The sequence below is a fragment of the Ptychodera flava genome, chromosome 14 (genome assembly GCF_041260155.1).
Source record: "Ptychodera flava strain L36383 chromosome 14, AS_Pfla_20210202, whole genome shotgun sequence".
NCBI classification, from domain to species: Eukaryota; Metazoa; Hemichordata; class Enteropneusta; family Ptychoderidae; genus Ptychodera; species Ptychodera flava.
This window is the reverse complement of record NC_091941.1, coordinates 3,556,570-3,628,658: the sequence shown is the minus strand read 5'-3', so window position 1 is coordinate 3,628,658 and position 72,089 is coordinate 3,556,570. Positions and strand designations below refer to the sequence as shown.

At 36.1% G+C, this 72,089-nt stretch overlaps 5 protein-coding genes across 5 annotated transcripts in view; 3 read left to right on the top strand and 2 right to left on the bottom strand.

Annotated features, from left to right (window-relative positions):
* LOC139148989 (protein FAM98A-like) overlaps positions 1-6,223 on the top strand; it is an 11,443-nt gene extending 5,220 nt beyond the window's left edge. The window contains 9 exon segments of the mRNA XM_070720464.1: positions 298-383; positions 908-1,102; positions 1,739-1,831; positions 1,833-1,856; positions 2,420-2,519; positions 3,151-3,233; positions 3,930-4,011; positions 4,510-4,752; positions 5,283-6,223. Of these exon segments, the coding sequence (XP_070576565.1) occupies positions 298-383; positions 908-1,102; positions 1,739-1,831; positions 1,833-1,856; positions 2,420-2,519; positions 3,151-3,233; positions 3,930-4,011; positions 4,510-4,752; positions 5,283-5,380 (1,004 nt within the window). The 3' untranslated portion in view covers positions 5,381-6,223.
* Positions 6,224-12,009: 5,786 nt separating this feature from the next.
* LOC139148993 (leucine-rich repeat-containing protein 9-like) lies at positions 12,010-35,218 on the top strand. Its single transcript, XM_070720481.1, is given in 33 exon segments — positions 12,010-12,103; positions 12,732-12,899; positions 13,405-13,626; positions 14,125-14,265; positions 14,818-14,881; positions 15,231-15,301; positions 15,728-15,910; positions 16,467-16,622; positions 16,886-17,088; positions 17,469-17,600; positions 17,802-17,981; positions 18,965-19,088; positions 19,664-19,851; positions 20,390-20,579; positions 21,361-21,500; positions 22,280-22,466; positions 22,670-22,729; positions 22,942-23,073; positions 23,508-23,774; positions 24,492-24,669; positions 25,309-25,529; positions 26,139-26,261; positions 26,676-26,851; positions 27,101-27,164; positions 27,653-27,828; positions 28,218-28,228; positions 28,231-28,290; positions 28,838-29,055; positions 29,333-29,401; positions 29,702-29,827; positions 30,617-30,815; positions 31,594-31,822; positions 32,564-35,218. Coding segments are annotated over 32 exon segments (4,611 nt in total). The 5' UTR covers positions 12,010-12,103; positions 12,732-12,812; the 3' UTR covers positions 32,598-35,218.
* Positions 35,219-36,124: 906 nt separating this feature from the next.
* Positions 36,125-46,481, bottom strand: LOC139148986 (clathrin heavy chain linker domain-containing protein 1-like). Its single transcript, XM_070720462.1, has 10 exons — positions 46,298-46,481; positions 44,729-44,916; positions 43,473-43,624; positions 42,372-42,573; positions 41,807-41,937; positions 41,041-41,235; positions 39,988-40,162; positions 38,939-39,144; positions 38,204-38,386; positions 36,125-37,630 (listed from the first exon to the last, which is right to left on the bottom strand). Exons 1-10 carry the CDS (start codon positions 46,475-46,477, stop codon positions 37,422-37,424), a joined length of 1,821 nt encoding a protein of 606 aa, XP_070576563.1. The 5' UTR covers positions 46,478-46,481; the 3' UTR covers positions 36,125-37,421.
* Positions 46,482-46,638: 157 nt separating this feature from the next.
* LOC139148987 (cytoplasmic dynein 2 light intermediate chain 1-like) lies at positions 46,639-56,069 on the top strand. The gene is made up of 13 exons (XM_070720463.1): positions 46,639-46,849; positions 47,565-47,638; positions 48,716-48,780; positions 49,008-49,112; positions 49,860-49,948; positions 50,234-50,420; positions 50,667-50,735; positions 51,241-51,318; positions 52,209-52,288; positions 52,675-52,745; positions 53,418-53,515; positions 54,739-54,828; positions 55,143-56,069. Exons 1-13 carry the CDS (start codon positions 46,839-46,841, stop codon positions 55,224-55,226), a joined length of 1,101 nt encoding a protein of 366 aa, XP_070576564.1. The 5' UTR covers positions 46,639-46,838; the 3' UTR covers positions 55,227-56,069.
* A 4,800-nt stretch (positions 56,070-60,869) lies between these two features.
* On the bottom strand, positions 60,870-69,426 carry LOC139148985 (uncharacterized). Its single transcript, XM_070720461.1, has 5 exons — positions 68,903-69,426; positions 68,510-68,596; positions 67,711-67,851; positions 65,517-65,621; positions 60,870-61,845 (listed from the first exon to the last, which is right to left on the bottom strand). Exons 1-5 carry the CDS (start codon positions 69,327-69,329, stop codon positions 61,382-61,384), a joined length of 1,224 nt encoding a protein of 407 aa, XP_070576562.1. The 5' UTR covers positions 69,330-69,426; the 3' UTR covers positions 60,870-61,381.
* Positions 69,427-72,089: the final 2,663 nt, after the last annotated feature.

Below are 72,089 nucleotides of genomic sequence, written 5' to 3'. Positions count from 1 at the left end.
TGTTACCTGTAATTTGCAAGTTTTCTCGCCAAGAGCTTTTACCAGTGACTTTGATAGGGAATATGAATGATACACTAATTTCTCAAATGTATGAAGATAGATGTACACAATCTTATGGTTTCAACTTGTATTCTCTCAAGATGATATTTGTCACTCACACATACATAGACAACATAAGTGAAAGTGATGTTTGGTGTGCAGTGTAGGTGTGTGATTTTTTTTAACGGCAGTGACATACTGTTTCTATTCATACTTTTGTCTGGTCATGAAAAACATGTTTTCTTATTATTTTGGTAGATTATTTATGTAGTGAACTGTTGGCAGCTAAATTGTCTGCTACCAAACCAGTGAAACCACAAGCTGCTGCAAAGATTGATCCTGGTGTAAGTAACTTGATTTCTGTTTTCTGTGGTATGGTCTGAAAAAACTGCAGACATGAAACTGAATATATAGACCCTCCACAAAACTGAAGTGCCTTCCATTGTAAATATGAATGTTACAAGTAGCATTAGATGTGGATAGACAATCTACATTACGTGTAATGGTATATACATTTATAATGACTGCAATAAGTCAAAATGCTGATGATATTTCATGCTGAGACTGTCATTTGTATGGTAGTATCATTGACTTGTTGTTTTAGTTGAGTGTGTGAGATACCAGTGTGAAATCTCACCTTTCTTCTGATCAATTGAACCTGGCTTCTGTGTATGCTATTGGTGCAGTTTTTCCAATCGATAAAATTGAAACAAAATATGTTAAGTCTCTAGCTGCATTTATTTATGGCATTCTCACCACTCATTAAAACAAATTTGTAAAATTTTTGATCAAATATCAATTTATTTATTTTTCGACCTTAAATTTTGTTACATCAATTAACTGGACATACATTTTTTTCTCTCAATAGACTGGATGGGGTGAACACAGCAAACATCTGAAAACTATCTTAGTTTGTCTTGGTCTTTCTAAACCACCACCAAATATCACCGCTGATCAAATATTTAACAAACTTGAATCCAAAGTACGTGAGACTGTCAGCCAGCTCCCACCAGATCATCTAAGTAAACCTATTTTGAAATCCGGCCTCAGTGAACAGCAATGGGTAAGATCTTTATTTGAACGTCTCATCCTATTTCCCTGTATATACATTTAGCTTTGGCACAAATTCTGGTGGCTACCAGAAATGAATGGTATTTGACTCAAGGCTGCTCTAACAAATTGCCATTTTCAATGTATATGGTATTTGGAGGTGTCAATAGACACCCATTTTATGGGTGATCACATCTTCATGGTTAGTCAGGCAGGGATTTCATATGTAGGAAAAGACTAGGAACGATGATTTGCCTCTGTAATCACACAGAGAATAAATGGGAGGTGACTGGGTTTAAGCAAGCCTTCATATTTCAAAATTGTAGTATCATGTCTCATAAAAGCAAAACCCTGAAAGAATTTGGTCAGTATATGTTCTTTTATGATAAATTAATTTTTCTCATGTCAATGCTTTTACCACACAGGGACATAGTAAGTAAAACTTTTCATACCAAATGACTACCTGTAGTATAATTGCGCAGTGGAGGATAATTGTGGATAGTTACCATGTGTACATATGACAGGAATATTTTCTATTTCTAAAGAGGAAATATATAGGGTTTAGCTAATTAATATTTGTCAAACTCCATTGTTTTATCAATCGCAGATGGGTCAACCTCAATGTGACGTATTTTGTCTCTTCACACAGAATAATGTAGAAAAAATTAATGAAGCTCTAACCAAGGAATTTGTGGTACGGAGACACATGTTGCTGAAACGACTTGATGTAACAGTTCAGTCGTTTTAAATGGTCCGATAGAATAAAGGTAAACAAATGTTATTATCAAACTGTAAAGTGTAAAGGCGCCCTTCTCAATCCCAGGTTCTCGCATTAGCGAATGTGTCAATAGCCCATTAACAGTTTGTCATTCTTTGTTTTCCATTGAATATTTCATCAAGTAACTAATATTTATATTAGATAAATCTGATAATTGAGTGGGGCCTTTAATATTGGAAATGGTAATGAGATGCTGGAATTTGAGTATCAGACTTTGCAACCATCCTTTTTTACCCCTCAATTTTGCACTATCTGCCTATAAAGTCAGATTACTTGCTTAAAGATAAACTGTATAGAATGTAAAAAATCAGAATGTCACTTACTAGTAGTGTGGTGTCAGAAGTAAATGCTCATGTGTGCTGTACAGAGTTATACAAGGAAGCTCAAGCAAACACTCAATAATTTGCTGGTGTTACTTTTTATTTTTCTCTTCATTACAACCAAAATACTACACCAAAATGGATGTTTCAACTTTCACACATATGGCAACAAGGAAACTTCTATAAAATACTCAAATCTGGTTTACATTTAGTTTCTCTGATATATTTCTAGGGTAAAGAAGATGCATTAGCTGCATCATATCAGCCAAGACGTAGTATACTATCTCCGCAATGTGATGTTGACATCGCACATTTATTAGCAGCTAGGGAAGGTAAACAGAAACATTTTTACTATGCAGTGTTTCAGTGATGTCCGTCAGTTGTCAATGATGATGTGTATAGAAATATCCATTCAACATTAAATCAGAATATAGATAATTGAACCTTTTTAAATATACTTTCCTAAAAATGTGAAAATTGCGAACAACATTGGATACCTTCTAGGTTATGATTGTAGCAAGCCCTTGCTTTGCCCAATTGTTTGTCCTTGTGGATACAGCCTTTGGAACTTAGGTTTTTAAATAGGCCAAACCCGGAATTCGAATCGACCACGGTACAAACAAAGACATGTGCGCAAACGTACAGACGTACGTGTATTTCCATACGCGTTCAGTACACATGTGGGTTTGTTTGTACCGGCATCACGTGATTATTTGGGCGTACTGAGTATGTAGAACGGCGTACGCATCGCGTCCTTTTTATTCCGGAGTAGAACCATTGGACTTCATAATGGATACATTGATTTGCTAATATGTTTGAGACACTATGTTTGTAGAAGTTTACGTGGCTTTATCATAAAGATACAATAAAAGCTATTGATTAGCTGCTGATTCAGATGATATAAAGTTTTAAATATTTCCATACCATATTTTATATATAAATCATTCTTATTTTCCTCATCAGATTTAATTAGATTGTTGAGAACTAGTCATGGTTCAGTTCGAGAAAACACTCAAAGTGCCATCAATAAAGTCCTTATGGGAAAGGTAAGTTTCACTGTCTTATGTCATAGTTACTTTTTGCAAAAGGACATCTTGCAGTTTTTTTCCTTTGCAGGTGATATACTGGCCATTCTGAGATATACATAATAACTATTCAGTTTGATATTAAAGCAAGTTTCATGTGAACTCAAACGCACATTTATGATGCAAGCTATACAAATTTAGTGTGTAAGATTCAGCGATGATCAAAGTCAGAGCTCTTATGTGAGAGATGACATTTTTTATAGGGATTTTAGTGAGTGTGGTTGGAATGTTAAAGTTGTGCAAATGTATAAATCTCTTGAAAAGCTTGTAGTAAAGCTACTGTTTGCAATTTAAAGTAATTTATATGGTCTTAAAAATTAGCCCATGAATCTTTCTTTTCTGTCCACATACAATTTTCAAGGTCTAGAGCTTCAATTTGAATGTGATCAATGTACTGTATGTGTGTTATTTATGTTTGTGAGTTGTTTGAGTGTGTCATGGTATTTTATGTGATATTTATTAAAGTAAGGTAAGTGAGACATTTAGAACAGCGCCCTCAATATCCTTGCACATGCATGCTATCCTGAAATTACTTTGTTGGTTCGACATGATCCCAGCTCAAGTGATTACAGTTAGTAAAGTACTATAGCATTTTATCCTCTTGTTGATTGTATTTGTTTCATATTTGATAAACCATTGAATGGCCATCTTTTTCAGGTACCAGATCGTGGCGGCCGTCCCCAGGAGGCTGCGCCTCCGCCTCCAGAAATGCCCTCATTTCAAAAGAGAACAGAGTCTAGTGAGTAACTGTTTGTACTTGAAGCAATCTTGAATGTAATAATAATAATATTTGTTTCTTTAAAGCGCACTACACATACGTCTCAGTGCGCTTTACACATTTAAATCGATAAAATACCAGCAAAGCATGACAAACTTGAATGTAATGGTAAATATAGTTATGGAGGGCCATGCCAGTGGCTTATTCAGAGTTAAATACTAGAAGGATTTCTAGTTCAGCTCACAACATTGTAACTTTACTACTTGTGCTGAAAACCAGAGGTCTATGAGAAAGTTGAAACTAAAAGAAAAATGGAAATTCAAGATCTCAGTAAGTTAAGTCCTGTTCAATGGAATAATCTTTTAAATGCAATGCTATTCCCAGTATTATATGACAGGCCACTTTATACTTTAAGTTGTATGGTATAATGAATGTTAATAGGTATTTGATTGTTACAATGTAGCAAACTAGTAACAAGTATACAGAATGATATTGAAAGGTCAGTGTTGTTGCTCTTAGGTGGAGGACGAGGTGGAAGAGGTGGTGGCGGCCATAGAGGTGGTCACCAGCATCAAGGTGGTTACCAGCAGCAACATGGCGGTTATCAACAAGGTGGTTACCAACAAGGTGGTTACCAGCAAGGTGGTTACCAACAAGGCGGTTACCAACAAGGCGGTTACCAGCAAGGTGGTTACCAACCACAACCTTATCAAAAACATGGATATGGTGATCAGAGTTATCAAGGTGGCCGTGTTCAAGGAAGTAAGACATTACTTTGAATGACTTTTACCACCCTTCTAAGGATTACTTGTCTAACATTTCATCTGAATATTGCAGTACAGGGTTGCTGCGTTGAAGAAAGAAAGACATTTCATTCATTAATTTTTACCAGCCATCTAAGATTGCTGTATTGTCTAAGATTTCATCGGAACATTACAATACAAATTAATTCACAAACATTTGATAAACAACTTTTTCCATTCCAGGTAGGGTTTTCTATTATGAAAATTTTTCAGGATTCTGACATTCAGGTTCTGAACTTCATAACAGGACTTAAAACACTGACCAAAGAATTAACATTGAACTTTATCATACATGTATGTCACTGTAAACAAGATGAATGTTGCTTTGAAGGGATACATTCTTTGACGTTTTACAGCAGCTATAGTTCTCTGTGTGTACCAATCTGTGCAGTCCGTTGTTTTTCATTGCATTTTGAAAATGAAACTTTGATGTTATGGGGAAGATTGCTCATACAGACAATTCTTTTCTCATTTACCTTGAATGTACAGATTGGTCTGGAAATGGAAGACCAAGTAGCGCTGGAGGAGGTGGCTGGAGGGGCAAAGGAGGAAGAGGAAGGGGGCGTGGAGGCGGGGGTTATCATTAAGGGGATAGGACAATGTACAGAGCTGTGTGACTCATTCCAAGTGCATCATCAGAAAATTCTATATCACAGTGACTGCTGATGCAGATTGTAAATCATGTGCCTTGTTAAAACATAGCAGTGCAAAATCAACACCTGATGCATTTGTTCATTACAAACTTTCCAAGAGACTTTGTCTTTGAAAAAGATGATGACGATAGAAAGTTCTAATCAAGAAAGATCTCACAAGGATACTGAAAGAAGTCTCTGTACTTAAAGTGTGAAAGAGAGGTATTGCGATTTACAAGTAGAACTGTACGTACTGCCATTGTAGTAGGACACTGATATTTTCTGATTGGCTTATGGACAGGTGTTAAATGTGAATTTCATAATCAGATGTTACTGCAGCCTGCAGGGGTCGTAAATTAGGTCACTCCAAAGTTGCCATGTATTCATAAAAGTCCATGAGTTTAAAATTCATTGGTGAAAACTTGTAAGTCTCTCTTGATGCAAAAGTTGGTGTCATGAACAGATATTCAAGATCACATGACTTAAATTGTGGAAATTTGTGATATTCTGGGCATTAAACTGCTTGCTAAAGAATGTTTAATTTTGTTATTATGATTTTATCAGTTTTAGAACTGAAAGTACCAGGCCAGTCAAGAATGGTCTGTCATACTTGTTCAGTAGTATGCAAAGAGCAGTAACATTTTAATTAGAGGGCGTATACTATTTGCAAATACATTGCCGTATAGAGATATTCATCTATGCAGACTCCATACAAACTTACTTGATTCTTTGGTTTACCTAACTTGACCATATTCTGCAAGATAATAATAAAGTGCAAAAGTGTTCACAGTAATATAAGTTAGTGTTTGTGAGTTTTTATGCAGGCACAAATTTCATAGTTTATGTCTGATGGTGACTGATATACCTTTGTGTGTAGTTTTGCACCTTGCTGGGCATGTCAGAATGTATATATCAGAGACTTCATTCCTTCCTAAAATCCTTACTTCAAACATTAAAGATAAAGTAGTTGCCTATGCATTGTTTCTGGCTTCTCCATGTTTTACTATTTTCTTACTATTCTAACAGTTTGAAAATTCACTTTGCTCACAGAATGGCTGATGCTAACATGTGCATGTATGTATCTATCTATCTGCTCCATTGGTGTTTATGTCAGGAAGAAAAGACTGCACTCCTGGAAAAGCCAAAATTCCTACCCATGTCAGTTTTCCTTTGAATTCAATTTAGGGTTACTCTGCAGGGATTCTGTTGTTATTGTTTTCAATGAGACTAACAGCAGAGCTGTATCAGCCGCAAGGTTGATAGTCTGTGGTATCTGTTGACCATATATAGAGATTTCTGGCCTTCCAGAGCTGCCACTGTGGATGTCACAAAGAAAGCACCATTACCTGTAACTTTCTGATGTATGTCCAGTAATTTATCCTACGTGTAAGCTAGTTTCCTTTTCTACTTCTAGAATAGTATAGAAATGCCTTGTGTTTAATTTGTCAGCTAAGCTTCATGTGCACAATGTCCAATCTTATCATTGACAACTGAATTTTAATATGAACCATGTGTTATAATGCATGATGGTTTGTGTCGGCAAGCCTAAATGTTTTTTATTTCAAAATGATTTATTCATGACTCCAAAACTGTGACCTTTTATAGAAGACTATTACCACGGTTAAGAAGTAGAGACAAAATAGAAAAAAGTTTAAAAACCAATTACTCAGAAGTACAAACTTTTAAAATATTTTAAAAACCACTTTAAGTGACAGAAAAAAGATTGATGTCACTGTTGTCATTGATAAATGAATTAACTTATCTAGGATGCCATCTAGGTCATCATGAATACAATTTACTCTACAGGACATGAAACAAAACAGTATGCTGAGCATGTATGAAGACCAATAAAGAAGTTAATTTTAACATTTAACTTTTAATGATGCATTTATATAAAAATATATCAAAAATCATCATCTTTGATCTTAGTGACTGCAAATTATACATATTGCACAAAATATTAAACTTATTACTACAGAGACCAGTAATGCTGTTATGAGAGCTGTTAAAAATGCGCTGCACTCTTTCCACTCTATCAGACTGGTGTTTACTAGTACTATTCCAGATATCAGAGGCATATTCAAGATAAGACCTGACAGGTGTAAACAATTTTAAAACATTCTCATTATTAATACAATTGCTTTTCTTCATAATAAACCCAAGAGCTCTTCTCACGCCCTGAATCACACTACTCACATGTCAACAAAAACTTAGTCTCATGTTAATAATGACACAAATATCTCTCATGCTGTTGACTCTAACTAGTATGAATTCATTTGTTTGTACAGAAATCTAAAACGTAACTCAAACTCCACTCAGACAGGGCGTTCTCAATAATGACTCTGTTTAGCTATAGACATTTAGTTTCTCTACTGTCTATGGATTAGTCTATTACAAAGATTTGAACCAGATATGACTGAAAATGCTCACGTGTTTCATTATTTATTGAAGTTATGTGTAAATTTGAACCTTTGCCACATGTTTGTGACTTCATTGAAATTATTATGATCAACATAATGAACAATAATCACCGCCGATTAATTCTAAAAGGTCATGAAGTATACAAATATGTAATTAGCTGAAATAAAAATATTAAAGTTATTTGACTGCTCTTATTGTATCACCACTTTATATAGCAAGTGTAATTACCGTTGGCCAAGTCCTTCAAGCCATATATGCCGAGCTGTGAAAGCTCATTAGATATGCAAATTATAAATTAGCTGACATGAAAATGTGAAATGACTTTCGATATTGTTTTAACCTAGTACCTGGTATAATCATCAATGTACATAGCATGTTTTGCCAACTTTGATCAAGTAAATCCCAGTATATATCCCTAATAAGCAAAGTTCATTAAATATGTAAATTAGGAATTGGCTTAAGTAAAAATGCTTAATGATTGTCAATAATGTTGTATCATGGTATCTCCAATATGTGTAGCAAGTTTTGTCAACTTTCGTCAAGTTGATTCAGATATATATCTCTAATTAGGAAAGTTCATTAAATATGCAAATTAGGAAGTGGCTGAAAAGAAAATGCTAAATGACTTTCAATAATATTGTATTATAGTGTCTTTAATGTACATAGCAAGTTTCATCAATTTTGATCAAGAAATCAGATAAATATCCCTAATTATGAAAATTCATTTAATATTCAAATTAGGTTTTGACTGAAGTAAAAATGTCTTTTGACTTTTAATAATGTTATATCACAGTATCTTTGATGTATATAGCAAGTTTCAACAACTACAATCAAGTTAATTCAGATATATATCCCTAATTGGGAAAGTTCATTAAATATGCAAATTCGGAATTGGCTGAAGTAAAAATGCTTAATGACTTTCAAAAATGTTGTATCATAGTGGCTTCAATACATGTAGCAAGTTTCATCAACTTTGGTCCAGTCATTTCAAATATATATCTCTAATTAACAAAGTTCATGAAATATGCAAATTAGGAATTGGTTGAAGTTAAAACGCTTAATGACTTTCAATAATGTTAAATCATAGTATCTTTAATATACATACCAAGTTTGGTTAATTTTGATCGAGTCAAATCAGACACATATCCCTAGTTAGGAAAGTTCATTAAATATGCAAATTAGCATTTATCTTTCATGTCACCCCTTAATGGTTCCACTGCTGATATATCTTGGTGTGATCAACATTTGTAGCAAATCTCATCAAATTGCGTGTAGTCGTTTTTAATGTATATCCGTTTTTTCTAAAATCATTAATTATGCAAATGAGCAAAAAGTATGCAAGCCACACCCACCAAAAACTAATCAGTTCTTGCCATTTGCTAATTGAATCTATGTACCAGATTTGATTCTGATCTGATAAGCCGTTTTTGAGATATCGGACCAACAGACAGACAGACAGACACACAGACGGACAGACAGACAGACAGACAGACAGACAGACAGACATCGCTGCGACATATGCTCACGTGTGTAAACACGTGAGCAAATAAAACCATAGAGATAATTGCCCTGTATGCCAAATGATGTCAAGTTATCAAGCAGTAATTGGTGATCAAATGCATTTGCAAAGTCTGTGTATAAAATATCACACTGTGATTTGTTATTAATTGCCAAGAGAAGATAAGAATAGATAAATTAGTAACACATGATCTACATGTTACAAAGTTATGGTGATTTAGTATAGATATGCCATTTAGAGATATGATGTCATAGTTGCCCTTAAACTATCTTTTCAAAACTTTTCAACAGACAGGGTAAAGTGGAGATTGGTGTATAATTTTCAACCTCCAATTGAATTCCTGATTTGAAAATGGGTATAAAGTTTTTGACAATTGATACAAGTGTACTTGATTCAAATATGATGTTTGAAAGTTCAGATGTGGACAACAATTATGATATTAGAATTTCACCCAAAATTATTATTTCACTTCTCATGGAAGTCTACATGTAATGTATTAAATATTTTCCCTGACAAAACTTATCTGTATATATGAATATGAGTATGTATGTATATATTTAAGTGTAGTTAAATATTAACTTTTAGGCTGTAATAAGTTCTTGATAAACAATAATAGTGCTCTCTTTACAATTTCCAGCCAAACTATAAATAAAGGTAAACATTACAGCTATTGTCCCTTCCATTATCACACCTGTCAGGAAAACTGGACATAATTAACATATTTGTATAAAAGAGACATTAGCTTTAACTTTTGGCCAATCAAGTATGTTTTGTTCTGTGTATTGACTGCAGTTTCTTGTTCTACTCCCACAGCATGCTAGAATAACAAATATTCTGTTTGGCAAATACTCTGTATATGCAAGTGTAAAGACCATAATCATTGTTTAACAAATGAATTCTAGTCCGGACTTGAATTCAATTTTAAACCATAACAATGCTGACTGTACACATATGGCTGTGCTGGACTTGTGGTCATGCTTCAGGGAGTAGAACAAGAAACTGCGGTGGATACAAAAAACAAAACCACCCAAAAATTAGTGAAACGTTAAAACTTAAATTGACAACCCAACACATATTTCATATCAATCAGAAACAGTTTTGTTTTGAGTCTCTCTTTAAGTCCCAAAATCCATTCAACTTGCCTCAACATACCCTTGATATTTTGAAGTCCCCCGAGGTGTTTGTGAATGCAGCCTTACTGTAATGATTCCATCATATAGGACCACATGATCTTCCATTGTGACGTGGTCTTCATTACAGAAACAAACAAACATTTTTATGGTCTCTGTAATTGCCAGCACGTTAGGTACCGTTCAGTTTTTACGGCTGGGGGGGGGGGGCGGCAAAATCCGGGGGGGGGGGGTCATCAAAATTTTGGAATCCGCAAAGGGGGGGGGGGGTCATCGCTTTTTCACTGGTAAGAAAGGGGGGGTCACCACATTTTCAAAAACATAATACCAACAATAAAGTTCACTTTATGCCATTGCCATGATCGACCCTCTTTACCGGCGGGCCGCCTTCGGCAGCCCACTACAATAATGTATGTATTACCCATGACCCTCTTAACAGGCAGACGCCTTTGGCGGCCCACTCCAATTAGGTTTACTTCATGCAATGGCCATGATCGACCCTCTTTACCGGCGGGGAGCCTGCGGCGGCCCACTCCAATAAATTGACTTTATGTAATACCCCACGGCAATCTTAATGGCCGTGCGCCTTCAGCAGCCCTGTCCAGTAAAGTCTACTTTATGCAATAGCCATGATCGACCCTCTTTACCGGTGGTACCGGTGGCCCACTAGAATAAAGTTGACTTTACGTAATGGCCCATGACCCTCTTAACCGGAGGGCTGCCTTTGGCGAACCACTCCAATAAAGTTCACTTTATACAATGTCCATGGACATGAGTTGTCTATTGAAATGAAGTTAAAAATTGCCTTACAGTCGTCCTAATTAACAGACGTTTCAATGGATGTGGCTGAGAAGTTTGTGCACTGGCATCTCTGCTACACGAAGAAAGTGCGCGGCGTACCGGAGTTCAAATCCAAACCATGCGGGTAAATTTGACGTATGGGTTTTAGTTATTTTTAAGCGGGAGGGGGGGGGGGGGTCATCAATTTTTTCGTCTGACAAAGGGGGGGTCATCTTTTTTCACGAAAAATGCAGGGGGGGTCTATATTTTTTGAACACCGGCGACAAGATTTTGCCGCCCCCCCCCCAGCCGTAAAAACTGAACGCTCCCTTAATATCAAAATACCGTTTGTACAACTTTATACACTCGAGTCAAAAGTGACGGTCATTGTTTGCATGTACATATTTTACTTTACAAAATTCACTCTTTACTCTAATTCTGGAATATCACTCAATCAGACAACAATCCATCCCACCCCACCCCCTTCCATCGATAAAAGTTAACTTTCCCTGGTAACTGTGATGTGCTTTATACCTTATCTACTCATTATCTATTCATGTAAAATGTTCTACGACATTCATTACACTATCATAATTTGACGTAAGAATTCGTGTACCGAGTGAGAAGAATAAGCGCAAACTAGTAACTAGGCAACGCGCGGATGTTGACGCGGTCGCCGTGCCCTCAGTGTCAGTTCAGTCACGTGACACAATTACCACCAATCGCGTTAATTCCAATTATTCAAGATGGCGGACCTCGTTGAATGAAAACAACTGCACAGTTTCGTGTGTTGTCAAAGTGAACATACGGTATCTTGCATATTTTAAGGTGAGTTTGAATGCTGAACCTTCCGTAAAACTGTGAAGATGTCTGTATATGCTCTTAGGAGTACTGTTTCGAACGACCCGAACAGTAACATTGACATATTTGAAAGTCCGTAGCAACCTAACTTCACTGCGCGATAGCATAACCATAAGTTGTACATGACTATGGCCCACGGTTCTGTGTAGCGTACAATGTCTAGGGTCTCTCTAGGTGCTTTTGCTGGGAAACACGTAGCGGTGACAAGAATTCCTTACAGTTGCCATCACGCACTTTATTATGGTAATTACATGTAAGCGAAGGGAAGCAGTGCGTTCATTTGATAATTGCATTCCCAACGAACATTTTAGCTGTGCGAGAAATACCATGGTTGACGATTTACAAAGCCAGCGAGATTGAACTAAAATAGCGAGGTTCACACTAATTTTATTGGCTAAAGTGACAGTAAACTGATGTATTCATTGCGACAAACACGCTAGGAATTACTTATTTCCCGTTTATTACATTTAGTGACAATGCACAATGGCATTTAGCAGAGAATTAGCAATAGTAAAGCCGATGCAAGCTCTTCGGCCAGGTTTCATGTAAATGTCAAACTCGTTCAAAAAACCACCATTTACTTTTCTTCACTTAGATAACAAAGCATTTAAAATGACAACATGGTCGGTATGATAGTGCCAACCCATGTGAAACGTCATTGAAGTCTTCAAAGAGAATGTCTACTCCTAGTCCTACAGGATCTGAAAAGCCTGCCAAGTCAGGCGTTTCAGACGTCGAGGAAGAAGACATTCTGAAAGAAGTGGTAAGATTACATCAAGGAGTTACAATACTCTCAGTCCCTGCTTACGACTAGTGTGGATCTAAAAGGAAACATCACATGCAAACCAGATTATTTATAAGTGTAAAAATACTCACTAGAAGTGATAGCAGCCAGACATTTTTGATATCTTGCAAACATGAACCAGGAAGGATAGATAAAGACTGAATACATGAAACAGAAAAAAGGGAACACTGTGTTTGTGTGTGAGTGTGTGTGACGGGAGGGAAGGAGGGAGGGAGAGGGAGAGATAGGGGAGAAAGAGAGGGAGGGAGAAGAAGAGATAGAGGAGAGAGAGAGAGATTGAGATTCGTTATCACTTCACCGTGTATTACAGATATTAAGGTAATACTGCTTTTACCAGTATAAATAAACCTTACCTATAACTGAAGAAGACTTCGTATTATCATGTGTTTTATTTTGTTTTGTTAAACTTTGCATATGATCTCCTATCCAACTAAACATTACAACTTCGTCCTTGTCTTTCCAGTGCAATGTCAATGGAATTAAGTATCACAGACTTGAACAGGCCCCGGCAGAAAATGTTAAGCTTATTGAAATGTTCTTCTCCGGCTTTCCCAAAATTGTTGGGATGGATCGCTTCCCCAATCTCACTGCACTTTGCGTAGTTGGGCAAGACATTGATAGAATGTGTGGGTTAACACCTCTCACAAGACTGCGAGAACTCTGGCTTTGTGAATGCAAAATACAAGTAAGTTTCCCATCGCCCATTAAGTTTTACTGTAGATAATATATATATATATATATTAAAGTAGTTGGGCAAGACATTGATAGAATGTGTGGGTTAACACCTCTCACAAGACTACGAGAACTCTGGCTTATCAAAGTCTAAAAAATGCATCATATACATCCTTTGATGCCCATAGTCTCTTTAACAATAACTTCAATAAATGAGGTTTGTATGTGCCTCTGAATTATATTGAGAATTTTTTTATGATAGCTTTTTCTCTCAAAAATATGGTATTTTTTGTAATATTGCATGCAGCTATATGCAATGGCATGGTTTTTAATGTTGATTTTTGCTTTGTACTTCTTTAATATTTCTATGTTCAATGCATCATAGAAGATGTCATTTCCTTCTTTCACAACATCTTTGGTAATACTACAATATGTAAGTGTTTGTACAAGAATATGTTGTTGTTATGTCAATTCAGGTAACGATTAATTTTGTGGCTTATCATAATTACAGAGGATAGAAGGCCTTCAAGAATGTAAGCGAATGGAGAAACTATACTTATATGACAACAAGATATCAAAGATAGAGAATATATCCCATTTAAAAAACCTTGAAAGACTGTGGTTGATGAAGAACAATATTTCAGTTATTGAGGTGAGAGTGTATTAAAGTTGTATCATTACATGTACTGATGCTGATGCCATGCTATGTACTGTGCTTTATCTATAAAAGTACAAATACTGCAATGTAATCATGTTTAACAACTTCTATTTTTTGTAACCATATTCACTGATGGAATGAGTTTGTAGTTTGTATGATTGTAACGTGTATGCACAGTCCCTCTAGAGGGACCTTGGTGTATGCGTTTAAGGCCAGTATAAAGAATCATACAACTGATCTGTTTATTTTGTGGATATGTTTTTGGACTAATTTTGTGTCAAATCCAGGAGTTTGAGCTCTTTGTCCTCATTTTTCTCCTTGATTTTTTTCTGTCATATTGACAATACTTGTTTCATCATCATCTTTTTTACCCAATTATAACAAATATTTACAATTCAGATATGTTTACATCTGTGCTGTGGTGAAGGGTAAACAGAAACGGAAAATAGCAAATGCTAGTCAAGTCCACCACAGAGCTTAATAGAAGTACAAAAAATTCAAAACTCAGAGTTTCATGTTTCTATCAAACTAAATTTTTTCTTTCAGGGACTTTCTGGTCTTCTGTATCTTGAAGAATTGAATCTGGCTGAAAACCAAATAGAGAAAATAGGTAAAGTTGGGTTTTTTGCAGTAAGTTCTTCACTAAATGTCTGAAGATTAATAGCACCATGGTGGAGATAGAATGTCTTAAGTTTACTTTGTGACATTTCAATAATTTTCACAGTTCTATCATTCAAAATAATTTTGTGTGTAAAATAATATGTAGAGTTTCACAACAGAAATGACGTGAAATTATTTTGAATATTAACTGATTTATCTACATTTTTTAGTGCATCTTTGCAAGTCAGCTGTTTTTTCCTGTGAAGTTCAAATTCCAACCATTGAAACATGGTCTATGACATGAACAGAATAGACTAGACATGCAATATTATCATACCATAATATTTTTTTCGTTTCAGGTCATTCATTAGATGCTCATATTAGACTGGAAAATTTGAATATATCTGGAAACAAAATTTACTCATTCAAGGTGAGACTCGACTGTAGAAACTGAAATAGAAATTATCATAGACAATAAAATATTTGATGGAAGAGAGATTTTGTTTAGTTAATCATAAGACCTTGATCAATAAAGGTACATATATTCACATCTACTTATGTCAACATTGTTTTAGAAGTCTACCTTGAAGGCCAATAGTATGAATTTGTATTCATGAGGAAGATTGATGTAGCCTGCAACAACATGGTAGAAACAGACTGCAGCAATATCTTCATTGGTATTTCAGAAATACTATGTTCCATGTATAAAATGGACACAAAAGCCTGGGAAAAAACGTTTTGGCTGTCTGTGTCACTCAAAGAATGTAAATATACTGGAAATCAGTGGAATATCTTTACAGCGCTTAAAGTGAGTGAGAGTGAATGTTGAAATGCGTCTGGTATTTTCTTTTTTCAGGAGCTGACAAACCTGGTAAGATTACCAAACCTGAAATGCCTTGGACTGAAGGATCCGCAATATTCCCCAAATCCAGTGTGTTTGTTGTGCAATTACTCCACTCATGTGCTCTATCATTTACCCACATTAGAAAGATTAGATACGTATGATGTGTCAAATAAGAACATCAGAGAATTAGCTGAGGTAAGCACTCATTATGTCCAATGTCAAATTTTGCCTTTTGATTCAATTGTTGCTAGGATATACTTCAACAGAAATGAAACTATTGATTATTTTTTTGAACTTTATTATAAAATAAAACTGAAATATTATGTTGGCCGGCTTTTGAATCCCGGTCTATTTGTCACAGGGAAGGCATTTTAACAGAAATAAACAAGATTAACGACAAAAAATTGAAAAGAATTCCTTCTTTAGACAAAGCAAAGCTATGGTGACCTGACTTTCTTCAATATAATTACTGTCTTTTGTGTCTGGGGGATGATGCATGTTTATTAGGGTCAAGTTGTTACATAAGGTCAAAGTAGAAACAATATGTGTAAACAACAAAGCTACATTGCTTTTACTTCAATATGGCTATTACGATCTTCAATCTTGTATTTAGAAGACAGTCTAAAATTAAAATTATTTTGTACCATTTGGCCTTTGTGAACAGGGATTGTCTGAATGTGTTACATATGGCAATACTACCTACTTGCACACAACATGTTTTGCCTAACTTTGACAATTCTGAATTCAACAGGCTACTGTAGTTAAAAAGAAGATGTATTACAACATGCGAGAGAAGACAATCAGAAGAAATATGACAGAATTGATGTCACTTCTCAAGAAGGAGAAAGCAAAGCTGAATCAGTTCCCATTTGAACGAATCAGAGCCCTCACTGAAATGATAAAAGTGGTAAGACTGTAACAGCCACTATATTTGAATGTAATTGGACTTTTTCAAAATTTCGTGCCATTTCATGTACACTTGTTCAACCACAATGCAGATATAGTAATTTTGTAATTGAAAAAAAAACACATGTTTGATGTGATGAAGTGGTATGCTTTCAGATAATTTGAAGTTTTATTTTTCCAGAGTTGTTTAAGGTAATAATTTTGAAGCAATATCAACATTGTTGACTTTCTTCAGTTGTTGATTTTAAATATGTATTGTTTCAGATGGAACGTGAAAGAGATGAAATGAAAGGTAACAAAGCCCTGCATGATGAAGATAAAGGCAAGGATGAGGAGACAGAAATCCATGGCAGCGGTACAGAGAGTGATACACAGGAAGAGGAAAAACAGTCAAACAGCAAAAAACTCAAAAAGAAACTTCAGGCCGTGAAAGAAAGGGTCAAATCTTACCATGGCAAAGTAGATGAGTAAGTCATTGATGTTGTGTTTTTGTCAGGATTCCATGTTATTTCATGGAGTAATTTTTTTGCTTCATTTTCTAGTTAGGTGTCCTGCAACTTTGCCACTAAAAGACTGATAGAGTTACAACAAAACTTTTGCAGTAAAAGGATAGCCTTATTAGTGTGCTTTATTGAATATGAAGAATTTTGGCTAGTGTAATGTTCTTTGAGTAACGTTTATTGTTATCGCTATACAGGCATGGATATTACTTTTACAGAACAGGAAGTGGTGTCTGAGTAAGAAAAATTGTGGAAAATCTATACACTGGATAAACAAATCCAAGATTCTACCATTCATTTGTCTCGTGTAACATATACAACATTGCTTTTTTCTTTGATACCGACAGGATTGAGAAATGCTTTGCAGAAAGCACAGGGCGGGTTCGTCAAGTGTCTGACATGACAGTCAGGAGATTACTCACAGAATTAGAAACCGGTGGCAACGTACGATTTGAAGATGGCAGATCAGCTGATGTCTGGTAATATATATTTTCACTTCTCATTCACACTGGATAGCAAGGACATCTTGAGTAATTGAGCCTCATTGTAGCCATGAAGGCTGAAGAAATTCTTTCAAAATCTGTATATGTGCTTCCCTGTGGATGAGTTATTTTAAGTAAATGCTAGTAGCAGTACTGTATTTAGAGTTAGATTTCAGTGTTTTATTCTTTCCCTTTCAGGTTTACGTCATGTCATGATCTGATCTTGTCAAGATTCTGTGCAGCAGATTACAAAGATTATGGAGTACTGGGGATCAAGATACACAGGATCACCAGAGTTCATAACCGTATACTCAGATTCAAGTTTGATGATAAGTTATCAGGGATCATAGACAAAGAAGACCCACTGGGTGTCAGCAAGTATGTATGTTTAAGGTAGAACGCACCTCGGGGACAGACATTCGGACTCTCAAACTTTTACAATTCTCTTCTGATATACCACATGTGGGGGTTCATTGTAAAGCTCTTGGTGAAAGAAAACTTTTCACCGGCTTAGTTTTTCGAAATTCGAAAATTTTTATTTTTCTCCATAGAGTTAACACAGGGATGGCGGCCATTTTGAATTTCCAATATCGGTAAATCTTGGGTAATTTGTTTCTCTAGTACCTAAATTTGCACGGTGACCTCCTATTTTTATTCTTGATTTGAAAGAGAATGATTGAAAGATTCTTTGAGGAAAGTTAGAGCAAAAGTTTAAGTCTTTCACTGTCAAGGTGCATATTACCTTAAGTGTCATACTGTGTTTATTACAAACTTTCAAACTCATATTGATGCACATGAAATCATATTACCACAGTCCCTCTATCCACTGTGATATTACAAAGTTTATAGTATAGCTGCGTTATCGTATTGCTAGGTTAAGTATGAATTATAAATTCTTGACCATAGCAAGGTGTCTCTATACATTATTTTCCATGTTACGTATAATATATAATCCATGTCATACAAATGTTACTTCTTGAAACTAAAGTGGATAACTGTTGTATTTCCTGTGAATCCTTTGGCAAATATGGAGTCTTCCTACAAAGTAAAATTTATTGAAAGGAAATATATCCATCCATGAAATCATCAATCAATTAATCTTTTCTATACTATTGATATATTCAGGAAGTAATGTTTTGTTACACATTGCGATTTATTTCAAGTTGCATGCCAGTTTTTCCAAAATACAATATGTACCATTTACAGTATTACAACATGTTACACTGATATGCACTGCCATTTCCCAGTCACATCAAACATACTACAGTTTGTGTTGTTGTAGTGTAGGATTGATATTGGTATCCTATCAGCAATAGTGAAATGCATTGATATGACATTGGATATTGTTCCTCTGATTACAGGGGTCATTCTGTGAAGAAGTTGTTAGAATACCTATTCTTTGTATGGGATCCAGAATTGCCTGGTGGCAAGAATGAACTGATGAGGGTTCTAGAAGAGGGACCTATGGATGCAGATACTTATAAGGTAATACAGTTTGGTAATGCAGTTTTTGGAACCCATGTACGATTTCTTTTGTCTAGTATTAGTAATAGGATTGTATTGATAAAATAGCTAGGGAAACCCTGGTACATGACAGGAGAACCCTAGTAAAATTTACTGGGTTCGGACCTTTACAAAAATACAAATAACAAGTGACAATGTGTGCACAAAATATCAAAATGTTTCAGAATATTTCATTGTGATTGTGTCATAAACTGTTCATGTAAATGCAATTGATTTTTTTTCCAAAAATTGAAATATTAAGAAACAAGAATGAAAATATACGTAAACACTTATAATAAAGTGTGCATATGTGTTGTGTTAGTGCCCTCTAGTATTTAAGTTACACTGTGTGATTAAATTAATTGATAATACTTAGCTTTCAGTAGCTGTCCTGCAAGGAAATTCAACTTGCAGCAAACTTCAGGTTCAGATTTATCAATTCTCAATTATCTGGTTATTGGATCTGTACTCGATCATTTCTGTAATCCATGCCATGCAAACCTTGTAAGTGTGTTATTTATCCATCTACTGATATGTGACATATTTGTGTATTCTAGCAACTTGGGAGAGATGGAGCTATTCCATTGTCTAATAGTCTGAGTCTGTGTGAAAAGCCACGTATTGACTACATGCAGAGAGAGGCTAAGAATAAAGCACTGTCTGACCCATGCCCATTCAGACATGGTCAACTGGTAGTGTGTAAAGTCTACCTTGGCAAGAGTGTTCCAGCTCTGGATGTTAAGATGTAAGTATTATGGCTTTGGCTTATGTGATTTATACCTCTTTGGTATTAGTAGATCACAGATCAGCTCGAGTACACAATATAGATGCATGTGATGATATGGTCATAATATTAAAAGTAGATTCTGTGGTTTGGCTCAATATGAGCAAACAGTTATTGTAAGTTTTTTGTTTTTTCTAGGAAAAAAGCACAACCTTTCACGCAGAAGTTTCCATTCATAGCATGTATAACGTGATATTCTGTGGCAAAACCAAGCCCTGACTTTCACATTGAGACAAAAAACTTCCTTGATACAGTCCTATTTCAAACACTGTGGTGATTGTAAACCATTTATGATTACCCTTCAAAACGTATGGCAACAGGAAAGTGCATGTTATATTAAAGGAAAACTCAAATAAAAGCAACTTGAGTGTGTTAAATATTATGTAGGTGTTCTTTAAATGCTTACTCCGTCTACTTTTGGAATTTTTAAGTGGAAGCAATAAAAAGAATTTGCTTACTTTGACCCAAGCAATCTGACCATTATCTTTGTTTCATTCAGGGTGCACAAACCCATCTATCCCAGAGCTGACTCAGTGTTTAGACCCAAGAGACATGAGAAATGTTCTGGTGGTAGTGGTGGAAGTCTTTCTCCCCAGTGTGAATGCACATCAAGACAGTGTGAATGGTTTGTCTTTGATCATGAGTTAGTCCTGCCAGAGTATGTCATAGATTTTGAATACATCACAAAGGTAAGGCCCCCCAAAATTGATTTGTTTCTGGTCATCGCGCGCATCATTTCAAAGTATGCGCGTCAACTCCCTTTTTTTCCTGTTTTTTGTTTTCCCCTATGGAAAAAAGGGAAAAATGTATCAAATTCCACCAAAAATTAAAAGAAAATTGAAAAAAAAATTGCGTCACCGCATCATTTTTGCCACATGTCAATGACCAGAAACAAACCTATAGTTTTTTTTTTGCCTAAGCATAGCAGAATGTTTACCTGAGATATTTATTTGATGAAAAGAAGGAAGGATTGGATATCTATGCCTTCAAGAAGACATTAAATGCAACGCAGATACTGATTCATAATTGCAGAAAACAGTCATTCATATTTTCAGTGGTTTTTGCCAATTGCTGTGTTTGTATCTCTGGAAGTCTACAAGCCATGTTCACACTTCTATGACTGACATGTGTATGTTTTGCGGGATGTTTTAAGCAAACACATTTCTTTCCGTTTATTCCTTGATGTTTATTGCCAAAAGAGAAATATGATTAACATCAGCCTGTATCGTTACTACTGGTACATTTCATTATTTGCACAAATATATTAATTGCCAAAAGTGCAATTACAATAGTTATCTGTTTTCATTTATAACAACAAGCTGCTTCCCTTTGTTTTATCTACATCACATGACCACATATCTTTGTTTTTACTCATAGTGACTGCAGGGGCAGTTGCTAGCTTGGGATCTCACACGTAGACCCTTGATGACCAATTCCACATTTGTAATAGATTTGTAATTTGATTTGCAGTACAAACCAAAGTCACCGTTTGCATTTCTGAGTGACGGCATATCTGACAGTAATGATGGATCCAAAAAGAATGAGGATTCTGATCCAACTCTTGATGATGATGTGGTCAATATGGAACCTGAGTTAAAACCAAGACCAAGGTATTAACATTCAGATTACTGGTAGTTTCAATCATTTGAAGTCAAGCCATTCAAAATCAGGATAAGAATCTAGGCACTGACAGGTCACTGTGACACAAACTGCTATAAAATACACTATCACTGTCAAGATCAGTCGGTAAAAATCACAATGTGTGTACATCTCAGCATGATAAAACAGTGAGAATTATGCTTGCGGTATGAAAATTTTCAGGAGTCTTCCAATAGTCTCGCCTATTAATTAAAATACATTATATAGAACATGTAATGCTTGCCTAGTTTAAACAACCTGACCTGGTAGTTACAAATGTACCTAACAGGAAAAGGTTAAGGTAATACGCACCTCAAATACAGAGTCTTAAACTTTCCCATGCAAATTTTGGTAGTATGGAAACAAATTACCTTAAATTTATTGACACTTCAAATTCAAAGTGGCTGAATTAACTCTATGAGGAAAATTAGGATTTTAGATTTTCACTAAAATGAGCCGACGGGAACCTTATGTACTCCATGAACTTCAAAATTAGTCCCCTCAAGTGGTAGATCAGAAAAGCATTGTGAAAGTATGCATCCGAAACTTCTGCTTTTACACTACACATTCAGTGGATACTTTTAATCAAGATGACATTGGGAACTCCTTCAACAAAGTTTTCTTGTTCTTCAAGTAAAATTTAGGACTACAAGAGAGTCTGTTTTATATAAGATATCAACCAAAGAAAAAAATGTAATTTTGCTACAAACTTAACCTGCTGATTCTAGAATAATCTCTCTCTCTCGAACAGATTGATTGCCTTGACTGAAGAATTAGTCTTAAAAGCAACAAAAGCGTCATCACTCCAGGGAGTCACAGTACTCAATCTCCATGGAAACGGACTTACCAAACTGAAACTGATGAGCGCCATGCCAATGCTTAAAAAGCTGATCGTCAGCTTTAATGAGTTAACAAGATTGGATGATGTCGCACACATGGTAGGTACCAAGCTCCAATGAAGGTGGTTAATTTTGAATCACACTCAAATGATTGTATATTTGAAAGATTGCTGCTTTCACCTTTTAGTTCACTTGTTTATTAGCACTAGGTTACTGAAGGGATTGAGGGGAGTGGGCATTGGTTAATCATGAATCACATTACTCTTGTATCATTTGTGTGTATTGTGCATACTTTTTTTCAGCAACATCTAGAATACCTGGATGCGAGTTTCAACAAGATTTTCACCCTGGAAGGAATGAGGGTGAGTTCTACTACTCTTGCATTGTACAGATATAGCAAATGATAGAAACATACTGATCAACATTTCAACTCAAAATGGACATGAATAACAGTATCCTATGAATTTTCATGTGTGTGTTTTGAACGATTGTAGTTGGTTTTTTTTATACTTTTGTTTACTTCATTATGATGCTAACCCTATTGTTACTTTTCACTTCCTCTGTTTTCTTTCAGGGAATGTCCAAGATGAAGACTCTTGATCTGAGTTGGAATGAACTTTCCAACACCAGAGATGAACTTTCCATTCTCAGGAAACACTGCAGCACAGTCACTACCCTGGATCTCAGACACAACCCCTGGCAAAAGGTAAACCAGATAATTATATATCTCTACCTACACTGGTTAATATAATCATTTACTCTTTGTTTATTTCATTGATGGGAGCATTGAACCCATTTAAGAATTAAAAAAAAACAAACAAACAAAAAAACTGATGCCAAAATTAGGAGTTTTGGGCCTGAAAGGGATAAGCTTATTTCGACATCAGAATGTGCAACTGTTTCTGATGTGAGCATGTCAGAATTGCATTAAAGGGGAACATTTTACGCTTTAATACGAAAATGAACGTAGGTTATCTATCCTAAAAAGTGTATATAATCATCAGCAAAGTTGTATCATCATTGACAGAACTTTCAAAATCATATTATTTGATAGATACTGACATACACAATATGTATTAAAAACTTATTTATGTTTTCATATTTAAAGCTTCTATTAATTTATCATCCTATTCTTCTCAGCCTGATGGTCTTCACTTGAGAACCATTGGACGGTTGAAATCACTGACCAAACTGAACGGTTCAAGTGTGACTGAGAGTGAAGCCACTGCAGCACTACGTATGGCGGCAGGCTCACGTATATCACAAGTCTCCTTGCTGGCTCATTCAAGAACAGACAAGACCAGACCAAGAAGTCTCAGTCTTGATTCCTGTGCTCAAGTTTTGTGGTCTACGAGTCGAAACAAGCCTGACAGAACCAGTGAGAGTGACAGTCAATGGTATCTACAGGTATGCAGTGCCAATTAACCTAAAGAATTTCAAATCTTTACCACTGTTGAAACAAAATTTTCTGTACAAAATTTTCAAACAAGAATCGTAATAATGTCATTAGATATATTAATTATGTTTCTGTTATGCAAATATCAAATAAAAGGTCATTTTATTTTTGGTATGTTGCAAAATACTACCTTAGTTTTTTATTTGCCTGTGTTAAAGTGTATATTACAACCATTTTCAGTAATAGAGCGCAAAGCCACTGCAGTGAACTGCAATAAAACTGCTCACACTAATTAGTTTCAGCTGTAGCCAGCTAGCAAAGTCGACAACATTGTATGTCCCATGCAGACAGTTTGTCTGGGGAAGTTGAAATAAAAAAGATTTGTACATGGACCAGTGCATGGTAATGTTACATTGTATCTTAATCTTGAACACAGGGTGCCAATCGTAAACTCTCATTTACAACTCGAGCCTCAGACAGAGCTAGTTTTGCCTTTGTACAAGCTGACTTTTTGGTCTTTATCAAGTAGCCTTGTTCAACACCAAAGTGGCCACGGCTACAGCTGAAACTAATTAGTGTAAGCAGTTTTATTGCAGTTCACTGCAGTGGCTTCGCGCTCTATTACTGAAAATGGTTGTAATGTGCAGTAAACTCTGAACCACTTATAAAATGTGTCTGATGTATTGTGTGTAGCTATCTCATCACATTTGACAATAATTTTCTCACAGGTCACAACTCTGAATCTAGATGGCCAGCATATCACCAAGCTTTCTAACTTGGACAGGCTAGAGAACCTGCGATGGGCTTCATTCAATGATAATGACATCACCAAGATTGAAGGATTTGATAACTGTAACAATCTGGAAGAACTCTCTCTAGAAGACAACTGTATTTCTAAACTTGAAGGTAAAGTGATTGTGTAAGAAAGTTGCATGCTGAGCGTGAATTAAAAGTGGATAGGAAGACTTAGTGATGGAGGTGTAATCTAGAAAACTTTGCAGGGCTATTCTGAATCTGAACAGTGCATGAACTCTTGGTTCACATTTTATAAAGACGTGGGCCTGGTACACTTTACGCACAATAAAGATCACAAATTTTAAAACTAGAGTTTGACTGTACACTTTGAGCTAAGCTATGCCATTATGAAGTTTTGACTGTGTACAGTTCATGAAATATCGGCAGAATTTTCATGTAATGTGTGCAGGCCTGATGACTGTCAAATACCAATATCAACATCATATGTTTACTACTTATGTGAAATGATTCTGTAAGGTTGTCAAGGACAACTCAAAAAGTTAAGAAGTACTGTATCATGTTAGTTCAAACAAACTGATGATTCTAATGTAGCAAGCCTTTGTATTTCCACCAAAATTGTACTTACTGTCATAACCCACCACACTTATCATGTCTAATTCATTCACTCTCTTTATCTTTTCAAACTTACATTTATTTACAAACGTTTACCTCATATTTATTAACGGACTGATGTATCAAAGAGAGTAATAGATGTTGACATCTTGTGACATTTTTTGTCTTTTAACGCAGGTGTTTCTAAATTATCCAAGCTAAGGGGATTGAATTTGAGTAACAACAATATCATCAGTCTTGAAGGAGGAGGACTTGAGAAGCTTGGGGAATTACAGTATCTGTCCATTGAGAACAACAAAATAACATCCTTAGCTGGATTGAGCAGAGTTCCATCTCTGATTGAACTTTATATTGGTAATAACTGCATCACAAATATCAGAGAAATATTCCATCTCAAGGTGAGTCAGTCAGAGTGGGTCGTGATGTGTTTCAGAGTGGGTTGTGTTGTGTTTCAGAGTGGGTTGTGGTGTGGTTCAGAGTGGGTTGTGATGTGGTTCTAATGTGGTTCAGAGTGGGTTGTGGTGTGGTTCAGAGTGGGTTGTGGTGTGGTTCAGAGTGGGTTGTGGTGTGGTTCAGAGTGGGTTGTGGTGTGGTTTACAAAAAGAAACTTGTATAAATCAATCTATTGGAATCAGTACAGTGCATCGTGTAATTAGCTTCCGAGCCCTGCACCATCTCAATCTGTATGCACACTTTTTATGAAAGATGTTTATGGAATGTGTTTGCCTGTTAGGAAGAGAGGTCTTTGATATATAGTAACACCAACGAACAAATAGAATGCCTACAAACATGTCAATTTGCAATACTGCAGTCAGTTATGATTTTCACAAGTAATGATTTGCAATTTACATTAGATTTGAGATTTACGTGATTCATGTTTGTAGATTCATATCATTGTGTACGTATTGCTATTGTGACTGGTAGTAACTTCATGATATTTGTATAATCAGGAAAATCTACATGTATGATGCCTATCATGATCTGACAGATTTACTCATATATTACAGAACCTGCCAAACTTTGTGATACTTGATCTGTTTGGCAACCCAGTGGCATCAGAAGCTGACAACTATAGGTTGTTTGTAGTATACCATCTGAAGACACTGAAAGCACTAGATGGTATTGCTATTGTGAGTATATGATCTGTGACCATAATCTGAGCTAGTTGACGAAAAAGAAGTTTGAAAGCTACTTAAACCATGGTTTTATTTGAATGGTCAGAAATAATGTTTTAAGAGGCAGGGAGAATGTTGAATGTACAGACCAGGAAAAGTTTGAATTTTACACTTTAAAATAATGTTCTTGAAAGAAGCAGGAAATATGGGATGATCTCATGAACAGTGTGTGTTTGCATTTTAAGTATCTAATACTGATTATGGAGACAAATGTCATCTACTGCACTTCATGAGAAAGGAAATATTTGAAACTATGTGAAAGCCATTGTGATGTGTCAAGATTCTGTTTAAATGGTATCCAGTTATGCTGTTTGAAGTACTTTTTGCAAAATCAGCTCCTGATCAAACTGTCAATATTTGTCTTTGTAGGAATCTTCAGAAGGTGGTACAGCCAAGGACACTTTTGGTGGTAGATTGACTCAAGACTTTGTTGCGGAGAGACTTGGCCATGCCAATTTCCTTGAAGTCAGAGAATTAGACTTCCCGCAGTGTGGTATCAGACAAGTTGATCTTGGATCAGGAGAACAGTTTCTCAATCTCAGAAGGTATAAGTTTTGAATTTTCATTCCTTTGAGGAAGTTTGTCATGTAACCTTAACCCTAACCCCACAACAGTTGTGGGATGAAGTGGGTGTTGAGACTGAAGATGGTATACCTTTTCAGTCACCAGAAAGATTTTACTTTTAGTGTTTTGTCAGTGTCTTTATCATAATTGTAGACTATTTTCATGGGTGAAAACTAGTAATAGGGTAGATGCATCATGATGCTAACTTAGTTTATGTTATTTGCTTACAGTGTCAACTTGGAGCACAATTCATTAATATCATTCAGTGGTCTCATATATTTGGTCAACCTCAGAGTAAGTATCCTAATTTCTCTGCATGACAAACTAATATCTCTCCATGTTCACCAGTCATCACTCTCATTGTGCTTTCAGAAGTTGAACAATAGTTCCAGAAAATGAGTTCAGTATACGTATGTGGAAAATTCTGTCCCTCAAATGGTGTGTTTGCTGAGCCCCTTTGATTTACAAGTTATCAATACAAACATTCATGTAGTATTTTTTATACCAATATTAACTGTACTCCCGATATCTAAGATGCATCTCGTTCAGGTCAGGTCAAATGCATACCAAGCTAGGTATGTTGATTCAGATGACCAATGGTATACTTAAAATGTGTTTATGGATCTGTGATTTTAGTTCTACTTTGAAACTTATGTTTTCAATCAATCAATCTGTTCAGAGATAAAGCTGATAAAAGACCTGTGTTTGAAAATGTGTATAAATGGTTCAGTCAGGGCAAGACATTCAGTTTGATTTGTGAATTTATCTATTTGCCTCTGTAGGTGCTTTGTTTGAATCACAATCACATAGAGACTGTTGTTGCCAAGCCGAAGTCCACATCAAGTAAACAACAACAGAAAAGCAGTCTTCAAAGTACAGCACAGAGTAATTCACAGGATATGTACAATCCTGAGAACTTTACTCCAGTACTAGAGAATCTGGAAGTACTCCATCTTGGGTACGTAGAGTGGATTCCTACAAATCAAAGTTGGAAAGAGTGTATGCCAGGCTTCAGTTTGTCAGTTCAAAATGCAGGGGTCTCATATTTGTATAATCTGTCAGTGTCAATAGTGGAATGTTAAAGAGATAATGTCCCTTGAAAATTCAGTTGTAAAGTTATGCTGAATGCATTAGCTATGGTATTTTACTTCAAATACTTTAACACTACACTGACTTTCCGTGTATTCTATGGGGCTTTAATTTTGTAGTGAATACATAGCACTTTATGTAAATACCATACAATATTGAAACAAGTGGTTATTTCTTTACATTTCTATCCAAGTTTAGTGTGTGTAAATATCAACTGTCAGAGTAACTCATCATTTTGTTCTTCATTTGATTCTTCAGGTACAATGGAATACTGACCTGTTAAAGTTACAAATCAGTCGACTACCTTCACTCAAAGCTTTGTTTCTTCAAGGTAATCAATACAAATTTAACTTAGCCTACACTTTATTGTCAAAAATCCCATATCACATCTCTGTAATGACCATCAAGTTTTACTCTGGGGAATCACTTTCAGTTTAGAGCTGGACTTCATCGTCTCAAACAAGACTTCTTGATTCTGATTCATGTAACACATGGTTGTACAAATCAGACTTCAAATGTGGAAATACAGGTGTACCTGTATTTATGTCTTAACTGATTGTTGTAGAAGAAGGTATTTTTTCCTGTGATTCAACAGAATTGCTGAAGTTTTCAGTTTTTAGAGCAGTTTGCAAATTGAGATTTTTTTAAAGGTATAGAAATGATTAGAACCGATTTTCAAAAGTTGAAGATTTTCAGTAAATTGGACTATCCAACAGTATCATATGTGATTCTATATTCATTGAATATTTTCAATCACAAAGAGTCCTTAAAAGAGTCCTTATAAAACATTGTAATCTGAGTTTCATTGAAATGAATATATGTTGATAACTTAGCTGAATGTGTCAAGCTCAATCACTTAAACATTTCTCAATTTACAGGAAATGAGATACAAAAGATTGAAGGCTTAGAAGGTCTTCAAGATTTGCGAGAGTTGGTGCTGGATCGCAACAAAATTAAAAACCTGACAGAATATTCCTTCATGAATCAGTGGAATTTGGTAGAGTTACACATGGAAGAGAACAGACTCCGTGAACTGTCCAACTTTCATCATCTGGAGAATCTACAGAGACTGTATCTTGGCATGAATAGAGTACAGGTAACCATAGGCTATTGACACTTTGACCCTTGACCTCACATCATCAGAATGTAATATAAAAAAACTTGTCGATATGAGGAGGCAAGCTCTAACTTTCTATGCCTCTTTTTTCTGTTGACGCCCTTTTATGCTATATCAAACAATATTTAATTATCAGTGCTATTTTGCACTCTAAAAGACAGGCATGCAGACAGTTTTACAAAAACAAATTTTTATCAGAAATTGATTTGCAGCATGATGAATTTCCGTTATTTGTTTGTTATTTCATTATTTACAGGACATGACAGAATTGGAGAAGTTAGAAGTCTTACCAAATCTGATTGAATTGTCTGTCATCAGCAACCCTGTAAGTAGAGCAAAGATATATTTGCTATCATTTTTTTTGTAGCTTTTGTTGTGACAACAAACTTCACAATTATGTTTATTTATTGAATGCATATGACAATGCTAGTGTCAAGACTTAAGTGTAAGTGTGTAACATCATCGGAAACGATAGAGAGGAAACAAAGATTACACTTGGTTATGAGAGAGGGTTTGCTCATGGATTTTGAATGACGAGTAAATGTATTGTAATACTTTTACAACTCATTTTCCAGTGATGATGCTGGAAAAGTTGCTCAGTTTTATAACTTTTCACCATTGACAGGTATCAAGGCGTCTGATGCATCGTCCCATGCTGGTGTATCGGCAACCCAATCTACTGTGCATTGATGGAATTCCAGTGAGTGCTGAAGAGAGAACCAAAGCTGAGCTGTACTTTATGGAACAGCAGGTAAATAATACATCAGGAACCAAGGTAAAGACAAAACTTAGTTTTCATCCGATATATAGGCTATATATGGTAAACTTACTTTGTCTTGCTAAGCCTTCAAATAACAGTTAAATGATAATATTAATCCTAATAATATTGATTTAGTAACTTGCTATATAAATGCTTTATAAAATTAGTTTAAAGTAATCTTAAAAACTGTAAATACTTCTTGAGTCTATTTCTTGTAAAAGCATTTAAAGTAACTTAAGTTAAAATAATAAATTAGTAAAAGAATAAAAGTAAATAATCTAGAATGTTATGATAGCACATTTGTAAAATGAACATGTTTGAACTTTGTTAAGGAAATATAAAGCCAATGCTTAGTGTGAATGGTGCTGCAATATGACAGTTTTGAACTTAAATACACATTGTTTTTGGTATCAAATATGCAAGAGGCATGTCATGGAAATCACTTTGGAAATAGCAAATAACTGTACGATACTGTCAACTCACTGTAGTCTTATCACTGTACGGGTTGGTCAAGTTAGTACAGCTCAGGTAAAGATATCTCAGAGGGAAGTAATGGCTAAAGAGGTGCAGGGTGATTCATGTACAGTTTTCATAAAATGGGATAAGTGTATTTCTCTGTCACAGTCAGCACTGAAAAGTAGTTTCTTAATGTCAGCATTGAAGGGGAAATTAAATTTCTCTTATGCCTTATAAATCATGATGCACTGAATAAAACGCCTCACTATCATAGTCTCACCCCTATCAGAAATGAACTTTCATTGCCAATTTTGAACCCCTCAGCCTGTTGGTATGCTTGCCGGTATGGAAGGAAGTCTGCCAGGCATTTCTTCATTCAAAACAACGGCAGCAGCTCCATTGAAAGTGACCAATATGCAGCTGGGAACACAGGCCTCTTCATCTGACAGACATGGATGGAGCACTTCTATCAGATATGGTCCTGAAGATACACAGATTACAACTCAACCCCAGGAGACTCGATGTGAGTGGCTGATTGTAGTTGATTGAAAAAATCATTAGGGAAACTTAGATAGCAGTGTTTATAAATCCCATTCACAAAAAATTTCACAAAATATCAATCTTTCATCACTACAAAGTACATTTCATGGTGAATTGTCACTAAGTTGTCACTTTCTCCATGGGACAGGATTTTTCTCTTTTGTATGTACACAATTTATCTTCCAAATAGGATGTAAATTCTAGTCAAAATGATTCCCCTTTTCCCACTTCTTCTTCAAAGGTTTTGATGTAATCAGTTGAACAGCCATAAAAGTATCATAGCAATGTCAAGTGGCATTTGTTTTGGTACACTGGCAAGTGTTACCGGTATTGCAAATACTGATATTACAACCATTTAGACAGCGAAGCCACTGCAGTGAACTGCAATAAAACTGCTCACAATAATTAGTTTCAGCTGTAACCAGCTGGCAAAGTCGACAACATTGTATGTCCCATGCAGACAGTTTGTCTGGGGAAGTTGAAATAAACAAGATTTGTACATGGACCAGTGCATGGTAATGTTACATTGTATCTTAATCTTGAACACAGGTTGCCAATCGTAAACTCTCATTTACAACCCCAGCCCCAGACAGCTAGTTTTGCCTTTGTACAAGCAGCATGTTTGTCTGTATAAAGTAGCCTTGATCAACACTAAATTAGTGTAAGCAGTTTTATTGCAGTTCACTGCAGTAGATTCGCTGTCTAATACTGAAAATGGTTGTATTATGCAGTACATATGTCATTATTTGATCCCATCACAGCTCGTCAGCCACAACGAGGCAGTGGTCGTGGAGATGCACACGGTTCAGGCATGGCCAATAACATCCGTGTTGGATACAGCCACTTTGGTTCTGGTCAGAATTCTGGAAATAACAGCAGCGGTAATCGTGGGCAGTATGTACCACACCAGATACCATACGTTCCACACCAACCACCATCATCAAACAGTGCTGACAATGTTTACTGTGGCCATAATGAAAGTCTTGCAAGGTAAGTCACTAACTTAAATGTACATCTACAGTAACATAGCTTCCTAACTCATGATATATTCATACTGTATGGGAAAATAGGTAATGTACATTGTGTCAGTTATTGAAAACCAGGCCCACCAAGACATTGAAATGTAATACCATAATTAGAATTTTTTTATAAAATAGGTAATGTAATAATATACTGATATAATTACAACCAGAGCAATTCCTGCAACCCATATCTGTCGGACAAAGAGGGATGATGTTTTACAGGCGATGCATGTGATGTACAGAATACTGTGGGTGTACCAGAGTTGCAGCAATAGCACAGGATTATCCATTAGGAAACCAGAGTGTACTTAAACTTTGGTGACAGATAGAGGCAAATTATTACCTATGAAGATCAATTTGATGACAAAAGTATGACTACTTTATTACCATGGATTATAGAATGAGTTCTGTCGTTTCTTTTTAATATACCATATATTTCAGCTGCAATGGTTATGATACTGTGATGTTTCTTTATACAGCAAGGCTAGGTGCAGTCATATCCCATTGTGCATGATGTCTATAACGGTTCTCTAGCAGTCACAGTGGCTTTAAGTTTATCATTTTAAAACTGAGAAAAATGTCACAAATGGCTAGTTTAAGCTTTGAGACTTATGAATTTTGGCTAAACAAATATATTATAAAAATAATACTCAAGGGCCATGAAAGAAAAAATGAGCTTTTAAAGAAATTTGATTTCTTTCCTTTGCAGGTTATCAAACAGTAATGGTAGAAAACGTCCATAAAATGTGAAAATAGAATTGTGTGTTTGTGTGTGTATTCACAGAGAAGTTGCAATGGTAGCTGATCTGAAGTCCTGCCACAACAATTTGCCATGAATTGTCACATAACTTCAACACAGTGTTGATTTGTTTGTGTTTTCCATTGCAAGTCAGCTTTGCCATTTCCTGATATCTTCACGATCTTCCGTAGCTTGATGAACTTCACCAGTAACCCAGCAAACCATAGAACTTTCCTCATCTAAAAAGCTGTCCTTTGCAGCACATGCAGTATACGATGTGAAAACTATAATCAGACTGAAAAGATATTTCCAATGTAATCTTTTGCTGGGGTCAGTGTGTGATGTTCATATGAAGCAGATCTATATGAAATATGTATGTATTTAAATGTGAAATGTCAATGGTATATTTTTCATCACAAAGGCAATTTTTTGTTTAGCATTGTTACATGGCACCAGAATGTCATAGGTGAAGACTTTGTGAAATGTACATTTTTGGTATTCATCACCATCACCTTGACAATGGGTTACAGCAAGAGTTAGTGTTTAATATCAAAGTGTTTTGATATTAAATTTCTACTTGAAGTGTGTTTTGTGTATTGTTCATCAAACAGTAACTGTAGTATATGTTTTACAGAATTATAAAACTTCGGAACTGCTCCTGTTATCTCACATAGAACTTCTTGGTAGTTTTTTTGACTGCGTGTTTTGGATTAAACGATGACAGTGTGACGTTCAGTCTCCACTTCCAATCTGTCCATTCATTGGATGAATACACCACAACCTGTACATGTACACTTCCAGCCCTATATCCATGTGTATACATCCAACTGGTTAGTGAAAGATTAAAAGTCCAGAGATTCCCTATTTGACTATTTATTCAACGTAACAGTATATGTTTTTCAAGTATTGAAAAAGATTGCATCTTGTGAAAGCCCAATGTATGGAAGCTAGAACAGATATATTGCCTTGTTGAGGAAATATTGAAATGATTTCAAGAGGATTTTTCAGAAATGTGGAAATGTACTTTACTTCATTAATGTTCTAATTCTTAGAGAAGAATTGTTATTAAGAACGAGGTACTCATTTACATGAAGTTTGTGTAATTGACTTTCAACATTCCTTTCATGTTTTGCAATTTTTTAACCCACCGATATTTTGAACAGAGTGAGTGAGATCAACACTAGGGATTCAAAGAATGCTTTGCTTGAAGAGCTGGAAACGTTGCCATTGCACATCTCTATGTTGGAATATTTATACTGATCATGCAGCTTTCTTCTCACTTGGTGACAAATCAGTCAATTCTGGATCTAACAATGTGTTTGAATGCTTTGGTGTTGCCAAAAAGACAATTTCAAGCTTTTATCATCCTTTTCAGGTGCACTTGAATAGGAAGGCTATGTAACCTAACTACTTTGGTGTTTCTCCTGAGAATAATGATCGAAGTCATCAATTCTTGTTCAAATAACTTGTTATTGAATTCACAACTATCCTGTCTTGACTTGCATTCTGTGGTAATGTCCTGTTGTTTTGAAGAACAGTGCTCTCATGTCTTTTTTGTAACTGGAATTTATGGCCTGGAATTCCTCTCCCAAGTGAGAGCAGTAAATGTTCTTCCCTTGAATTATTGAAGTACTCTACATCAGATAGACATCGCTGTGATGCTTTGCAGTGAAATGTACAGGAAATAGACATCTTGGAAGAGTGTTTTATCATCTCCTTATGTAGTCTTTTACTATTAATATTCTGAATAGCACTGCACAGTAAATTATATTCAAGACCAGACGTCATGTTAAAGTGACATTTTCAAAGTCTATCTTTTAAACATGTTATTTTGATACCACCTGTCTTTATTTGATATTTCACACATTCGCAGATCTCACCAAAGTAATCAATACCCCATGACTTTCATTGATAAGTTAGCTTTTGAATTTCAAGTTGAGAAGATCATTCAGTCATCAGTTGCATTATTGTTATGTGCGCTAGGGAGTATGGACACATTCTGCATGCAGAGAGTGTATCGTATGTGTGGCTCACTAGTGGCAGATATCATGCTTCCTGTATACTCCCTAGAATAGTACGTCTGCTCAAAATCAGATCACAAGACATCAGATTTTTAGGGTCATGCCTTGAAACTAACCTTTTCTGCTCAATTTAACATAATCCGTCCATAATGTGAGGGCCAAATAGGGACTCTTGATATCAAAATAAGATGTTTAAAGATGACACAGAAAGACAATGCCACTGTAAATACCCTTTATTGTTTTCAATGCTGTAATTTGAAATTATTATTCTATTGAGGTCTTAAGGTCAAAAGTTTTAACTGCCAAGAAGTGCTTAGAGCTGTAGCAGTGTATAGCAGTATATAACTGTACATTTTGTAGATGTATCTTTGTTTTTTAAGTCAGTTTTAAATGTACATTTATGGAAATAACATTTTTCTAATTATGACCTTCAAACCTGTACAAAGAATTGCCATCGTATTGTTATATTTTAGTCTGGTGTGATAGTAAGATAACAAGTTTGTAACTTTAATTGTGGAAAAGTGCACGCTAATATTTTGAGGCTATACCCTGCCGGTGATTTCCCTGTTTTATGCATTTCAATAAATGTTAATGTATTTGTGAATGTTTGAGTGTGTTAACTATTCTGTATAGAATATTTGTGGAGGGTATGATTGCATGCAAGGAATGAGATTTTTACTGCAGGACAAAGTGATCTTTTCGATTAAGAAATGGATGTCATCAGTAAAAGCATGAAATTGGCAGGTGATGTTAGTACCTTTCAATCACAGGTGCTCACATTTGTAGTTTTGTTCAATACTATGCATGGAATTTGATAATTTTGTCAATTTGACCACAAAACTAATTTATCTGCATGCCCTCGTTGAGTGCTTCTGGATGTGAGAGCAATAGACCAGTCATCTCTATAACATTGACACTATCAGGTAAACCTTCAGCACAAGTACTATCCAACATGTGTTTGAAGCCAGAGTTTCAGAGCCATCAGTTTGACAATAGTCTAATTATGAGAATTCATCTAGTATCCAAATGAGTTCCTATTGAGCATGCCCATCAACTTCTCAGCATAACAAAACCTAAGTATGATCAATGTATTTCAGAAGTCTGATTAAATTCTGTGCATTCACTTGTAATATATGGCATCATTACAATAATTCACTGAATACACAAATGAGGAGATAAGCAGTTTGCAATACCAACCAAACATAGGTATAATATAGTTGTATATGGTTTACAAGTCAATTCAAGTTTGGTTCTTGTAATTCTTGAGATATTGCCTACAAACGGAAATTCATTAATTATGCAAATTAGTCTTAACTATACAAGTCATATACAGTCACTCTCAAAAACTTAATCCGACCTAGATCTCTCAACAAATACACTGGATGCAAAATTTCCTTGATTTCAGCCTCTTCTTAATTACGAGTGGAACAAAATAAATGTAACACAAGGTAAGTCATGATGTAGGCCCACATGGGAGCACATGGACAAAAACAGATTCAATACACAAGTGTAGATATGACATGGAGAATTTATTTCCACACATAAAACAATATGTGCTGTTGACTATTTACAATAATGGATTTACCATTGTCATTTATCACTGTGACAATGAAGGTCATCAAATTAGTATTGAGCAAGCTAGCTCTCAAGGTGGTCTGTAATTGGACTATTTCCAGTATTTCTGTTCATCCTTTTGTACAACAGGTGAATAAATCATACACCCAATACAGTTGTATCTTTAGATATACTGTTGCTTACAACAAATGATGCTGTGGTGAACAGCACAAGACTGGACAAGATAGAATCTGGTTGACACTTAATCAAAGGCTGTCTGAAGACAACTCAAGGTGATATCACAGAGTATGTGATTTATCTCTTCATGTTCATATACTGTGAGAGGTGGTCACACTGTGACTGGTTGTCACACACTGTGACAGGCTATCACAAATTGTGACAGGTTGTCACACATTGTTCGGTTTTAAGACCAATGTCTCAAATTGTAAAACCAAAAAATTTCAAATAAGTGGGTATGTCATGGTTTGACTTATTAAAACACTTCCAGATACAGAAAACTAATATACATACCAAGGCAAATATACTTTCAAAATTCATGAATACTGTACATTAATATAATTTAAACCAATAACACTGTGAATTTATACAACCTTTGCAACATATCATTTACAGAATGTGACTTGAACGGAGTAAAACACCATGGTAACAGTTAATAGTAATAAAATCTAAAATTATTGCAGTTATACTTAGAGTTTAAAATTTCCAAAATAAGGGCTTGTCTCAAATCAAAGCATGGCCTTAGAGCATTATGTGATTAGAAAGTCTCATTATTCACAGTGACTTCAACACAATGTTATATGCAGTTTGTCTTACAGGTTGAGTGAAGTGCTGACACTGTTGGAAATGAAGGAAATTATTTATGACATAGCTCATTTAAATTCAGGAGACAACTGCTCATAGATTTCAAGGAAATAAAAAACATGCTGAGTGTGATATGATGAAACTTCAGAAGCATAAATATACAGGTGCTTTCCCTCTGGAAATAAAACATCTCAATCCACTGTACACAAAGCATCAATAGTTATATCCTGACATAAAAACAATATATTGCTAATTGTTAATACTTTTTGCTTGTAAGTAGAGTGCCTACACTGAGATACATTGTACACAGAATGCGAGTGTTGAACATATTAAAATATATCAATTAGAGAAACTACTTTAGGTAAAACTTTGAGCATGAAATATTTTCTGAATTTTCACCACTGTACTTGATGGTTTAATTTTCAGGCATTTTAAATGCTATTTTGAAGTATTTCCATTTTCAACAATGAAGTCATCTCCATGGCTTTGTTGATGGCATCTTTGACTGTCACTGCTGCTAGAAGTTCAACACCAATGTCAAAGTAACCATTTTCTTGACAACTTGAAATGATCTCTTTCCATGTGTCCAGACTTGAGTTTTCTTTGAAGACCAGCTGCTTCAGACTTCCAAAGTCAGAACCTGCAATTTGCATTGAAAACAATGTCATGATTGGGTTATGAACCATGTCAGGACTTGTTCATTTTGTAAATTACAAGTTTCTCAATGAGTTAGGCCATTCAATTGGTTACTGCTTGCACACACTTTTCATCATAAGAGTATATAAATACACTTCTTTTTGAATATAAATGAATAGGATGTTCATATATTTTTGTGCATTTCAAGATTTTTATGAACAAAATGGATACCCTCTTGATCAATTCAGATCAACTGTTTTCCTAATCAACAGCCTTCGTCACAAATCTTGCCTTCAAGCTGATAAAATTTCTAGTATCATGTTGATTATGGTGTATTCTAAAAAAAAGTTTAGCTTATGTGCTAGCTATATCTCATTTATTTAACTTTCTGAATAGTTATATTTGCATGCAGATAATCCATTTGAATGCGTCATGTCATTTCGGTAGTTGAAGTTCAGTGATAAAGGCTCATAGAGATCTCTAAATAGACTGTTTGTCAATATAAATACTCATGGCTCCATCCAAATTGTCATATCTTGTATAATGGCACTAAAAGCTGCATGACATAGTTGACTACCTGATGGATATTCAGCGTGAATTTCTTGCAAAGTTAGCAACGCCACATCATCACGTCCACATCTTATCAGTGTAGCAACAGCCTCCTCCGTTGAAATGATACTATCACCTGATTCATTTGGTTTTGCTAGCAATATTGCCAGTTCAAGAGTTGGACTTTCCTCCAGTAATGCCAAGTAGTCATCTAGAAGACAGAAAAAAGCACCTCTGTATGATCTGTGGCAGGAATTCAAAATGCATGTGGAATTGCTGTGACATTTATTAAATGTGTCAAGCATGGAATCTAGTCATCACATTTGCTTTACTCAAATCACGTTGTCATGGTGACAGCAAGGACATGTTGATATGTACAACACTTTCATCGTAAAATATATTAACAAAGTTGTCTTTCTTAAGACTATAACTTTTCAGTTTCCAATTAGAATAAGAGTTCTCATTGAGCATCTTGTACATCTCATTCACCTGTTGACAGTGGCATTCAAAAGAAAATTTCATACAAATTTTAAACCAATAGAAATCTTTGCGATGTAATCATGATTTGACTTAAGGTAGCTATTTGTAAACCCTCACACTGTCTGTATTGTATGGGACATTTTCACACCATGGTCATTGAGCTACTGGTTAAATTTCTTGAACTGGAACCATCTCAACATAACAGTACTTAATAGCGAATGGGAGATCTTTCACGCAATGATGAATAACTTGTCAATTATCAGGAAGAATACAGGAAACCAACCTTCTGAAAAATGTGCTTTTTTCTGAGTGTACTCAATCAAAGAATGATAGCGTCTCTGTCTCAGCATACACAGGACAACCAGTCTGTGTTCCTCTAATTTACCATAGACAGTCTGGGCCAGAGCTAGACACTGGTCACTGGTTGTTGGATCTTTGTTACGGCTGTAGTCACTGAGTAAATGACCAAGTTCAAGGCTGTAAGTCAACCTGCAATGAAAGAACACCATTCAGCATCTAATATATCTAGGACATTATCAGTGAAAATATTCAATTGGTAAAAGGAAACGCTAAGTCGTATGTGAGTTTTTCAGATTTCTTTTTTAACTACCTTCCTTCCCCTTCAAAACAAGTCATTGTCAATGACATAGTCTTCACGAAATATACATTTGTTAATGTGCAACAGTAAAAGTGTACAAATGTGATTGTAAATGCAGTTTCCAGGTCAGAAGTGCCAAAAGAATCTTTCCTTTTTCTCTGTGAATAGCAGAGGTGACATATGATGAAAGTACACTGCACTATACTGAATAAACTTTGTAGAATGACTGACTTCTATGTCTTCAGCAGTGTTTTTTCTAACATTTGAAAAGACAAGTGGGGTGGTTTAGGAACCAACTAGTATTTATGTTGTCCCCTTATTTGATTTTTGTCCTGTCATGATTTCATGGACATGAAAAGGGGAACTTCAATGACGTTATTGGGGAGAGATCTGATAAAGTTTATTGTTGTACTGCCACTAACAAAATACTGTAAAGCTATGGAATGCTGCACAGTAAGTCAAGACAAAATTTCAATCAACATTCAAAGTCTACTGCAGGGAATATAAGGATCATCACAAGTGTGAATGACAACATATCTGTCCTGTGCCACCTAACACATGACAAGGTCAAGTTTACAAAATACATGTCCTGTGCAAGCCAATGCATGACAAGGTCAAGTCTACAACATACTAGTACCTGTCCTGTGCTACAAAATGCATCACAAGGTCAAGTAATTTACAACATACATGTCCTATGCTACCTAGTCCATGACAACATCAAGTTTACCACATACCTGTCTTGTGCCACCCAATGCATGACAAGGTCAAGTCTGTCTTCATTCAAAGCACAGTCAACACATTCCCATGATACATCAGCAGTAGGCTTAATGTTAACGGCCGTGACTGATGACATCAGAGCTTCACAATACAATAACAATGGTGATGGTTGGCCTGCTACAATGGGTAAACCTGTACAAGATAAACATATAACAATATTGGAATTTGTTACTTTCAAGGTGAGGTAGGTAAGTATTTGTATTTCCAATGATTATCATGCAGCAATCAATACATTTTTCACTCCTGACAGATTTGCACATGAAAAATAATGAAAAATTTATGATACATCATTAAAGAGATATTGATATTGTTCATAGAAACCCAACCACTAAATACAGTATTCATTTTTGTTTAAAACAAAGTGTGCTCACTTCATGTGTAAACTATCATTCCCAACATCCCATAGGAACACTGCAGCTCAAACGTTTCACAACAAATTCAAAAAGCACTTAAAGCCGCAACTTTCAATCCCAGGTTCTTGCCTTAGTGGAGTTCTCCCAGTCAAACACTTGGCCAGTACGGTCTTTGATTTCTATAACATTAATTACACAAACTGATCTCAACCTTTTGGTACCTTTTGCTAATCCTGCAAACAGAGTTTATACAAGCGTTTGATTGACGGTCGGTTAAAATCGCCAACGGTCATTGATTCCCCACCACCAACGCTCGGATTTCCTAAAAAATTGTCTTCCAGTTGTGTTAGAATTTGAGTATAACCACAGAGTTTGATCGGCAGCAGCTTTGCGCTGACCGCTTGGCAGCCTGTTTGCGTTTTTGCGGCCGGAAAAAAACTAAAAAGTGGCATTTTCAGGAGCATGTGCCCGCGTGTTTCCTATCTGGTGTCCACTTGCACAATGAACGCCGCCATAGCTTTGCGTCCTTTTAAAGGGAGGCTCCGCCTTTAAGACATCATGAGTGAAAGCTCACCAATAGATATCAAACATGAATTTTTCCGTTCTGTGCCATGATAAAGAAACACGACCTTTTCACAAGCTGATGGAATTACAAACCTTTAAATCTCATGAGAGTTCCTGGATTTCTCAGGATACCCTTTGGACTGTTGGCGGCATGCATGGCAGCCTCAGCATAGAAACCCTCTTCAAACAATTCATTGAATTTGTCAATGTATTCCAACATGGCTTCTGCTTCTCTCTCTTTTGTCGGATCATCATCTTCAAATGATGACTGCATGCTATTTGCTTGACCTTGACAGGAAACAAAATTTGTTCAGTTTTGAAATTCAGTTCATCTCATTTGTCAACTAAACTTTGCTGATTTGAAAGTAATCCAATATCTGGTCATATATTTCAATTAAATTAGGGAAATTATATGGACAATTCAACTTTTAATAACATGAAACTGTCACACATTTGGCTTTCCTCGTCATTATCAAGTAAACATATCTAAGATATAAATTGAAGCATGAAACTGATGAAAGTTTTTCTTCATCTTGATTCATTAAGTTTTACTGGTAAATTGAGCTGAAACACTGTTATTCCAGAAAAGACATTGTTTGTGGCGGCAGTTACCCATGGAATTCATTTTATTTGTAAGTGAAAGTTACAGATTGAGATGCACACATGATGCAGATTGGTTTGCAAAAATTTCTTTGTGCACTGTCTTTGTACCAACTCTGAAAGTAAACCACACTTCAGAAACTCCTACCTAGGATACAGCTTTGATCAGCTAACTCTAAATACTGATGCATTATGCACTGTCCTGGTTTGCAAGGATCAGATGAAAGACAACTTTGATTTTGAATCTGTCTATACTTACTTGTTAGACTCATCTTGGACGTTGACCTTGACTGTGCTAAGTTGAGACTATCGACCAAACTAAGTTGATAGGATTTGTCTCTCTTGTTGTGTGCTCTGACAGTGTCCACTGCAATCTTCAAACGAACATTCCTAGTGTAATATGATTTAATGAAAAATGTGACAAAAACTATAATATTGACTTTACAAAGCAAAAAATGTTATTCAATCTTTAAAGTGGACACAATATCTGCTACTTCATATCATTCTTTGATACATTGGTGCTACTTTGACCTTGAACTTCAAGAGTTCTGTGTTCCTTTCTGTACAGCAATGAACCAAAGTATGAGAATACATCTCTTCAAGCTGAATTGTAAGTTTCATAGTTATCATACATTTGATGAAGCTGATACCTCTCTCAGAAATACATAAATTCGACAAGTTGGTGCACATGTTTTTGAATGATGAAACACCACTCAGAAATGTGTTTTAGCAATTAAATACAATACAATTTTACTTTGTGACAAAGTTTCAATAAGGTCAAATGACGCAAAAACCATCTTTTCTTCCACAAGGAAAACACTAACTTTTTCTTGTACTGCTCATTCTTCTCAGCAACTTTGTCTCGCACGGAAATTTTGCCATCCAGCTGTTCTTTCAATGCTTGCTTCTTTTCCTTTGGCACAAACTTTGTCTTCTTATTCAGTTTCAGTTCCTTGACTTGTTGTTCATATCGACTGAGCAGAGCATTCAGAGCATCAATGTTGGTAGACTCTGCAACTGTCAGACCTGAACAAGAAATGAGAGGCAATCCTGGTGAACTTCACACAACCACTATGATATCTTTTTCTTGCTGCTTTCTGTTCTCCCTTGTGTGTGCCTGATTTTAAACCAGTTTTTCAGCACTTTCTGTCTCCATGAAATACATCTGAGAACACACTTCAATAGCACTGGATATGAAAATTAATAATGATGGAAGGCCTTTTTTCTAGCTCATGCAAAGAGTTTGAAGTGATTATGGCTGGGTCATATTATTGGAAGAGTAGTTTGATATGCCATATCACCATCTGAGGCTAACCCTGGTGAGCTCATTGAAGAAATCAGCTTTAAAATTATTAGTCAAGTCATTTACAAATATGAATAAAATGAAAATAATCTAGAGTACATAATATATAAACTAACTCATGACCTCATTCACCTGCTATGCATGAAGGTCTTGCTTCACCACCTTTTGAAATACCTTGGTTGAAATCTGTATACTAAGATCACACAAAGCTACTGTATCGCCACACGAAAATGAACATTATGGAATTTCTATGAATAATTTGTCAAATACTTGTCTCATAACCTGTATGTTTCACATCTCAACTGACATTTTGATACCTCTAAATGTTCAGGGAATAGCTGCCAATTTAAAGGTCAACACTTAATCTCCCTTTTTCCAGCTCATACAGATGGAAAAAAAATTGATCCAATCTAGTATATATCAAAGAAAAAAAACAGGAATTCCTAGAGGGTATATTTAGCAATATTAGTTTTACAAATTCATATCACTATCTTGAAATGTCTTCTGCAGTCTAGACTGCAGATAAAACTCAAACTGGATTTTGTTATGGTGAACTCAGCTGTGTAATAATGCAAGATCAGTTTACTAGATATCATGGATCTGAACTGTGTTATGGCCTTACCTGGTAATTGTTTGTTTTCTCTTTTCCTGAATTTCTTCAATGGTGTGTCTTTTCCCCTTTCACTGTCCTCCTGGTTCCTTGACCTGCGCAGCTCTCTGATCTGTTCCAGTTCAGCTTCTACTCTTTCGTTGTCAATGATCACCGAGTTGATCCTGGTACAAAATGGGTACAAAATCAGACATGAAACTTGCTGCTTGTTGGATGAGACTTGGTCGCAGGGTGTAAATATGTGAATAAGTAGTTTTCAAGCCTGAGTAAACTTGCAGTGTTGTTACCCACGAAATGCAGTCGGACTCAGATGTGCTCTTTTGTACATGCATTGACAGGATACAGTTTGCAATGGATGTTATAAAGGCCTAGAGCAGCTGTCAGATGCAGCCTCGCTTTCCACGAACTTCTCCTTAAGGCTTCATGCTGATTGGATTCTACATATGAATTATATCCTGAACTACATGAATACATAATCAGTTTCTCTTCTTCAAACCATCCACATAATAACCTATTAAATATCACAGAAATGCCCTAGTGGTCAGTACATCATTGTAAATAGAAAAAAAAAACGATAATGAAGTAATCTTTGAAAGGTTGGAATGGCAATTTCCTGGTATTAGACTATCACTAAATCATCAAAAATAATTTGACATCATCACTTTAACAAGTTCTACACTATATCAATGAGTCTGGCTTCTGCTTTTACTGTTATACGATTGTCTTATCCAATATAACAAATAACGCATTATGTCCACTCAGACAGGTTCTGAACAGTAGCATAAGGACAAAATAACAAGCAAATTACAAATGGAAAGCTAACACTCTGACTGTAACAGTATCTGACGTACATAATAACAAATTTTCTGCTTCTGGAACATTTCGAAAAAAATAATTTTAAAACCTGGATCAGATTTTTGGCAAATAAATGGTTGTAACTGTTACATTGGGGATGCACTAAAGTAACACATCAGTGTGCCCTTAAACTTACCACATTTCTGAAATCTTGAAATCTTTTGGAAATCTGTTGAGTCTGTCGTACACCAGTAAATGCAATATGTAAAATATTCTTGAGTTATATCTTTGAATCAGTCACAGAGCACACACACTTACGGTCCAACTTTTCCACATCACAGAGGAATCAAACTATTTTCCATCATCATTTGTTTAATTTTTTATCCACTGGCAGTTAACAGGACTCATGACAAAATACATTAACACATTATTGAAGTTCTAGAATTGAGGATAAAAAAGGAAATGTGACATACTTTTCTTCCAACTCATCTCCTCTCTTGCGATAGTTTGACAGTGTTGTCTGTACAGACGTCATCGCTTTCACTTTTCCTGATAAGTAGAAAGCCTCCTTCTGCCCTCTTTCAATAGCTTCAATGCATTCTTCATACTCAGCCTTGATTTTTGTAAGTAGAGGCTTGTAAGCTGAAACTTGCTCTATCACCTGGGAAACCAAACATTTATAATAATGAGAAATTGAACTTCACAAGTACCGATACCTCTGTAACTCAATAATACCTACTTGTGACAGTCGCTGTATAATCTTGTGGCTATTAATCTGTTCAACTTGTAAACCACTTGTTTCATGATGTGACAATACATCATTACAATTTAGGTATTGTACTTTGTGTTCTTGCAAACTGAATCCAGTACATCTGATCAGGTATTAATAATGAGACATAATTACTACTGTTCCTCAAAAGTACTATATTTTTCATAGTATTGTATATAATCTAAGTAAATGTCCATAATTTTAGATGTTTCATGTCTACCCTTAAAGGACAAAGAAGATAATCCATATGAAATGTCTAGGGAGCAAGATGTATTTATTTACATCACAGGAGAATGCATCATATATTGTGAACTGTCCTTTCAATTTTTTGGAATGATATAAGCTGATTTATTTCTATGAAAAGGCACACATTGCAAAATATAAATTTTGTTTTTATGGAAGAGTGCTTCCAGTGTAATACACAGAGCACCATATTTTATACTTAAGGGAGAACCATTTGATTTCTTGGAGAGGAAATGGGGTTGTCAAAAGTTTTTTGTGCCCATCACAACATCTATATTTTTATAATAGTGTTGGTGTAGGGTAGTACTAGGTGACGTCAAATTGAAAAATAGTTAAAATGTATATGTATAAAATGTATATGCATCTCTCTCAATGAATAATCATTGTAAAAGCTGCTCAACTTGGCAAACCCAAAACAGAGGTGGTTTGGATGCCCCCTCCAACAGTTAGAAATTCTGTAGCATACAAACCTAAAAGCTGCATTTTAATGAAATCAAAAGCAAAAATGAATCCACAATGTTGTACATTATGAATGCATATGCACCCATTCTTCAAATGTTAAACAGTGTGGAAGGTGCTATCCTGTATGTTTTCATAAAACTGTAGTCTGCCGCTACTGAGGGGTAAGGGAGTGTAATTATATATGAATACTCAAACCATATGTCCATGAAGAGGTCAACTGAAACATATACTATTTTGTTCAATGCTCTCTCACTTGAAAGATTTCCCTAAATCCCCCCCCCCTCCCCATTTTTTTCTCAGGTAGGATATACCCTAAAACTAGCCCTAACCCTAATTCTAAGCCCCTCCAAAAGTTGTATTTGATGCACTTCTTCCGAGGAAAGTCCTGTATTAACGTGATTTCCAGGTATGAGGGGTCCTAAAGGAACTCTTAACCCCCCCCTCCAATCAAATGGTGCTCCCCTTGGGACTGTAAAATATGGACAAGACCAAGACGTGGTACATCCATAATGTAAACTTTAGTACATACGAGAGAGCTGTTCACGGACGATTTTCCAATCGAACTAACCTGATCAAAGGCATCCTTATGAACCGTATACCTCCTCTCGTCTGGCCCTTTATCGGGGCATCCGAGACGTGTTAATTCAGCATCGATAAAATCATCGACGCGTTGCAGAAACTGCTTGTCAGTTTCTGTTGATATTGGTGGCAAAACTCGTTTCGCTGAACCCGATCGTGAACTGGACATTTTGCTTCAAATAGATGAGGAAAATGAAACGATTTAGTTGGCGATTGTGACTTGTATCATTTTAACTTTAACAGGAGGTTCATTTTTGCTCAATCTCAACGATTTTGTTGATGTTTACGTGCGATCACCGGCCAGTTCATCATGTTCATTCGTCGGCACCTACATATCCACACAAAACTTAGTGACGTCATACTTCGCTACCGGGTGACGTCGAAGCTATATACGTCATTGCTTTTTGTGCACATTCCAACTCTGAAAACACACTGCACTATCTCGTGGTGTATCTGTTGTGAACTGTTTTGGTCCAAAGAGGTAGAAGTCTTCTGTCAAAATCTGTGTTGGATGACCACTGTCTCTCAACATGTTCAAAGGGTAAGTTCGTTTGATAGAAATATTTGCTATTCTTGAATGCGAACTTCCTGTTTCCGAAAAATACTCATGCAACTCAGCAAAGAAGGTTAAACATGCAGTTAAAGATGTAGACTACAGCGAGTGAGATTGTGAATGGAGGGCAGTCGAACTCTATTCACGCGATGCCATCGTCGATGGACGTAAAGTTACGTTCATGCATGGATGTACAATGATGTCAGCCAGGTACCTTTCAAAATCATGGCATTAGGACGTGCGGGATCAAAATATCGGAACTGGATGGGAAATGACGGTAAGCTGCCGTGGCGGAAAACTTTGTTGTCAGTTTCCATAGTAATTACTCTTGACCCTTGGCTAGTCGAATGAATGATATGATACTTAATAGCGCATCTATACAGATCTTGGATGCAGTTTTTAAGTGAGCGACAGCACAAACGTTTGCGTAAGTTTTTCAGTTGTATCTGCAAAACGTCAACTGCTGCACACACGTCATTACTATGTCCAAAGACCCTCGAGGGTCAATGGTATGTTTTTCTCGAGGGTATATGCTGTGTCAAGTGATTGTATTGCCATGGTATTACTATTTAATCATTCAATGTGAGCTGTTTTGGACAATACCAGCAATTTCTCTTTGTTGCACAAGATTAAGAACCATTTATTGTTTCAAATATGAACATTTAATATTTGATACCCCTAGCCTAACTATTGTTTGCTACAGGGAGAAAACCATCTGGGACATTGCAATAGAAGAATCAAAGAAAACTAAACGAGCATCGTATCAGAATCCAGAAGGTGAGTATAAAGACAGATAATGTACTGCAGCAGCTGTAAATTGTGTTTGTGTGGAAAAAGTGACCAGTTAAAATCATGATCACTGTATGAATATCTTACCTGCAAAAGAATGATTGGTACTTAACTGAGAATTAGTTTGCCTACTGCAGAAATTAGCTGGCTATTTATGTAGATGGCTACGATGTTTTATTGCTGCAAGGTCTAAACAAAAATGCAACAATTGGAAAGAGTTCCTTAAGACCCCCCCCCCCACCCCAATTTTTTTTTCTTAGGCAGAATATACAACACTTTAAGTATGCCAACTAACCCTAACCTTAAACCACTCCAAAAGTTGTATTTGATGTGCTTCTTCCAAGGAAACTCTGCGATTAAGTGATTTCCAGGGGTGGGGGGCCTAAAGGAACTCTTGCCCAGCAAGTATCAGTGACTTTAAGCTTGTCTGAGACTGGCAACCATCATAAGAAAACTTCTTCAAAGCAACTCACAATTGATATCCCGGTACAGTGTATGTGAGCTCCTCAGTGAAGAGTGTTTTCATGGTGTCCGCCAGTCTCGGCCTAGCTGGAAGTCACCTGTAATTGCTGTAGTTTATCATTGGTCACTGAGAGGTTGACTGCAGTTGATCATTGGCTACCTAGAACCTAGAGCTTAACTTTAGTTATCATTGGCCAGTCACAGCTTGAATGTGTTTATTAGCCTTTTACAGCTTGACTTAAGTCAGTGCAGCAGGACTAAATATTATTCCCAACAATTAATATCTTATTTATCATATGATCACTGGGCAAGTGAAGAGAAGAGCAATTTAACAGACAGTTTCATGATAGTCACGAAGTACTTTAATGATATATAAGACACTAAGGGAAACCCTTTTTTAGTTTGTGGCCAAAAGTTTATGCCCACTAGTCTTCACTTGTGCCCGTCCCGTAAAACAGACCACTGTCATAATAAAAATGGTAAATTTATTTCCACAGTAGAAGTCCAGCTTTACTCATACACAACAGGGCTTTACAAAAATTTTTTTATGTTGAAGGTTGAGAACCATAACAACTTGTCAGTGCCTGTGTTTTCCTCTTACAGATGATCAAGAAGGAATTAAAACAAAGGATGAGTCCACAATATTTGTAATTGGAAGCAAAGATGCCGTAAGTAATTCTGTCTATGGAAATACCTAAACTGGATGCAGCTTTGACTATCTCAATATCATTTCTTGTATAGTACATATTGTACGTCAGTGTATTTTCATGTTAATCAACTGAGAGACAAGAGATGCTGGCAAGTTTTCATGACTATAGAATCAATTTTTTTACATTCTGTGTTTGTTTGTACACATTGTTCCAGTAACACTCAAATCCAATCTTTGCTTCCACAGGGTAAGACATCCATCATTCTACGTTTTTTAGACAAGGATGAAATTCCCAAACCTACAACTGCTCTAGAGTACACATTTGGCAGAAGGGCCAGAGGTCACAATATTGTAAGTGTTGCAGATAAACATTTGTAATTTTTCTGTTTAATCAATGTGAAGATAGTATATGCCTTGAAAGTGAAAGACTTGCATTTTTGCTCAAACTTTCCTCAATAAAAATTTCGACCATTGTCCTATTAATCAAGAGCAAAAATCAAGGGCTACCATGCAAAGTTTGGTTCTAGAGAAAGAAATTGCCTAACATTTACTGATATTTCAAATTCAAAATAGCCGCCATCCTTATGTTCAGTACGATTCTTTATTTAGAAAAACTAAGACGGTGAAGATTTTGCTAACTGCAAGAGCTTTAAAATGAGCCCTCCACAAGCAGTAGACCAGGAAAGTATTAAAAAAAGTTTAAATATTTGAGAATCCAAATATTTGTCCCTGAGGCTTACTATAAAGACAAAATTAAAACCTGCAGACAGGGCAATCAGAAGCTATCCTTACTAGATATGATTTATATTGTACAAATAATTAAAAATTCTCAGCCCATTCCACAGTAAAATGTGTTGTAGTTTTCATTCTAATGACTTCTTGATACTGAAACAAAGTTGTATTTTCTGTTGTATTTTTGGTTTTTAAAAACCAAGTGTTTTCATGGTATCAGTGTAAATATACCCTCACATTATGAAATATCTGAAAATTGTGAAGGATAATCTTTGCTATTAATTATGACTTGATTTCTCAGCGCAAATTTTACATGATGAATGTGTATCAGTAAAAACCTTTACTGTGTCTGTATTTGTTTTGCAGGCTAAAGATGTTGGCCACATCTGGGAGCTGGGTGGAGGCACTTTCCTCTCAAAGCTGATTGATGTACCCATTAAAGTTGAAACTATAGAGTAAGTAGAGAAATTGTTACCATGGAGATGTGACTAAGTTCCGAGAGTTGAAATAGAGTGAAAATGAACGTACAAAGTTAATAATAATTCCCATTATTTGAAGAAACTACATCTGACCAATTGGATATTTAACTTTTTGGTTCATGAAACTTACTCATAATCAGGTAAAATTGAAGTGAGGCCTGAAAGGAAGAAAGTTAGGTTGAAATTTTTCATCCTTTATGATGTTCGGTTCATGTGTAATCTGCATCATCTGACAGCTAGATGACAATTTTCTTTTTTCAGCTCGATTTCAATTATATTGGTGTTAGACCTATCAAAACCCCATGAGTTATGGAATACCATGGAAACCATGTTACAAGTTGCAAGAGAAAGAATCGAAAGAGTAATATCAGAAGCAGCGGCAAAAGATTCGGCAATTCAACAGCGTCTCAGAAGACGTGCCTGGAAACAGTTTGGGGAAAACCATCCAGTTAGTATAATTCCTTGCTAGCTTTTATCCTTTTCAGAAAGATTGGAATATGATCTTATCACAAACCCAAACACTTCTCAATTTTTGTAAAGTATATCAGTTTCTGTAACTAAAAGGGAATGTTTTATACTCTATGTAGACACAGAAACTAGTGATAGGACTTAATGACAGCCTACATCGATCATTTGCATTTGCTTTTTGTGCTACCACATAATTGTAATAGAGATCATCTTCTGTAACTTCTAGGACAAGGATATGATAGAGCCGTTTCCAGTGCCACTGGTGATTATTGGCAGTAAATATGATATATTTCAGGTGAGTTTGATGCAGTTGGCATATCCCACAATATATTTCAGGTGAGTTTGATGCAGTTGGCATATCCCACAATCTGATACACAAAAACAAACACCTGATACTTGTGGCATAATATCCCAGAATCTGATGACATAAAACCAAACACATCAAGCTTGGTACTTAGTAGAAAAGTGAGGCATGTGACTTACATAAGATATTGAGAAATGTAGGGTACATGTTATCAAAACAGAATATGCCCTTAGATCTGTCTGCACGTCACATACTTAAATGTTACAGCTGAGTTCTTGCTGTGCTGCATAATCACAGTGTTTGATTATGATGAATAATCAAATTTTGTCCCTCAATTACCAATTGAGCTGTATTATTATTAGACTGATTGTCGTAACTTTTTTGATCAGGGGAGATTCAGTAAAACAACTCCTTTACATGTGTAACATTTGCATGTTTTGCCAGAACACTGTTAAAGGAGTAGGTACTCATATATCATGGCATCCTATGATTTCAGGATTTTGATTCCGAGAAGAGGAAGGTGATCGGTAGAACATTGAGATTTATAGCACACAGCCATGGTGCATCCTTGTTGGTGAGTTGTAATTTTCTTGTTGTCATTCACACTCTTTCAAGCAAACAAACATTGAATATGAAATGTCATACATGTACCTATGTCAGCTAATTGTTCAGTCAGTTGAAATACAGTTTAAATTGTCAATGGTTGTCCACTTTCTACATTATTTCACTAAATGTCTGTTATATATTGACACTTTCAAACATCTGTGAGCCTTTCAATTAGGCTGCTTTCATTAACGGTTGTTTGTTGTGCCATAATTTGGAAAGAAGTACACCCTGTATAGAATTTGTAGAACATGTATTTTTTTACTTTCATCACAGGGGCTCATAAGTGGCTATATAAGTCAATATTACAGCGTTTTTCTTTCTTTTTCAATGTTAAAAATAAACTAGCTGAAGAGCACAACACTTGTGTAGCTGTCTTTTGTGTAGCTTGTATTGGCATGTATAGTGCGCCCTCAATAGGGAGTGTGATCATATGTAAATGCGACCTTTAGTTCCGTGACCTCTAGCCATGCCTACTTCCTGTCCTCGCTATGCTTACTGTACTAATTTAACACACCGACGTCAGTAAACACAGCGACGTCTGTACGCATGGCCGGCCATATGGAGAGGGAAGTAGGCATGGCTAGAGGTCACGGAACTAAAGGTCACATTTACATATGATCACACTCCCTATTGAGGGCGCACTATACATGCCAATACAAGCTACACAAAAGACAGCTACACAAGTGTTGTGCTCTTCAGCTAGTTTTTTTTAACATTGAAAAAGGAAGAAAAACGCTGTAATATTGACTTATATAGCCACTTATGAGCCCCTGTGCTTTCATGTAGCCTTAGAAATGCATAATGTAATTGCAAGTTGTGTAATTGTGTGATGATAAATTGTTTTTTATTTCAATGTAGTTTTGTAGCATGAAGACAGAATCCCTAGTCATAAAGACACGGCAACTTATAAGTCATTTGGTATTTGGCACCGCAGCTGGGTAAGTTCAGACATAAAGTGACCCATTCTTGGTTCACAAATCTCATCACATTTCCAAGCTTGTCCACAGTACAGTATAGATGCAATGTACTATAACTTATAATAAGTAAAATCAACAAGTTGTTGTGTGTTTTGAAGTATTACTTCCAGCATAGACAGTAGAGAAGGAAATTTACAAATTTTCACTACAACCCAAGTATTGCGTACTGTATCTCCTAGACGTTTTCAATTGTCATCTGACTCTGAATAATACTAGTGTTTACATATTCATTTGATGGACAGTTTGTCATTTGCTATATTACTGAGACATGACCGTTTCGCAGTCTGCGTGAGTAATCTGGTGAGTTTTGGTATTAAAGTCGAGTTCTTGCCAATGTTTCTCAACAGAAAGACGATATCACTTGATGCAAACAAGCCAATCATTGTACCAGCTGGCAATGATTCGCTGCAACAAATCGGTAAGAATTTCACCCCTCAGAAGGTGTCTTATGAAATCAACAAAAGTAAGATGTAGTTCATCAAAAACACAGCATTCAATCGTCAATGTTTCTTCAAAATAGTATAGCGTCATACTCTGGTCAGGTTTGTCATCGCTACGATGGCTGCTGACACTTTCTGGAAATTCAAAACTGTGGAAGTGGTCATATCAAATTTTATTTTAAAATATGTGGAATCCATTCAAATAAAGGTAACTGTTTGCCAACAGTCTGTCAGATTGCTGACTTTCTTGGAGTAAACAATATTGACTGTCCATTCTTTTCTAAGGAATTTATGTCTCATTTATGCCTCATTGAGAAGATGTGAACATTTTGATTTTAACCATGACACCGTTCTTTGAGATGATTAAACTCACATTAGAAACACCAACTTTCAGTTTTATCAGACAAACATTTTGTAATTTAAGAAACATATTTTGTCCCCCCATAATTGATCATATTTTGTCCCCCTCATAATTGATCCATACCTGTGTGAATACACACTTGCTTTATTGAAATGATCATATGGTATATGAAATGGTGAATATCTGATCAACGCTGGGGTGAGCATTATGTATTCTACACAATAGTCAAGTCTTGTGTGTTTAACATGCTGAATAGTTATTTGTAATTTTTTTCCATTTTATGTTTCAGGACCGCCTCCAGTATCAGAAGGTGACATTGGAAAACTGACAGCCAGAAGTCCCCTTGAACTCTGGAAACAGGCGTACACATCATTCTTCCCACAACAGGTGAAATAATGGAACTTTGTTACATGATTAAATGCACTAGGAACCATTTTCAACAGTGTACCCTAGGTGCCACTCACACATAGGCCATTAAAACGCCTCTAAAATGGCTCTTGTCCGATCCTGGCATAAAAAGTTATGTGTGGACACTCCCAGGTGGTTCTGAAATGTTTCAAATTTGAGACGATTTAGCCGGCCAGACCTGAGCCAGTGTAGGGATTAACTTTGTCAGCAACTCTCTGTGTGGATGGACTGAGCTGCTTCAGAGCCATTTTAAACGGCCTCACATGACAGGTATTTGTAACATAACAACCAACATTCAATTTCCTTGCGTCACTGCTGCTGAACAGAGCACCACATCCTGTGGCAATAATTGGTCTGATGATGAGATCAGTCTGTGCACAGTCCCTCCACACACAGTCTGGCGCGGATGTAGAAAATAGCCGGCAGCCGGCAAAAACAACCGGCTGTCAGCTAAAATTTGCCGGCTGTGAAAATTGAGTTTTAGTAAGAAATCAGTACATTTAGCACAAACTTTATGTACGCATACAATACTTGTAACCACCTGTAGTTTTATTTTTGCCACCCATAACCAAAATTTTCTACATCCTTGTCTGGGCGGACGAAAGTATACAGAGAATGCTGAACAAAACCTGTAGAGACAGCCTTGTTTACAAAAAAATGCAGAAAGAGCTCTACAAAAGGGTTTAAACAGAATTGCTGATCAGTGCCACCGCAAGATAAAGGCACTGAAACTGAAGTACAAAAAAGTTGCACTGCAACAGGCGGAGCGACAGCACAACATCATTCATGTCAGCTATCTTGCTACAATGCTATATGCTTGGCCATGTACACCTTTTGAACTCAAGAGGGCGCATTAAGCCAGCTTAAACACCAAAACAGAGACTTAATTTTGTGTGTCTGGACACAAGTGGACTCAAATATTAATCCCCTGTGTTTGCAAATCACAAATAGTGTCACAGAAACATTTCCAATTTTTTCCTGTCTGAACGCAGTACTAGAGAGTTATTTGTTCAACAGATAATTGGGTTTTACTCATAATAACAATGATAAACACCAACTTCCAGGAACACAGGAAGGGTATAGGGAATTTGTATCAGAGTGCATGATTATTTTCACATCATGACTGCTCAGATGAATGTAGTTGAGCCATCAATACACTGGTATGATATAATCAATGTCATGTTCATGTGTTCAACCTGCAGGCTGGTAGTACATCCGTAGCTGAGGACCCAGCAAAAGATCCACAATATACTGAACCAGCTGTGGACAATATCAGAGCACAAAAAGATGAGGTAACATAGTTATTCAAGATTTAGACAATCTTATTTTTTATCAAGGTCAAGACACGTCACGTCATAGAGAGAAGATTTCACAGTAGTAAATTGACGCTCTGTATTTTCAATATTAGAAAAATTCAGCATTAGGAGTTGTCGGAAGGTTTCAGGGAAGAAAATAGGACCCGCTGAAGAGTACAAGAAATCAAAGTATTGTTTAATGCAGCTATTACTCTACAGCAGTGTTCAGTTACTCAAAAATAATCCTCTATGTCAATCTGGCAAGATTATATCCAGTTGTCTTTTAAATGTGATCTCATTGAATTTTGCAGGAATTGGAACGATATCGCAGACAATCAGAACGCAAAGTGAGAGAAATGGCCAGAGGTGGAGTATGGGAAGACGTCAAAGTATAGATGATCTTTTGCCAATTAGTTGAATTGCCCCAACCTGCCCATCATGATATTGAAATGAGTCCAACAATTTTCTGCCTAGTTGTCCATTCTGATACCACAGCGTCATTCACAGTAAATTCCAGTGACTGTCAACAGGGCATGGACACCATTTCCCATGGAACTTTTTCATCATCCATCCACTTTTCTCCCCATTTACATAAAATGTTTGTAAATAACTGATCTATTTTCTCTGTCTATTAGAGAGCTTTTCTGCATTTATAGAAGTTTCCAAAGATTTTTGAATTGTTTCCAAATTTGACAGTGTTACTTGCAAATTTTGTAAATATATGTGTACATGCTTTGTCAATTTTTTAGTAGGTCTCACAGGTAACTCATGAGATGATGTGTGCCATGATTTTGTTGTATATATTGCGATTCCAACAAAGGTCTTTTGTCTTGCTTATATTAAGATCTTTAGTGATAAATCTATAATTGAATAAACTTTTTCAGAAAGAAAAAATGTGTGTGATTTAAGTTTCTTCATTTAATGGAAACATGGCTTCATCTAGAATACAATCACATGTTACAGTTAAATTGACTACTTTTCAACCGAACAATACTACTGAGAAACCTGATTTTAACCCAATGCATATGGGGTCTGAGATTTACATTATTTTGCACTTTCTTTGTCTAGCGCCCTCAAGAGTCTACACATTGAAACAGCAGGTATGATAGAAAATTCTAGACTTGCAAAAATTTGCATATTGAATATACAAGATTGTCTTTTGTTCTGTTTCTAAGAATACTTCAACTTGTTTTAAATGTGTACATTAAAGAGAAAATGACAGAACTTTGCAGCAATTTAAGAAAATGGTATTTTGTATAATTTCAGTACAATATTTGTTGAAATTTTTGACCCAACTAATAGGAAGGATCTGCAGCTTATACAAAGAACAAGAATACTGAAAAGTGTTACAAATAAGGGAGCGTAAGTAGCGTTAGTATCATTTATGTGAAAGGAGATTCCTTTGCTCCACTTACACAACAATCCGAGTGTAAGCAGTTCCTAACTGTGGCTAAACAACATTTGTTGGTTGCCTATGGCACTGGCTGTGTCAGTATTTTAGGCAAAGAACGAATGAGGGACTGTTGACAGGCTAAGTTTCTAAAGTCACAAAGTCCGCAAATATAATAGCCTTGGTCACCGCTTTAAAGTGTAACGATATGAAGTTCTCTCTCCTCTAACTCTCTCTCCCCCCCCCCCCCCACCCATCTGCCAATTATTCACATCTATTCCAACACATACCTGCACTTCACAAAATACCGTGTAACAATTTATCTCCAGCACTGCTTACCACTCATATGGTCATTCTTTTACAAATGTGCAAACAGTAAATATATAATAAATACATCATAGGCAGTGTCTACAAACTGGTTACGTGTTCAGTTAACAAGAACACATTTTACAGAAATGGAATGAGCAACATACGTTAATAACCAAACTATGGAATATGAATTCTCAAAAAAAAATTAACAAACTGTATTTGCATGCTACAATCTAGAGATAAACAGCACCTGTAGCACCTCATTGTACTGGGCTGTCTGTGGTCTGTGTGAATGAAACCAGGACATGTCATGACCTTAAAATGAGGGCAAACAGTTTCCGGTCACAGACTTATGTATTAGGCAGTTATTTGTCGGACACATTTTTACACTCTGATGATTCAGCACATGGCTAGAATTTCCTGGTGAGTAGTTCAGCTTTTGTAATTTGTTTGACAGTTGATCAGCAACTCTGTTTATCCAGGTTTTAAGTGAGTTTTGAGTTCAATGAAACTGAACGAAAAATTAGATGTCACATACTTCACAAACAACTTTCATTCATAAGATAAACCTTAGATGAAGGAATATAAACATTAAAGGTGTTTATATCATTTTATTGCCAAACAAAACATATTAATAAACTACAACTCAGTTTTCCACCATTCCTTGATGTATTAATGAAAATACATTTCAGAAAAGTGGACACATTTCAGGGAGAGTGTTTTGAAAGGTTACGTGTAAAATTGGTACACCTGACGCTGAAAAAATAAATATAAATATCTTATGATGACAAATTTTAGTATGATTTCAGTATGAGTTGTAGATAAACAATACACAACATTATTGCAGAGTAAAAAAAGTCTGTATACCAATGGCTTGAGTGGTCGTTAAATTGAGTCATAGCTGATTAGCTGCTTTTTAGGTGGTCAAATAAATACCTTGTCAAAAAATGGGAGGTCTCAAGGGAATTAATCATAGCCATGCCAAAGGCAGTGTGTCAGTGTAGATGGCAATGTTCCAGTTGCCAAACTGGATTTTGAAGTCATAAAATCAGCATTCTGCAGTTACATAATTTTTTTCTCATATCCCTTAATTCTTACCTCTCCCTCACATCTGGTTTTGAAATTTTATGATTAAGTTACAAACATCTCTACAAAGTTCATGTGACATAGAATTTGGAATTTTATTTAAAATTTTCAGTCAATTGGCAGGTAACAATATCATTCAATACCCTAAATATGTAAACAATTGATTGAAAGATTGGAAAAATAACTTACTCAAAGAAATAACTGACTTGAAAGTGATTTCTCATATCAGTTACCGTGAGTTGGGGGTCACACTGGGGTCGGCAGTAACTAGGTAGAGTAATCACTTTGTGTGTACACTGTCCATGACCTTTGACATCTGTGATTAACAACATTAAAAGGCTATCACCCACGCATGGTCAACTAAAGGCCATTTTTGTATAAAAACCACCTACAAAATTTGTTCAAAACTCTGGAAAATCCGTTTTTAAAATGCTTCTTACATATCTGAGTCTGTTCAAGTTTTTCATGTTATTCAGACAAAAAAATGTTGCTCTCTACTTCTACCAACTGGATCAGGATAGTTACACTAAACTTTGAGCAAGTTAATCATAAATTCATACACAAAATGTTTTGTATACAGATTTGTACTGAACACGTACAGATTTGAGACTGGCGAGAAATGACAACAGTACATAGGAATTTCTTCTTACCGACAGAAATCTTGGAATAAATACATCTGACAGAAATACACTAGGTTTTCATTGGAAGACAGCTTGTAGGCCATATATCAATAAACAGTGCACAATGTGTTGGACCTCATCCTGATTCAATTGAGTCAGTTATTTAGCACCCTTTCTTCTCTTCACAACCAATCCAAAAATATCTTGACTTGAAATTCAAAATTATTTTCACATTTTCTGTATCTTGACATTGCAAAAATATACTTCTGTATTCAGATTACTGACGGGTATTAAACAGATGACAGGTCAATCAGATGGAATTGTGGGAGAGATTGGATATTAGGCTTCAACTTAATTTGACCCGTAAGCTATGAAGTATGACCCTTGAGAGATGGAGGATAAAAGTCCAACACATTTGATCTCAAATCATACATTTGACAACAAAAGAAAGTTGAAAGAATGATATAGACACTTCAAAGAAATGCAAACATACCAGTGATAATTAGAATAAGAAGTCAGTTTGTCATCTCAAATATGACATCACAATAGTATCATAAACACAATTTTTTAAATAACCTGATGCCAGAAATTTTCTTTAAAAAGAATAAAACAAAGGAAAAATACAGAAATAATTGAGAGATTATTACTAGGAATGTGACAAGTAAAAGATGTGTAAACTCTGCATATTACTTGTTGCTAGGCAGCTAACTTAAATAGAGTTCAGATGACTTCCTGTGTATTGTGCAATCAGTTCCATAGCCATGCATGGATGAATCACACACTGGCCTGATACGGCAACATAAAACTCTAAAATAAACTCTATTCATTGTTGTCCCACTATTCAGATGCAAAATTGTCTGTCTTTTTTGTTGCCCTCTCCATCTATTTCCTATAAGAATGTACTACAATTGGAAGAGTATAACCACACAAAAAAGTCTCTTAAAATCAAGACAGCAATGGAAAATTCATAGACATAAAATAATATAGAAAAGTTTGGTCCATGTTGGTTTGCTTGAAAACTTTGTTTTTCAGTTGTTTTCTGATGAGCTGTTGAAAAAATTTGATATGGGTACATGACAACATCACTTCAGATGAGACATCACAGAGTGTGGCCACAGAGAAAACACGGCATACTCAGGTGATTTCAGAGCCAAAGTTACATGCTATTGTATCATCAAACACAAGAATATCTGTACCATCAATAAATACTGTAAACTGGTGACAAAACTGGTGACAGTGATCATATTTGAAACTAACAGTAAGCAAAATCAAACATTTTCATGGATACACTAGATCTCAGATTGGACATTATCAAACTGCTGACACAGCAATCTACTTTAATAACTCCAGCCACACCCAAATGATCAATTGAAGGTAGACTGCTTAGTCATCAAATATCTATGCATATATTCATTCACTTCAAGGTTTCAAATCAATAGTTCTTTCATAAATTTAGCTATGCAACTACACAATTCTAATTTCACTGTATTCAAGCCTTTCAAAGTTCATCCACTTTTTGTGTTTGTCTTTTTGCTGTGTTAACATCTCTATGCGACAGAATAGTTTACAGAGTAAATATGATGATCTGTTGTAAATGTCAAATGATATAGAAATTTTATTTTGATATTCACTGTAACTTATGGAATTCACAGATTCACAGCTAACACTCACTTTAAATTACACATAGACTATTTGTGGAGAATGTCAATAGTTCTGCTTGACACAAGAATATTGTGTTTTGGGTCACAGATTGGTCAGCACTACATAATGCAAAGTCATCTTGAATTATGGCAGATTCAGACATTCACAATTATGTCTACTCATTCACTCAAGTGACTGCCATTACTTTGCTCAATTTTGGCATCATTTCTTGTTCAAGGAAATTCCAATTATATAGTTTGATAAAAGACACATTACAAATATGAAATATCCTTGAAAAATTACATTCTTGTTCATGAGAACATTCTGCAGAAAATAGATAGGTATTCAAAATATACATTTGTCCTCAAGCAAAATGGTTTTGAAGGATTTCTGACACAGAGAAGAAATTCCATCCGAAAATATACATTTGATATCTGATAGAATAGTGCTATGTACAGAGTTTGATCTGCAATCTATTTACAATTCATCGGATATAGCACTCTGAACTAACTTGATAATTTATCTACAGGAAGTGTCAGTTCATCAATTCTACCAAAACCAAATTACTTCTGCTTTCAAATCAATTTTACAGTAAAAGCATAAAATTTTATGAACATTATTCTATCATTTTATTTTTGTTTATTTTCTCGATTTTTTCTTTACAATTGTTGGGAAGGTTTACATTATCTTGAGTATTGTGATTGTCTAATCAGCTAGGTTTTGATACCAGACTGCGTAAATTGCACATTTTACAAATAGCACAAGACTTGACATGATTCTTTCCATTAGACAATTGCAGAATGTATCGATGAAATGTACTGATATAGAATCTGAGGGAAGTGAAACCTTTTGACTTGAAATCATTACGCAAATACTTGCTTTATTGCTTTTTTTCCAATTTTTTTGGTTTTGTGTTTGTTTTTTATGTAGTTTTCTTTGTGTTTTTTATGTAGTTTTCTTTTTTCTTTTGGTTTTATTACGTTTTCTTTTTTCTGGTACCACTTTGTGGCATACACTTTTCTTAACCTTCACTCATACGCACAAACTCTAAGCTATTAATTTATAGCTATTTCTGAATTCTGCTCACAGCTACTGCATTATTTTAGGCATCACTGATGCTTCATACAGCTATTCAACTGACGCCACTGCAGCAAAAAAACACTAAGAGATTGCTAAACTAGCTTTACCTACATATCTTGCTCTTTTTTTTTCAAGCTGGAAATGTTGACTGTTTCAGAGTTTAATTGTCAACAAAAATGTTTGAGCAACTTTCACAGATGTATTTATGGTAGGTTCCTCAAGATATCTTCAGCCAAAAATAATTAATTTGAAGCCGAAAGTTGTATGGCTTGCTACCCTTCACTGGAAGCTACGACAACAAAGTCACACGCTGATAACAGAATTATCATATTACCTAACGAGCAAACTAGCAAAACCAGAAACATCTTCTAAAACTCAAAACCTTTCAAAGATGTTATATGACTGAACTGAATTGATGCAGAATTCAATGCTGTGATGAACTTATACCACTGTTTGATGGCTGAGCGATGAGTACTGCGCTTCTGATTGATGTATCAGGATTAATCGAAGCACTCTGGGTGTTAAACGAGGCACTCTGGTTGTAATACATGTTCTTATTCATAGGTGGCTGATGTAAGTCTTTCATTTCAACTGCATTGGGAATACTACCATTGGGAACACTGCCATTGGGAACACTGCCACTGGGAATACTACCATTGGGAACACTGCCATTGGGAATACTGCCATTTGGAGCAATGCCATGAGGAGCAATGCCTTTGGTTACATTACCATTAGGAACACTGCCATTAGGAATATTGCCGTTGGTAATACTGCTATTGGGAGCAATGCCATTGGGAATACTGCCATTGGGAATACTGCCATTGGGAGCAATGCCATTAGGAATACTACCATTTTGGTTACTCTGGTGTCTCACAACGTTGGCTTCATCTGTTAAAGAAAAATCAGAGAAAAAGCATGAGGCGATTGTAAAGAAGGGGAAACAACAATTGTTTTTTCTACGGAAATTGGAATCCTTTTCAGTAAATAAGGCAATTTTATCCCTCTGTTACAAGTCTTTTATCGAAAGTATTATAACTTTCTCATTTATCTGCTGGTTCCAGAGTTTAAGTCTACAACATAAGAATTACATTGAAAAAATTGTTACTTAAGTTCAAAGATTATTGGCTCACCACAGAGGAGTATTTTATCATTTTACGAGCAACAATGTCTGAGGAAAGCACGTTCCATTTTAAATTCATCAGATCATATTTTGAATTCAGAATTCCAACTGCTTCCTTCTGGAAGACGTTTTAAGTGTCCAGTTTGCAAGACAAACCAACTTAAGAATTTTCTTATCCCTACCGCTGTGCGGTTTCTAAATGATGCATCTTAATGGTTGTTGTGTGTTGTTACTGTATTTTAGTTTTAGTCCAGTAATTGTTGTTTTTGTTGTGTTATTTTGTGTGTTGTCAGCCAAACTGAATTGCCCTTGAGGGATGAATAAAGTTGAATTGAATTGAATATTACATGATGCACGCAGATAAATTTACAGAAACACAAGTACACAATATGATTTATGGGTTTATCAAAGGCAATGGATGAAAAAAGTTACAGCTAGTTTATTAAGTTACCTACTTACAACATGACCTAATATAAGCTTTGCTACATAAATCCATACAAATTTATCTGAATGATATCATGATTTGCTGTCATGAATATTTGGAATTTGACAGCATGTTTATGGTGAGCCCTTAACAGCATGGCAATTGTTTATCTATTTATAGGAATGCTGTGTTTCGATGAAGGATTAATAAGTGGCTCATTGCTCATCTTTGTTCACGTTTTCTCCCTTGACAAGTGTGACATGATTATTGCTGCTTACACAGGATTGCTAAAAGCATCAAAAGAATCAGTAATAATCAGTATGAAAGAAACCCTGTGCTCTCGCTGTTGCTCGTAACGTTAGTAAATTACGAACAAAAATGAAAATTTACGAAAAAAAAGACATGCCCGATCGGCAATTTACGAACAATTTTGTTATTTTTGAAGCCTGATTTTTGGTCAAGATTATGAATTCCGGGGAAATACTGTCATATTTCGTCTTTCAAAAACTACTCTGCCCCTATCATCGGCGCATCGACAATGGTTATAGCTTTGGACTTTGACCTGTGCTAACATGAGCAAGCGCAAAAAGGTTTCAAGATCCCCGGGTCGTGTACTCAGATACTGGTGTGCCAAGCATTATGGTAGTTTCGAGATACCCAAACACTCACATGCTGTCAACTTTCCGAATAGATGCGGGTGAAGCGGATCGAGGGGAGCGGGCAATTACAAATGCTTCAGCTGTAGTATCCTCAGCTGGGAAAGAAAGTTGGGCATAAATACGGCACCTGATATGAAAAATTGGAAACAATGAAACCGCCGAGAAGAGATCAAGACAGTCAGCCGGAAAGATAGTCGAACTGCCGTCCGGACCGCGCATGGTTGAACGATGTACCGTACCGCAAAGTGTTTGTCTGTGCATTGAGGTGGAAACGAGCCGGGAATCTTAACCGGAAATCTTAGTTGTCATAGATTTGTCATTTGACGATCTGCAGATTGAATTTTTTTCAGTGAACTTGCCAATTTTAATAGGTTTCCTTCAAAATATTTTACAAGAAACTGTCTCAGCAAATGTTATGAATACTGATAGTTTTCTTTGATGATCCAGAGACAATGCTGTGCACAGTCCCAAGACGAAAACGTTTATCCAGACAAAAAAAATAAATGACGATCATCTGCAGCATTTTAAAAGTATAACTGTCTCTAAGAAAACATTAGCAGGATCACCAGTCTCAGTTTGTGTACTTAAATTTGCAGTTATAATGAGACAAAATTTGTGCGAAACCACAGACTGCCAAATGTTCTGATCAGTGGTTGTTTTAAAAGAATTTTAGAGATGAACATGGCATAATGACTGCAGCTACCAAGAGGCACCACCTAACACCTATGCATACTTTCAAAGTAAAAGAGCTTTCCAAATATGAAAAACAGGTCAGAGATTTTCTAGCATCTAAAACTTGTGCAAACACTGATAATATTAATGACCACTTCATATAATATGTAACAGGTCTGACCTGAGAGCGAGCGCAGCGTAGGGTATACCGTCATTGATGTTTTCAGGCAATAGCACGCTAATTTCTGTGTTTGATGCATGATGCATATTTTGGTTGAATTGCTGTCTTTTCTAGAATAACATTTATATATTATTTTAGCAATTTAACTCGGAAATGCCAAGTTCACTAACGAAAATTATTTAAAACTGGTAAATTACATGATTCCGATCAGTTTATTGTAACAGGGGCGGGAACAGAGGCAGTCTAATGTAAAACACGTACTTGATATTCCCGGATCCCGTCGGTAGCTCTCAGCACACGATTTTTAACTCTCGTGTGAGCTGACCGTTCGTTCTCGCGAGAGTTGGCTTGTTTCAAAATGGCGGCGCACTGTGATGACCGAACCGGGCTTTCAAAAGTGATCGAAAATAGTCATTTTGAACCAAATTTCACACTTTCTTTGGAACAGAGAGATTCTTTTGTCGGAAATACACATTGTCGAGTAGGATTTGTGGTAGATGATATCTTTAATTTCACGCAATCCGTGTAAAAGTATTCAAAATGGCCGCCTCCATGGAAGTGCTCTCTTTTCAAACTCGTAGGTATATAGAGATTCCATTCTAAATTTCGTGTACACGCGTTAGTCTTAATGCTCGCTTCGCGAGCGGCCTTCGGCCGCTCTCGCTGCGCTCGCTATTAATATATATAATCATAAAGCACTGACTACACACACAAAGGGAGTTACGATTTGTGTCACAATATACTTGAAAATGTTATGTTGTGTAATAAAGATCGATTAATTGAATAACATTCATGGGCCGGTTGACCAAAATGACACACTTTATTGAAACAAGGAAGAAATTTCAATGTTACAAGCACTCATGACCCATGATGTACTGTGTTATTTAATGGATCTTTTGAAAATGTGTATCAAAATATGAGTGTTCATTGTCAAAAAAAAACTAAAAAGGAATTTTTCACTTTCCTTTGTTTATAATGAAATCATTCATCATTTCTATACCCTTAACATCATTTATTGAGTACCAGAAGTGCTTGTTAACTCAGCAAATAATTTGTGCTTACTAATTTATTTTGAACCAAATTCGTAAATTTACTAACAATTTCGAAAGGCCAGGGAGAGTACAGAAATCCAGGAATACTGTGTATTCCATGCCACTCTTCAATCAGCCGGAAGCAGTGTTGCCTACCATCCTTTTAGTGAATCAGTTGAAATATTATCTACACGTACTATCAACATTGTTAAATAAACTGTCTGAAATAATGTTAAGCTGGTATGAAAACACTTTCATGGAATGCTCATACAAAATATGAGAAATCTATCAACAAAACCAGGAATAAGGTCAGGGAAGCCTTGTGACACGGTCAGTGCATTTCAAAATCTCAAAGAGTTTACAATGCATCAATGGATCAATTTAATTGCCATACTTTACAGTGTTTGCAGTGAAACTTACACTGTTTACTGTAAAATTTACACTGTAAACGGTGAAACATCTTGTTGCTTACCTTCTACCTTGACATCATATCCACCAGTATGTTTCTGTTCTTCTCCTTGCTTCACTGTTTTGTATTTTCCCCTTGTGTCTCTCACTTTCTTTTCTTCTTTGCCCCCTACAGCAAAATAAACATATTTTAAGCAAGTACATTTCACAAAGCTTTCATCCTACTTAGTAACACTACATCCATACATTGCAAAATTTAAAGGGGAAGTTCACCAAAGCTGATTTTTGCATTTCCCATTCACATTCAAGCTGGGCTGTGTGTATTTGCATAATTATTGTTTATGTTAAGATACAAATAATGGGCGACGCGCTGACCATTAACGTTTATTTGTGGGCAAGGGCGAGAGGAAAGCCAAAAATTAACGGGCGAGGCTTGCAGAGCCTGTTAATTTGGCTTTCCTCGAGCCCGCGCCCACAAATAACGTTAATGGTAAGAGCGGAGTCTGTTATTTCCATTATATTATCAGCGAACCCAAGAAAACCGTCAAAATTTCCGAAAATTTCAGGAGCGAACGACAACTGGGCCCCAGAAACTGAGCAATACGCGACGCACTGTCACGCGCACTGTAAAAAATTGGCAAATCCGGAGATGTTTTCAGAAAAAAGTATCTCAACTTGACCTACAAGTGCTCCATTTTATTTTGTGATTGATTATGATTTACGTTTGAGCTGTAAAGTTACGATACTTTGAGTTGTTAATCTTATTATTCATATTCACGGGCATGTAAGCAAACCATTATCATATACCTAGATTCACGTACCCATGTAAACCTATGGGAAAAGGCGCTCTTACAGGTGTGTAATAAGTTGCCGTATCACGCCCAGGCACACTTTGCCAAATAAGGTAGTGTGCGTGCTTTTTTGAACTTTTTCGTTGTCGTTGCTACAGGCGTTGCTATCCACATACATTCCATTCGAAAGCACGTCAGCGCGAGATTCGAACCCCATTTCTATGCGCTTCGCTCATAGTTTTGAAGCAAATTGTAGACAGTTCGAATCTTATTCCGATCAAAATTGGTTTAAAACAAGTGCTTGATAGTCTCCTCTCAATGTTTTGCTGAGAAAGTGTATTTTAACGAGCAGGATCAACTACTCATCTGTGCTCATTCTGTAGTGACATTGGCGTTCGCATAGAACAAGCTCGTGACGCGTTCCACAACAGAACAAATGACAACATCGTACATATTAATCCGCAAAGTTGCGTGGCTCATGTTTTTTTTTTAATTTACGCCCATAACTTTCACAAAATTTTATTGATAAATACTGAAACATATCACAACCGTTCAATAAGGTATATGATAAAACCTTTACGGCCCAGATATGGGTTTTGCGGACCTCGGTCGTCTTCTGCCGTACAACGTCGGTCCGCAAAACTCGTATCAGGGCCGTAAACAATCCATTACTGTGTATTTGTGGTCAGTCATGTGGTTCAGCTCGACCAATCAAAATGCGACTGGCAGGGCATGGTAATATAATATGTAACAGTTCATAAACAATGACAGGAAATGACTCAAGCCTGTTTCAGTCACTGGCATGCCATCACTCCTGCACATTTGCAGGATTTCCCTTTCTCTTATCTCATTTGCACATTTTTGACACTGACAAGTTCATTTGAACAAATTCACATCTCAACCCCTGCATCTACCTGTACACCAAATACTGAGATGGTAGCTTTGGCGGTATGGGAGACTTTGTGTGTGATGGACATACATCGCATTCAAAGGGTTAAACATTCATATCTTTTATTTTGTTTAAAGCACACCACCAACACAATGTCAACAAATGCTACTGAAGACTTGAGTTAAAGCAAGTACACACCAAATGATCACAAATCATACATATTTACTGAGATACGAATGGCAGATGAATATCCTTTCCTTCACTATGAAATATCTGATCAGATGGCATACAACATGACATTGACATTCACCGGTTGTTTTGTTTTCTAATAAAATCTATGACAAAATGTTTAACTTTATTAGACATGTATCTATTAATAAAGTGTTACAACTTTATGAGATTTGTTTGTTTATTGATTTCAATCTCTTTTGTAGACATGATAGACATCCTCACGTTTATTCTAACACTGGCAGCATTGCATTTATAACACAGCCTTGCAGTTTGGGAGTGCAGCAGCAGAATACAAGTACACATTCATGTACGGTAGATTTCATTGACATTTTTTTAATTATACAAACCTTGTGCATGTTCTCCGGTGCTGTCATTTGTTGCTTTGTTAGAGGTACATCTCTCCCACAACAGATAGCAAACAATTACAGCCAAGACTACCACAGCTGCTACAAGTGCAATATCTCCAAGTAGTGTCTTTCCCAAAAAGCCTAAATGTAAAGAGCAGTTCCAATTATTATGTCGTCATTCAGACACTCCAGTACATTCATAGGTACTTTTATTGTTGGTTTGTTGTTTACTTAAAGTATATAAGAGGTAATTCAATCTAAATAATGAATTGTTTGTTTCCATGACAACCAATAAATAAACATACAAAGGAAAATATTTTGTAACAAGTACCTGCATTGGAAAATCATAATTGATAAGCTAGACAGCAATTTATCAGGATCACCTCCTTAAAGTTCTTACATGTACTATGGAGGTAGTTTATTACAATAGTAATAAACGTAATTATCTCAGTTGTGACTCCTTCTCTACTACCTCGGATGTACTTAAAAAAGCTGTTTACATGTCACATCCTTGTGGAGACACTGCAGTTACACCATCTCCCTAACCCTATGAGTATGGCGAGTGTCCGGCTTTGGGAGGCGGCATAGCCAAAGCCGTACTCTCACCATACTGGTAGGGCTGGCCATTTCCATACCCTTGTGCATTGTGCTGAATATTTAGAGCTCTAACACCACAGCAGTCAAAGGTGGTGTGGCCAGTGTGTCTTCATCTGTTTTGTGTGTGCGTGTGTGTTTACATGGGCGGTAGTTCCTCTCCAGTCTGTCTTTTCCCTACATAAACAACAATGAATTATCGTACCTTCACCTGATGCTGATGAACTGTCCTGTGCATAGTCGACATCGCCTTGGGTAGGATCATCGGGTTCTTCAAATTGCTTGATGTATCCTGCGTGAGAGGTATGAAATTGATAGAAATTATTCCAACTTCAGACGGATGAAAAATGTCAGGGTAAGAGAAGAGGCCAACAGAGACATGAACTACGTTGTTTTGGAGACCACTGCAAAAAACCATAGTTGTGAATCATGGGCCTCTTTCACGGTAGCAGTTTCATCATGTGTTATCACGTCGAGCGGAAATGTCAAGCTCTGGCTCGATGGCCAGAATGACAGTCGTCAACAAAGTCTACGATGGCAACGGCACAAATCACAGACAAATAAAGTCAAAGACAAATAATTAAATATCGTAACTCACTAGGACACTTTTCCAGACACTCAAACGATGGTGTTGGGCCGGGTGCCACTGCTTGTGCTACAGAATCTTCGTTTTCCTCAGGAGGATAACCAGGACAAATTTGTGTACAGGGATAACACACCGATATGCCTGAACCATGGTCTAGGCAATACTCATCAATTTTACATGAATCTTGGTGGCACCCGTCGACGAAATGTTCTTCGCCGTAGGCGGTCAACGTTGGAATAGGATCAGCACTAACCGATGGTAGAAAACAACACGAAAGGCACAACACTATGTATAAAAGTGAGATTTGACCGCCGTATTGTGTTGTTGGTGGGTGCGCGCCAGCGAGCCTCGGAGAGCGCGGGCGTGTTGTCTTTGCACGAGCCATCCTCGAAATGTGCTGTCGCAGAACAGTGACCGAGGTCTTCACCGTAGTAATCATGGGTGTTAATGCGGGAAAATCCAAAAGTCCTCATGATGAAGTTATGAATCACCATCATCGCATTAGTGGAATTGAGTCATCTCATTGCACTGCCACTTAAGCTGTAACGTTTGTGACTTATTTGACCTTGGATAAGTTTGTCGGTCGACGTCGTTGGCGGCGTCCTCTAACCAGCGTCGGCGATGTCAACAGCGCATCGCACATGCTTGCGAACGGATGGTCAATTTCAATGTGTTAAAATCAATTTTATGTGGTCTCGATTTAATTTTACTGGTACTGGCAATATCAGTAATTCTGCCACTACATAAAATTAATTCGAGGTACTAGTAAAATCAATTTTAGACTTCATAAAATTATTTTAGCACGTCAAATTTAAAAATAAAATTAATTCTAGACTACACAAAATTAATTCCAATTAATTTTAACAGATTGAATTAGTTCCAAGAAAATACAAAATTAATTCAAGATAGCGGTAAAAATTAATTCTATGCTACATAATATTAATTCCAGCATGTAAGGTTAATTTATAATATGTTAATTTATTCAAAGAATATTCAAAACTAAAGGGACATTAGCTATAACTGTTGACTAATTTTTTCACTACTCTGTTTCAATGTATCAACTACAGAATTTTACTATAATCCGATCATCATGACCAATGCCCGGTGTCCTTCTTGCAAACACGTCCTGTATATGTGAAATGACCATTGTTATTGTTGATAAATGTATTCTAGTCCGGACCTGAGAACAAAATTTAAACAATAACAATGGAGATTATACTCATATAGGGTATATTTATGAGCTTAATAAAAGGAATTTCTCCATGGTTCAGGGATTCAAACCAGAAACTGCAGATGATACACAGAACAAACAAAATTTAAAAAATGATCAAAGTTACAGCTAATTGATCTTTAATTGCCAGTACCAGTAAAATTAAATCGAGACTACGTAAAATTAATTTTAACACATTAAAATTACTGTAACATAATTTTGACAAGGACGGACCTCCATACTTGCGGCATGGCAATGCCTTATTCGTGGTGTCGTTGGGATGCAAATGGGGTTTTTGGAGGGGTAAAGCAACAATGGGGAAAGTATAGACGGAAAATTGTTTGAACAGCGGCTAATAATCACTGAAAAGTGCAAGAAGTGAATTCTCAAGACTACATCAAATATGACGTACTTCGTTGAATTTTACTGGATAAGACGAAAAATTCCGATCATATAGAGTCTGAATCGAATAGTATACTTCGTGCAGAATTAACAATTAAGCTGTTGATATTCGTCTCCTTAAGCATAGACAGTAGAGGAACGTGTCTCTCTACTGTCTATGCTTTAAGGTAGAACGCGCCTCGGGGGCAAATATTAGGACTCTCAAAATGTATACATTCTTTTCTAATCTACCACTAGTGGGCCCACTTTAAAGCTCTTGGAGAAAGAAAAACTTTCACCGTCTTAGTTTTCTGAAAATCCCCAATTTTATTTTTCCCCATAGAGTTAACACAGGGATGGCGGCCATTTTGAATTTCAAATGTCGCAAAGTGTGTTGAGTAATTTGTTTCGCTAGTTCCAAACTTTGCACGGTGACCCCTGATTAGGGCGTTCACCAGGATATCTAACAGGGGAGAATTTGAAAGTACAGAGGGGAGTGCCAGAGGGGGTCCCTCTCTTGCGTGGACAATTTGGAAAAATTAATGTGTGCAATGGTGCAGTCTGGTGCAATCTGAGAGTGTTTTCAGTTCGTTTTTTACTAAGTAAAACTGTTAGAAAATGACATAGGACACCCCTATGGGGGCTCGAGGAGAGTACGAGAGGGAGGTGCACCCCTCTCGCATCGATTGTTCTTAGAAATCTATCTGTGCAATGGTGCAACCTGGAAGGTGTCTCAATTTTTTTGGACTAAACTGTTTGAAAATGACATTGAACAGTGATATTTTTATTACATTTTTGCATGATCAGTGTTTGAGTCACAATATTCAACAATCAAACAATGACAATACATTTTGTACCTGGTAAAAACAGTTCTCAGTTTGCATAGATCAAAGAATATGCAGGAATGGCAAATCTGCGATTTTATTGAGTCATTAGCAAAGTCTTACATTTCTGTAAACGACATAAATGGACCAACAGTCAGAGTCAGTATTTTTCTTAATCCATTCATTGTTTGTTAGCAACTTTGAGGTTTTATAGCCGGAGAAATGACCTCGCCAACCGTGCAATTTCTCTGGCTGCCGGCTTCTAATGAAGAGCCTAATAATAGAGTATTGTTAAATGTCAAAATGGTCATTGAACTTAAGTCAATTAAAATATATGTTTCTGTGATAATAAAGGATGAATTCGCAACAGTTCAGTTTTTTCCTAGATCGTGTGCACTAATAATTAACACGATTGGAACTAATAGGGGATAATTGGATGGTAAAGTAACGTCCATTTCATCTCCAAATGTAACCCCATCTGCTTTTCTTTTTAAGTAACACACTTGTTTTTATAAGCGATTTGTAATATTGCAACATTCAGCAATAAGGCACCTAACACTTTTGAGAAATTTGAAAACTATGAAGATCCAATTATCCAAAATTAGTTTCAATCGTGTTAATTGTATCTGCTAAGAGTATTCCTTCAAGACTTCCCCTTTATATTTAACATTTATCAGAGTAAAGTATACTTTATCGATGTTCATCTGTACGCATAGAATACATTTTATGCATTTTATTCATATAGGGTATCAAACTTTATTTCTGCAATATTGTGTTTATCAAG

What these genes read in the sequence shown, in the direction of transcription:
- LOC139148985 (XM_070720461.1), bottom strand. Translation starts at nt 69,329, where the DNA reads ATGATTACTACGGTGAAGACCTCGGTCACTGTTCTGCGACAGCACATT. An exon ending in CACCGGAGAACATGCACAAG is followed by an intron (nt 65,622 to 67,710) that starts GTTTGTATAATT and finishes ATTTTGCTGTAG; the next exon opens with GGGGCAAAGAAGAAAAGAAA. An exon ending in ATATGATGTCAAGGTAGAAG is followed by an intron (nt 61,846 to 65,516) that starts GTAAGCAACAAG and finishes TTTCTTTAACAG; the next exon opens with ATGAAGCCAACGTTGTGAGA.
- LOC139148987 (XM_070720463.1), top strand. An exon ending in TGATTCGCTGCAACAAATCG is followed by an intron (nt 52,746 to 53,417) that starts GTAAGAATTTCA and finishes TTTATGTTTCAG; the next exon opens with GACCGCCTCCAGTATCAGAA. An exon ending in TCAGAGCACAAAAAGATGAG is followed by an intron (nt 54,829 to 55,142) that starts GTAACATAGTTA and finishes TGAATTTTGCAG; the next exon opens with GAATTGGAACGATATCGCAG.
- LOC139148986 (XM_070720462.1), bottom strand. Translation starts at nt 46,477, where the DNA reads ATGTCCAGTTCACGATCGGGTTCAGCGAAACGAGTTTTGCCACCAATA. An exon ending in AATGAGCAGTACAAGAAAAA is followed by an intron (nt 41,938 to 42,371) that starts GTTAGTGTTTTC and finishes ATATTACACTAG; the next exon opens with GAATGTTCGTTTGAAGATTG. An exon ending in TCACGCTGAATATCCATCAG is followed by an intron (nt 37,631 to 38,203) that starts GTAGTCAACTAT and finishes TGCAAATTGCAG; the next exon opens with GTTCTGACTTTGGAAGTCTG.